The 72,089-nt window shown below is 48.3% G+C and overlaps 1 protein-coding gene across 1 annotated transcript; it reads left to right on the top strand.

The window, feature by feature from the left end:
• Nucleotides 1-44,676: 44,676 nt before the first annotated feature.
• On the top strand, nucleotides 44,677-71,460 carry LOC115465543 (zinc finger protein 260-like). The gene is made up of 3 exons (XM_030196497.1): nucleotides 44,677-44,713; nucleotides 67,318-69,615; nucleotides 71,423-71,460. Exons 1-3 carry the CDS (start codon nucleotides 44,680-44,682, stop codon nucleotides 71,458-71,460), a joined length of 2,370 nt encoding a protein of 789 aa, XP_030052357.1. The 5' UTR covers nucleotides 44,677-44,679.
• Nucleotides 71,461-72,089: the final 629 nt, after the last annotated feature.

Below are 72,089 nucleotides of genomic sequence, written 5' to 3'. Positions count from 1 at the left end.
ATCCCCTGCCAGATCCCCCTCCCCCCCCCGCAGCCGTCCTGTCTGCACCTTACCCCCCCCTCCCCCTTTCTTCCTTCCTTTCTTCTTTGCTCTATCCGGACCCACCCCCTGATCCCTCCCTCTCCCCTCTTCACCCCCGCCCCCTACCTCCTCCTCCGAGTCCTCCACCTCCCCCAAGTCCTCCAGATCCTCCTCTAGCTCCACTCTGTCCCCCCAAGCCTGCACTTGGGCCTTCACCACCTGCCCGGCCCCCTCAGCTTTCCTCTTACTCCCCTTTCCCCTCCCTCCCTCCCTTCCCTCTTCCTCCTCCCTCACCCCTCCCCCTCCCCCCAGAGCCTTCCCGCCCTTCTTCCTACCACCAGTACCCTCCTCCAGTGCTTCCTCATATTTCCGTTTGCCCTCTCCAATCCCCCCTGCCGCCCCCTCTTCCTCCATTAACTCCACCTCTTCTCCTTCCCCCTGTTCTTCCTCCTCCCTCCCAACCTCCCTATCCTCCTCCTCCTCCTCCAACACCTGAAATCTGTTCCCCCCCCCTCTTCCCCTGCAGCGACCCCTCCCTGCCCACCCCTACTTTCCCCCCCCTCCGAAACTTCCCTTTCCTCTGTGGCACTTGTACCCACTCCCCCTCTCCCCCCTGCTCCACTCCTGACCCAGCCCCCTGCCGCCCCCCCTCCTGCATCCCCTCCTTCTCCCCCCCTTGCCCCTCCCTGCCTATCACCCCCTGCCCTATCCCCTCCTCCATTACCCCCCCTCCCCGTCCCTTCCCCCACATATCCCACTCGTTATGGGCCGCCCTAGGGCAGTTCCGATATGCATGGCCTAACCCGCCGCAGAGGTTGCACCTGATCGCGGTGCAGTCCTCTGTGGCATGCTGATCCCCGCATCTTCCACACTTTACCACTGGGCATGACATGCTGAAGTGCCTAAACGAACCACATCTGAAGCACTGCCGCGGCTGCCCCTTGTAAAAGCACAGTATCCTGTCACGACCGATAAAGGCAGCCGAAGGAATGTGCTGGACCACATGGCTCTCCTGTCTCAATTTGACCAGGGCTCCCCAACCTCCTGCCCAAACCCTGCTTGGATCCGGTAACTTTGTAAGTGGGGATCTCAGCTCCGCGTACCTCTGTAGCCAGTAGGCTAAATCTGCCCCAGAGATAGACTCATTTCTCACGAGCAGGGTGATCTGCACCAGGTCCGGCTTGCTGACTGGAATGGCCCTGAGGTACCGCCACTCCCCCTTTCCCCTCACCCCCTCGTACCTTTCCCAGAATATTTCCATCCCCCTCTGGGTCATGAAGCTCAAGTCATATTCTGGGATGTTGATGGGGTGTATACACGCGTAAAAGTCCTCGGGTATAAACCCCATCCCCATCACCAGCCTCAAGACCCGATCCCTGGAGGGCATTGCCCCCTCCCCTATCCATTTGAGCTGTACCACATTTCGCCGCTTAGGCAGCTGTCCACCCCCTGTCCCCGCTCCCCCCCAACCCCTCCCTGGGCCCTCAAACCACCCGATCTCCCCCCCTCCCTCCTTCCCCCCTCCCTGGACTACTGCCGCAAAGGACTTGGACCCCAGCCCCCACCGCCCCCCCTCCACACTTGTTCCAGCCCTTCCCTCTGCCTCCCCCCCCTTCTGTCCCTCTGCCCCTCCCCTCATCCCTCTCCCTTCCTCAATATCCACTGCCCCCTCCCCCTCCCGTTGTCCCCCGTCCCCTTCCCTCTCAGACAAACATCCAACAACGTCCATAGTCAGTTCTGCGGCTTGGGCTGCCTCCAACTGATTGTCCTGCCCATCACCACTTCCTGGAACGTCCCTGCTCGTCCCTGCCACTGCAGGCTCCAGCCTCTGGGCTAATCGCCTCCTCTCCTCTGTCTCCTGGCGATACTCTGGCACCTGCCCAGTCAGGTCTGCAGCTGGCAATACCAGACTCCCTGCTCGCTCTGCCCCCGAACTCCCTCCAACCTCCGGCACCAGGGGCAAAGCCTCCGGAACTCCGCCGCTCCCCTTGGCTCCTCGCTCCCAGCCGTCCTGCTGGCAGGTCTGCTCCACCACCCGCTGCACATCTGTTAGACTTGCCATGTCCACTTCTGTAGTCAACGAAAGTCTCTCAACAATCGGGTTACTTCCCCCTTGCTTCTGGTGCAGTCCCTCCTGCGTTCTCCCAATGGCTGGCGCTTCCCGGGGGCATGGCTTGTCTGTTCCTGATTCCGCCACAGGCTGGCTGTTAGCACCCCCCGATTTCACCTCTTGTAATGGACAGCTGGTCAAATGAGCTCCCAGCTGCTGCCCGCTCCTATTCCTCTCTCTCCGACCCCTCTCCTGTAAACCGCCAGCTACTCCATGCTCAGGGAAGACCTCCCCTGCTCCCGGACTTCGTGGGCGGGGCTTCTCCAGATGCCATGCTGCTTCGGTTTCCACTTCAGTCATTGCAGACCCGGCCAAAAATACCGGAGTCTGCCTCTGCTGACCCTTTTCCAACAGGGCCTCCTTCACGGCAACTGTCTCTGCTGTTTGCACAACTGCAGGTAAGCCCTCTGAGACTTCGACCACCACCTCTGTAGAAAACAGGCTGCTACCTGCGTCTCCCTCTGCTGCCTCCATTATCTGGAGTTTTGAAAAGTTACTGAGTTCTGTCCTCCCCTCCACAGGTAGGATCTCTACTCCAGCCCCCACCTCAGAGCCATGTCCTGCCGCTGCCTCCTTATCCTCTGGCTGCTGGGTAAGTGCTCTGGACTGTGTTGCCAACTGTCTCATGTATTTTAAAGTGGGGTCACCTCTGAACCCAGACAACTCTTTTGAGTCTAATGCTGCTGAAGACACTGAAGCTTGCTGCAACTGTAGTGTTCCTGAACCCCCAGACTGTGGTATTGAAGCCATCCTTTCTCGGTTAACATAGAGCTCCCTCAAAGGATTCACAGAGCCCTTTTTTAAACAGTTCAACAAGTGTTCTTTTTTCCCCAACAACTTTGATATCCGGGCTTCCTCTTTAACATACATTTGTCTGTGCTCCGCTGGGGCAAATTTACACATAGTTCTTGCCATTTTCAGACGTTTTCCTAGCTCCACTACTTCTTTTTCCACCAGCTTAATTCGTCTTACAATATTTACCACACTACTTGCTGGATCATCAGGGTCATAGCTCACTTCAAGGAACTCCTCATCTGACGATCCACTCTCCTCACTCTCACTCTCAGCTGCCTCCAGCAAAGGCTTCTGGCAAACTTCCATCGCCTCTTCCTTCTCCCTTCCTTGGAAGCGCCCTTCTGGGGCCTGTACTATCTTCCTCCCCCCTCCACTGTCTTCTCGCTTACCTTCCGCAAGCTGGGCCATGGAGGGGGAAATGCTCTGGTGGCCTCCACTGGGCTGCTTCTCCCTTCGGTCCACTGGACTCCTTTCCCTTCTCCCGGTAGTCAAACCAGGGAGAGAGCCACTCCTTTCGGCCTTCTGGTCCCGGGCCCCAGGAGGCCCCATAGCCTGGGACTTTCCTGAGGCCTTCTCCCCAGGGACCCTCCTCATCTTTGGGGAGGGAGCTAGGTCTCACTCCCTTTCCACTGGAAGTCAGCAGAGCTCTCTAAAACACCTCCTTCCTCCTCAGCAGACTGGATGGACCGTGCAGGTCTTTTTCTGCCGTCATCTACTATGTTACTATGTTACTATGTTACGTGCTTGTGGGCAGCTGTGGCAGGCGATAATGAAAAAAAGTGGAGAAAAAAAGACCTCAGAGATATTGGCAACACCTCGTTTTTAAAGGACACGCCTTTTGTATAATGAGGGCACCACTTTAATCATAAGTCTTCAAAAAAAACTCCACCACATCAAATTCACAATAACTCTGCCACTGTACCCTTACAAGCACTTATAAAAAAGACACTATGCTGAATTAAGAATCACTTGAAATCATTACTTATCTTGGATGATGATTGTTCTGCGAACTTTTGCGGTGTACTTATGTTATTCTTCAAAGTCCGATAAAGTCCCAACAGGGGAACCCTGTTTCGCTAAAATATAGCTGCTTCAGGGGAAAATTTCCTGATTTAAGCCCATCCCCATGGGAGTGAAGTTGATCTGGGTTTTAATTAAACTTTCCATATACTGTATTATCATTTTCCAATATCTTTGTATAGCAGGGCAATCCCAAAGACTATGATATAATGTGCCTTCCCTTTGCTGGCACTTGACACACAGCGGGTCTAACACACCTCCCATCTTAAATATCTGTGGTTTGGTCATATAAGCTCTGTGCAGTATTCGAAATTGACATTCCCTCAGATTCGCTTGAACTGAAATCTCAGGTATGCGTGATACTAACTTTACATAGTCCAGAACTAAATTTGGTTTCTGCATCTCCCGCGCCCATCTGGTCGTGATGACTGCCATGTTTTTCTGTGAATCTAATACCCATAATCTTTTGTGTAAGCCTGATATTGAGAGCCGTTCCCCCTGGACTGCCATAAAAAATTCCTGAACTTTCCTCCCATGTCCGCTATTCAGCTTTTCCATATTTAGGGATTGAATGTAATGAGCTAATTGCTGATATGCGAATTCATGATTAATGTCTATACCTACCCCCAACGCACCTAAATTTAATAGTCCTCCTCTTGTCCCCAATACATGTTCTATTCTCGTTATTCCCATAAGGGCCCATCTGCAAAATACTTTATTATCTGAACCAGGTGAGAAAGCGAATGCTACATACCTGTAGAAGGTATTCTCCGAGGACAGCAGGCTGATTGTTCTCACTGATGGGTGACGTCCACGGCAGCCCCTCCAATCGGAAACTTCACTAGCAAAGGCCTTTGCTAGTCCTCGCGCACCGATGCGCACCGCGCATGCGCGGCCGTCTTCCCGCCAGAAACTGGCTCGTGTTCGTCAGTCCCATATGTAGCAAGACAAAGACAAGGGAAGACACAACTCCAAAGGGGAGGCGGGCGGGTTTGTGAGAACAATCAGCCTGCTGTCCTCGGAGAATACCTTCTACAGGTATGTAGCATTCGCTTTCTCCGAAAACAAGCAGGCTGCTTGTTCTCACTGATGGGGTATCCCTAGCCCCCAGGCTCACTCAAAACAACAAACATGGTCAACTGGGCCTCGCAACGGCGAGGACATAACTGAGATTGACCTAACACTTTATCCAACTAACTGAGAGTGTAGCCTGGAACAGAATAAACATGGGCCTAGGGGGGTGGAGTTCGATTCTAAACCCCGAACAGATTCTGAAGCACTGACTGCCTGAACCAACTGTCGCGTCGGGTATCCTGCTGCAGGCAGTAATGAGATGTGAATGTGTGGACAGATGACCACGTCGCAGCTTTGCAAATCTCTTCAATAGTGGCTGACTTCAAGTGGGCCACTGACGCAGCCATGGCTCTAACATTATGAGCCGTGACATGACCCTCAAGAGCCAGCCCAGCCTGGGCGTAAGTGAAGTAAATGCAATCTGCTAGCCAATTGGATAAGGTGCGTTTCCCCACAGCCACTCCCCTCCTGTGGGGATCAAAAGAAACAAACAATTGGGCGGACTGTCTGTTGGGCTGTGTCCGCTCCAGATAGAAGGCCAATGCTCTCTTGCAGTCCAATGTGTGCAGCTGACGTTCAGCAGGGCAGGAATGAGGACGGGGGAAGAATGTTGGCAAGACAATTGACTGGTTCAGATGGAACTCCGACACAACCTTTGGCAAGAACTTAGGGTGAGTGCGGAGGACTACTCTGTTATGATGAAATTTGGTGTAAGGGGCCTGGGCTACCAGGGCCTGGAGCTCACTGACTCTACGAGCTGAAGTAACTGCCACCAAGAAAATGACCTTCCAGGTCAAGTACTTCAGATGGCAGGAGTTCAGTGGCTCAAAAGGAGGTTTCATCAGCTGGGTGAGAACGACATTGAGATCCCATGACACTGTAGGAGGTTTAACAGGGGGGCTTTGACAAAAGCAAACCTCTCATGAAGCGAACAACTAAAGCCTGTCCTGAGATCGGCTTACCTTCCACACGGTAATGGTATGCACTGATTGCACTAAGGTGAACCCTTACAGAGTTGGTCTTGAGACCAGACTCAGACAAGTGCAGAAGGTATTCAAGCAGGGTCTGTGTAGGACAAAAGCGAGGATCTAGGGCCTTGCTGTCACACCAGGCGGCAAACTTCCTCCATAGAAAGAAGTAACTCCTCTTAGTGGAATCTTTCCTGGAAGCAAGCAAGATGCGGGAGACACCCTCTGACAGACCCAAAGAGGCAAAGTCTACGCTCTCAACATCCAGGCCGTGAGAGCCAGAGACCGGAGGTTGGGATGCAGAAGCGCCCCTTCGTCCTGCGTGATGAGGGTCGGAAAACACTCCAATCTCCACGGTTCTTCGGAGGATAACTCCAGAAGAAGAGGGAACCAGATCTGACGCGACCAAAAGGGAGCAATCAGAATCATGGTGCCTCGGTCTTGCTTGAGTTTCAACAAAGTCTTCCCGACCAGAGGTATGGGAGGATAAGCATACAGCAGACCCTCCCCCCAGTCCAGGAGGAAGGCATCCGATGCCAGTCTGCCGTGGGCCTGAAGCCTGGAATAGAACTGAGGGACCTTGTGGTTGGCTCGAGATGCAAAGAGATCTACCAAGGGGGTGCCCCACACCTGGAAGATCTGGCGCACCACTCGGGAGTTGAGCGACTACTCGTGAGGTTGCATAATCCTGCTCAACCTGTCAGCCAGACTGTTGTTTACGCCTGCCAGATATGTGGCCTGGAGCACCATGGCGTGACGGCGAGCCCAGAGCCACATGCTGACGGCTTCCTGACACAGGGGGCGAGATCCGGTGCCCCCCTGCTTGTTGATGTAATACATGGCAACCTGGTTGTCTGTCTGAATTGGGATAATTTGGTGGGACAGCCGATCTCTGAAAGCCTTCAGAGCGTTCCAGACCGCTCGTAACTCCAGGAGATTGATCTGCAGATCGCGTTCCTGGAGGGACCAGCTTCCCTGGGTGTGAAGCCCATCGATATGAGCTCCCCACCCCAGGAGAGACGCATCCGTAGTCAGCACTTTTTGTACCTGAGGAATTTGGAAAGGACGTCCCAGAGTCAGATTGGACCAAATCGTCCACCAATACAGGGATTTGAGAAAACTCGTGGACAGGTGGATCACGTCCTCTAGACCCCCAGCAGCCTGAAACCACTGGGAAGCTAGGGTCCATTGAGCAGATCGCATGTGAAGACGAGCCATGGGAGTCACATGGACTGTGGAGGCCATGTGGCCCAGCAATCTCAACAACTGCCGAGCTGTGATCTGCTGGGACGCTCGCACCCGCGAGACAAGGGACAACAAGTTGTTGGCCCTCGTCTCTGGGCGATAGGCACGAGCCGTCCGAGAATCCAGCAGAGCTCCTATGAATTCGAGTCTCTGTACTGGGAGGAGATGGGACTTTGTGTAATTTATCACAAACCCCAGTAGCTCCAGGAGGCGAATAGTCATCTGCATGGACTGTAGAGCTCCTGCCTCGGATGTGTTCTTCACCAGCCAATCGTCGAGATAGGGGAACACATGCACTCCCAGCCTGCGAAGCGCCGCTGCTACTACAGCCAAGCACTTCGTGAACACTCTGGGCGCAGAGGCGAGCCCAAAGGGTAGCACACAGTACTGGAAGTGACGTGTGCCCAGCTGAAATCGTAGATACTGTCTGTGAGCTGGCAGTATCGGGATGTGCGTGTAGGCGTCCTTTAAGTACAGAGAGCATAGCCAATCGTTTTCCTGAATCATGGGGAGAAGGGTGCCCAGGGAAAGCATCCTGAACTTTTCCTTGACCAGATATTTGTTCAGGGCCTTTAGGTCTAGGATGGGACGCATCCCCCCTGTTTTCTTTTCCACAAGGAAGTACCTGGAATAGAATCCCAGTCCTTCTTGCCCGGATGGCACGGGCTCGACCGCATTGGCGCTGAGAAGGACGGAGAGTTCCTCTGCAAGTACCTGCTTGTGCTGGAAGCTGTAAGACTGAGCTCCCGGTGGACAATTTGGAGGTTTGGAGGCCAAATTGAGGGTGTATCCTTGCCGGACTATTTGAAGAACCCACTGATCGGAGGTTATGATAGGCCACCTTTGGTGAAAAACTTTCAACCTCCCTCCGACTGGCAGATCGCCCGGCACTGACACATTGATGTCGGCTATGCTCTGCTGGAGCCAGTCAAAAGCTCGTCCCTTGCTTTTGCTGGGGAGCCGAGGGGCCTTGCTGAGGCGCACGCTGCTGACGAGAGCGAGCGCGCTGGGGCTTAGCCTGGGCCGCAGGCTGTCGAGAAGGAGGATTGTACCTACGCTTACCAGAAGAGTAGGGAACAGTCTTCCTTCCCCCATAAAAACGTCTACCTGTGGAGGTAGAAACTGAAGGCTGCCGGTGGGAGAACTTGTCGAAAGTGGTATCCCGCTGGTGGAGCTGCTCTACCACCTGTTCGACCTTCTCTCCAAAAATATTGTCCGCACGGCAAGGCGAGTCCACAATCCGCTGCTGGTTCCTATTCTCCAGGTCGGCGGCACGCAGCCATGAGAGTCTGCGCATCACCACACCTTGAGCAGCGGCCCTGGACGCAACATCAAAGGTGTCATACACCCCTCTGGCCAGGAATTTTCTGCACGCCTTCAGCTGCCTGACCACCTCCTGAAATGGCTTGGCTTGCTCAGGAGGGAGCTTGTCCACCAAGCCCGCCAACTGCCGCACATTGTTCCGCATGTGTATGCTCGTGTAGAGCTGGTAAGACTGAATTTTGGCCACGAGCATAGAGGAATGGTAGGCCTTCCTCCCAAAGGAGTCTAAGGTTCTAGAGTCTTTGCCCAGGGGCGCCGAAGCATGCTCTCTAGAACTCTTAGCCTTCTTTAGGGCCAAATCCACAACTCCAGAGTCATGAGGCAACTGAGTGCGCATCAGCTCTGGGTCCCCATGGATCCGGTACTGGGACTCGATCTTCTTGGGAATGTGGGGATTACTTAAAGGTCCAGTTCGCCAGCAATGTCTTTTTTAGGACATGATGCATGGGTACTGTGGACGCTTCCTTAGGTGGAGAAGGATAGTCCAGGAGCTCAAACATTTCAGCCCTGGGCTCATCCTCCACAACCACCGGGAAGGGGATGGCCGTAGACATCTCCCGGACAAAGGCCGCAAAAGACAGACTCTCGGGAGGAGAAAGCTGCCTTTCAGGGGAAGGGGTGGGATCAGAAGGAAGGCCATCAGACTCCTCGTCAGAGAAATATCTGATGTCCTCCTCCTCCTCCCACGAGGCCTCACCATCGGTATCAGACACAAGTTCACGAACCTGTGTCTGAAGCCGTGCCTGGCTCGACTCCGTGGAACCACGGCCACGGAGGGAGCATCGAGAGGTAGACTCCCTCGCCCGCACCGGCGAAGCTCCCTCCGCCGACGTCGTCGGGGAGTCTTCCTGGGAGGCGACCGCAGTCGGTACCGCAAGCGGCACCGATGTCGGAGACCTCACCCCGGGCAAGGGGCCAGCCGTCGCCTCACTCGACGGTACCGGTGGCGCAAGCACCCCCGGTACCGGAGGGGAAGGGCGCAACAGCTCTCCCAGGATCTCTGGGAGAACGGCCCGGAGACTCTCGTGCAGGGCGGCTGTGGAGAAAGACATGGAAGCCGATGCAGGTGTCGAAGTCAGAGTCTGTTCCGGGCGTGGAGGCTGTTCCGGGCTGTCCAAGGTGGAGCGCATCGACACCTCCTGAACAGAGGGTGAGCGGTCCTCCCGGTGCCGATGCCTACTGGGTGCCGACTCCCTCGGCGACTCAGAGCTCTCGGTACCGACGCGGGAAGGAGACCGGTGTCGATGCTTCTTTGACTTTTTCAAACGAAGCATGTCACCGGAGCTTCCCGGTACCGACGAGGAGGACGTAGAATCCAGCCGTCGCTTCCTCGGGGCCGAGGCCGAAGAAGGTCGGTCTTGGGGGGGCTGTACCGCAGGAGCCCTCAGGGTAGGGGGAGACCCACCCGAAGGCTCACCGCCACCAGCAGGGGAATGGACAGCCCTCACCTGCACTCCAGTCGAAGCACCACCGTCCGACGACATCAGCACTAGTGGAGGTCCCGGTACCACCGACGCCGACGCAGCCTTCCGATGTCTCGGCCCCGATGATGCAGAGGGTCGATGCCTCGATGCAATCGATACAGTCGCGGCCGAGGGCAGAGTTCTTGACGCTGTCGACGTCGACGCACTCGATACTCCCGGTGCCGATGCTGACGAAGAGCCCGAGAACAGAACGTTCCACTGGGCCAATCTCGCTACCTGAGTCCTTTTCTGTAAAAGGGCGCAAAGACTACAGGCCTGCGGGCGGTGCCCAGCCCCCAGACACTGAAGACACGACGCGTGCCTGTCAGTGAGCGAGATTACCCGGGCGCACTGGGTGCACTTCTTGAAGCCACTGGGAGACTTCGATGACATGGGCGGAAAAATCACGCCGGCGAAATCAAAACTCGTAATTGCGGTAAGGCACCAAAAAGAGGGGGAGAAAAAACTCGACCCGAGGCCTCAAAAGGGCCTACCCCGAAAACGAAAGAAAACTTACCGGGGCCAAAAACTAGTAATATGGGGAAGGGAAAAAGACCGAAAGGCCTTTCTCCGAAATCCCTTTCTTTTTTTTTTTTTTTTTTTTAAAAGCGAAAAGTCAAAAGACGCGCGAGGGTCAACTTAAGGGGCGCGAACGGCGCAAACACGACCGTACCGAGCGTGGACAAAAGAAGACTGACGAACATGAGCCGGTTCAGGCGGGAAGACGGCCGCGCATGCGCGGTGCGCATCGGCGCGCGAGGACTAGCAAAGGCCTTTGCTAGTGAAGTTTCCGATTGGAGGGGCTGCCGTGGACGTCACCCATCAGGGAGAACAAGCAGCCTGCTTGTCCTCGGAGAATGCTCTTCGCTGATGATGTGTTGATGACATTGGCTTGCCCCGCACAGTCGCTCGGGCAGGTGATGGAGGAATTGCGGCAATATGGGAAGATGTCGGGATTTAAAATAAATGTAAATAAATCAGAGATACTTAACTTTACCATGCCCCAGGAAGAGGCCCAGAGGTTGAAGGCACTATATCCGTTTCAATGGGCAACCAAAGCAATTAGATATCTAGGCATAATGGTCACGCCTAGGATTGAGAATATAGTTCAGGAAAATTTCCCAAAGAAACTGAAAGAGTTGTTTGGCGAGCTGGACAGGTGGGAAGGCCTAACAATAACATGGTTGGGTAGAATCCATGCCGTAAAGATGATGCTTTTACCTAAATTGCTTTATCTATTTTTGGCACTCCCATTGCCGATTCCCCGAGCTTTCTTTCAACAACTAAATAAGAAAATGTTTGCATACATTTGGAGAAAGAGACCACCTAGAGTACGAAGGAGTATGATGTTTCAAACTCCAGCTAAGGGTGGAATGGGAGTCCCTAATTTCTATCTATATTACCAGGCGGCACAACTTAGGATCCTAGCGGAGTGGGATCCAATGAATACCAAGAAGTGGCTACATTGGGAAAGAGCGTGGCTGGGGACCCGATACTTGAAGGATATACTGTGGGGCTCGGGAAGACAGCAGCAGCAGGGAAAGTCCCAGTGGGCCTCAAACACTTAATAAATACATGGCTTCAAATCAGAAGAAGGGTGTTTCCAGATAGAAAATACTTTTTACAGATGGCCATACGAGGTGCACCGGGCTTCCCCCTTGGGGTAGAAGAGAGAACATACTTAGTGTGGGCCAAGAAAGGGCTCAATAGGTTGGGACAGCTGTGGAGTAATGGAGAAATAAAAACCTTTGAAGAATTACAGGAAGAGTTTGATCTGGAGGAAAGGGACCTGGTCTTTTATGTCTGCCTAAGGAACTACATCTTGAGGCGGGCCAGGGATGAGCTGGAACTGGCTGAGACAGGGTTAGAGCAGGCGATGAGAGGGGGGGGTGTGGGAGAGGTAGCATAACACGCCTATATAGAGCACTGCTCCTCCTCTTGTCGCCCCAAGGCTTTTATACGAGGCGATGGGAGGAAGACCTCCAGACGCAGTATACAGAGGAATGGTGGGCGGCTGGGTATAGACATCTGTTGAAGCCAGCCGTCGCCCAGTCACTGGCAGAAAACGGATATAAAATTTTGTATAGATGGTATTATACCCCGGTGCGTCTACATAAATTCTATCCACAGATTGCAACAGATTGCTGGAGAGAATGTGGGGGGCGAGGGACATTTTGGCACATCTGGTGGGATTGTCCCCGGGTTCAGGGGTTCTGGACCGAGATTCTAGACATGATATACGACATGATAAAGATAACATACCCGACTCAGGCCCAATACTGCCTACTGAACACACGCCCAGGGAAGAGCCCTATACACTGTCATAAGCTGGCTATCCATCTCCTGGGAGCAGCTAAACTGGCGTTAGCTCAAGCGTGGAGACAGAAGGAAGTCCCCAAAATGCAGATAATAAAAGGTAGACTGCACCATCTCTATCAAATGTCAAAATTGACAGCTATCCGAAAAGGGCAAGTACAACAATTCCAAAAAATATGGCATATGTATGAACAATGGAAAGGGATTTAAAGAGGCTATACCCTGTACCGATGATGGGGAGGGGTGGGGGGGAGGTGGGAAAAGGGAAGAACAGGGGAGCAAAAAGTAACTGATGTAGTTGGATGTCTTGGATGATTATGTCACATATCTGTAATGTTTAACATACTATATTGAAGAGCGTTTATTTTTTGTATTATGATAAAAAAGAATAAAAAGATTTTTTTAAAAATAATAAAATAAAATAAAGTTAATCCCTTAACTATTCCTCCTATAATTATCTTTTACTTCAATTCCCTATCGTAAACTTTCTGTCTTCTGTTGGACTGGAATGTTTCAGAGGATTTCTTCTTTTCAGTCAGCTTTCACTCTCACTTCACTCACTTCTCACTAAACTTAGAAACTTTTTAATATCCAACTTCAAAAATAATATGTTTATTAGAATATGTTTTAGAGTTTTATGAGAGAGACTGACAACAGAATATCAATTACCTTTCCCTCTTACACCATCAATTTCCCCAGAAGTTCTTTACAATTTCTCAGAATTAGTGAGTTATCAATCACTTTTCAGTCTCTGAGTAAATTGTGAGTATCCTACATTAATTTCTCAATAATTACTTCAAAAGTTTCCTCTCATTATCTGAGAGAATAACCTTAAGATTCCCAGAAATGTATTAAAACTATTCACTTTCCTTAAACACACCCCAAGTGTCCTTAACTCTCCATATTTTCAAATTAATTTTTACTAAATTTCTTCACATCAGTCTCACAGACCACAATCTCTCAACACCTTTCTTCTTCTCAGTCCAATTGTCAACTCCCCAAACTTCCTCTCAGAAACAGGTTCTGGCTGTCAGCAGGGCAGCCAATCAGATTCATGCCGTGGGATTGTATAGAGACAGCTTACCTGCACAGATCCCTGCACAGCCCCTATCCTTCCAAAGACATAATAATATTACTATTTAAAATCCTCGTTTTTAATCTTTAACCACACAGAATGACTTACAGCCATGCTTTAAGCAGTATTATGTAAAAATCTGCATCTTTTTACATTCCAGGAACACCCCACAAGAAATCTCTACATTAGTGCAGCGGACCTTGATCCTAGGGAACTGGGTTCGATTCCCACTGCAGCTCCTTGTGACCTTGGGCAAGTCACTTAACCCTCCATTGCCCCAGGTACCAAAACTTACCTCTAAGGACAGAGAAAGTACCTGCATATAATGTGTACAGCGCTGTGAACGTCTAGTAGCGCTATAGAAATGATTAGTAGTAGTAATATTCCAACTAAGCTCCAATGACATCATAGCACACATTTCTAAGCTCCCTACACCTTAATTCTTTGCAATGCTTTTTTACTAGCAAAAAAGGTGCTGGTACTCAAATGCCAGGCCACCCTTCAAGGGTGGGATGACCACTGAGGGACCCACCCCCACAATAGCCAGGTTCCCAGCAACTAGTCACAGAATCTATGACAAGGCAGAATTGTTATGTAGAGCCTGAGCTCTTTCATTAAAACTTGGGGACCATGGGTCAGTTTTGGCAGACAATGGAAACGGTGAAGGTACTCAGTACCCCAAGTACCCCCTCAAAAAAGCCCTGATTCTTTGTTTAAAAACTTTTTAGACACTTTAGAAATTCTTTAAATTGTAATTTTAGTGCAAAGCTGTCCCCTTGCAGGTCTCCTTTGATCCTACAGCGCAAGTGCTGAAAATTGCGCCATTTTATGACATTTATGGGCTTTCTGTAGCCCCCTTACTTCCCAGCAGTCTCAGGGCAAAAACTTGTAAAATGCATCATTCGCGCATGCTCTGTGCAATAGCACCGATCGCGGTGCTATTTAGCAAATGCTACATACCTGTAGAAGGTATTCTCCGAGGACAGCAGGCTGATTGTTCTCACTGATGGGTGACGTCCACGGCAGCCCCTCCAATCGGAAACTTTACTAGCAAAGGCCTTTGCTAGTCCTCGCGCGCTCATGCGCACCGTGCATGCGCGGCCGTCTTCCCGCCCGAACCGGCTCGTGTTCGTCAGTCCCATAAGTAGCAAAACAAAGCAAGGGAAGACACAACTCCAAAGGGGAGGCGGGCGGGTTTGTGAGAACAATCAGCCTGCTGTCCTCGGAGAATACCTTCTACAGGTATGTAGCATTCGCTTTCTCCGAGGACAAGCAGGCTGCTTGTTCTCACTGATGGGGTATCCCTAGCCCCCAGGCTGACTCAAAACAACAACCATGGTCAATTGGGCCTCGCAACGGCGAGGACATAACTGAGATTGACCTAAAAAATTTATCAACTAACTGAGAGTGCAGCCTGGAACAGAACAAACAGGGCCCTCGGGGGGTGGAGTTGGATCCTAAAGCCCAAACAGGTTCTGAAGAACTGACTGCCTGAACCGACTGTCGCGTCGGGTATCCTGCTGCAGGCAGTAATGAGATGTGAATGTGTGGACAGATGACCACGTCGCAGCTTTGCAAATTTCTTCAATAGAGGCTGACTTCAAGTGGGCTACCGACGCTGCCATGGCTCTAACATTATGAGCCTTGACATGACCCTCAAGAGCCAGCCCAGCCTGGGCGTAAGTGAAGGAAATGCAATCTGCTAGCCAATTGGATATGGTGCGTTTCCCCACAGCCACTCCCCTCCTATTGGGATCAAAAGAAACAAACAATTGGGCGGACTGTCTGTTGGGCTGTGTCCGCTCCAGGTAGAAGGCCAATGCTCTCTTGCAGTCCAATGTGTGCAGCTGACGTTCAGCAGGCCAGGAATGAGGACGGGGAAAGAATGTTGGCAAGACAATTGACTGGTTCAGATGGAACTCCGACACAACCTTTGGCAAGAACTTAGGGTGAGTGCGGAGGACTACTCTGTTATGATGAAATTTGGTGTAAGGGGCCTGGGCTACCAGGGCCTGAAGCTCACTGACTCTACGAGCTGAAGTAACTGCCACCAAGAAAATGACCTTCCAGGTCAAGTACTTCAGATGGCAGGAATTCAGTGGCTCAAAAGGAGGTTTCATCAGCTGGGTGAGAACGACATTGAGATCCCATGACACTGTAGGAGGCTTGACAGGGGGCTTTGACAAAAGCAAACCTCTCATAAAGCGAACAACTAAAGGCTGTCCTAAGATCGGCTTACCTTCCACACGGTAATGGTATGCACTGATTGCACTAAGGTGAACCCTTACAGAGTTGGTCTTGAGACCAGACTCAGACAAGTGCAGAAGGTATTCAAGCAGGGTCTGTGTAGGACAAGAGCGAGGATCTAGGGCCTTGCTGTCACACCAGACGGCAAATCTCCTCCACAGAAAGAAGTAACTCCTCTTAGTGGAATCTTTCCTGGAAGCAAGCAAGATACGGGAGACACCCTCTGACAGACCCAAAGAGGCAAAGTCTACGCTCTCAACATCCAGGCCGTGAGAGCTAGAGACCGGAGGTTGGGATGCAGAAGCGCCCCTTCGTCCTGCGTGATGAGGGTCGGAAAACACTCCAATCTCCACGGTTCTTCGGAGGACAACTCCAGAAGAAGAGGGAACCAGATCTGACGCGGCCAAAAAGGAGCAATCAGAATCATGGTGCCTCGGTCTTGCTTGAGTTTCAACAAAGTCTTCCCCACCAGAGGTATGGGAGGATAAGCATACAGCAGACCCTCCCCCCAATCCAGGAGGAAGGCATCCGATGCCAGTCTGCCATGGGCCTGAAGCCTGGAACAGAACTGAGGGAATTTGTGGTTGGCTCGAGATGCGAAGAGGTCTACCAAGGGGGTGCCCCACACCTGGAAGATCTGTCGCACTACACGGGAATTGAGCGACCACTCGTGAGGTTGCATAATCCTGCTCAACCTGTCGGCCAGACTGTTGTTTACGCCTGCCAGATATGTGGCTTGGAGCACCATGCCGTGACGGCGAGCCCAGAGCCACATGCTGACGGCTTCCTGACACAGGGGGCGAGATCCGGTGCCCCCCTGCTTGTTGACATAGTACATGGCAACCTGGTTGTCTGTCTGAATTTGGATAATTTGGTGGGACAGCCGATCTCTGAAAGCCTTCAGAGCGTTCCAGATCGCTCGCAACTCCAGAAGATTGATCTGCAGATCGCGTTCCTGGAGGGACCAGCTTCCTTGGGTGTGAAGCCCATCGACATGAGCTCCCCATCCCAGGAGAGACGCATCCGTGGTCAGCACTTTTTGTGGCTGAGGAATTTGGAAAGGACGTCCCAGAGTCAAATTGGACCAAATTGTCCACCAATACAGGGATTTGAGAAAACTCGTGGACAGGTGGATCACGTCTTCTAGATCCCCAGCAGCCTGAAACCACTGGGAAGCTAGGGTCCATTGGGCAGATCTCATGTGAAGGCGGGCCATCGGAGTCACATGAACTGTGGAGGCCATGTGGCCCAGCAATCTCAACATCTGCCGAGCTGTGATCTGCTGTGACGCTCGCACCCGCGAGACGAGGGACAACAAGTTGTTGGCTCTAGCCTCTGGGAGATAGGCGCGAGCCGTCCGAGAATCCAGCAGAGCTTTTATGAATTCGAGTTTCTGCACTGGGAGAAGATGGGACTTTGGATAATTTATCACAAACCCCAGTAGCTCCAGGAGGCGAATAGTCATCTGCATGGACTGCAGGGCTCCTGCCTCGGATGTGTTCTTCACCAGCCAATCGTCGAGATATGGGAACACGTGCACCCCCAGCCTGCGAAGTGCCGCTGCTACTACAGCCAAGCACTTTGTGAACACCCTGGGCGCAGAGGCGAGCCCAAAGGGTAGCACACAGTACTGGAAGTGACGTGTGCCCAGCTGAAATCGCAGATACTGCCTGTGAGCTGGCAGTATCGGGATGTGTGTGTAGGCATCCTTCAAGTCCAGAGAGCATAGCTAATCGTTTTCCTGAATCATGGGAAGAAGGGTGCCCAGGGAAAGCATCCTGAACTTTTCTTTGACCAGATATTTGTTCAGGGCCCTTAGGTCTAGGATGGGACGCATCCCCCCTGTTTTCTTTTCCACAAGGAAGTACCTGGAATAGAATCCCAGCCCTTCCTGCCCGGATGGCACGGGCTCGACCGCATTGGCGCTGAGAAGGGCGGAGAGTTCCTCTGCAAGTACCTGCTTGTGCTGGAAGCTGTAAGACTGAGCTCCCGGTGGACAATTTGGAGGTTTTGAGGCCAAATTGAGGGTGTATCCTTGCCGGACTATTTGAAGAACCCACTGATCGGAGGTTATGAGGCCACCTTTGGTGAAAAGCTTTCAACCTCCCTCCGACTGGCAGGTCGCCCGGCACTGACACTTGGATGTCGGCTATGCTCTGCTGGAGCCAGTCAAAAGCTCGTCCCTTGCTTTTGCTGGGGAGCCGAGGGGCCTTGCTGAGGCGCACGCTGCTGATGAGAGCGAGCGCGCTGGGGCTTAGCCTGGGCCGCAGGCTGTCGAGAAGGAGGATTGTACCTACGCTTACCAGAAGAGTAGGGAACAGTCTTCCTTCCCCCAAAAAATCTTCTACCTGTAGAGGTAGAGGCTGAAGGCTGCCGGCGGGAGAACTTGTCGAATGCGGTGTCCCGCTGGTGGAGCTGCTCTACCACCTGTTCGACTTTCTCTCCAAAAATGTTATCCGCACAGCAAGGCGAGTCCGCAATCCGCTGCTGGATTCTATTCTCCAGGTCGGAGGCACGCAGCCATGAGAGTCTGCGCATCACCACACCTTGAGCAGCGGCCCTGGACGCAACATCAAAGGTGTCATACACCCCTCTGGCCAGGAATTTTCTGCACGCCCTCAGCTGCCTGACCACCTCCTGAAAAGGCTTGGCTTGCTCAGGGGGGAGCGCATCAACCAAGCCCGCCAACTGCCGCACATTGTTCCGCATGTGTATGCTCGTGTAGAGCTGGTAGGACTGAATTTTGGCCACGAGCATAGAGGAATGGTAGGCCTTCCTCCCAAAGGAGTCTAAGGTTCTAGAGTCCTTGCCCGGGGGCGCCGAAGCATGCTCTCTAGAACTCTTAGCCTTCTTTAGGGCCAGATCCACAACTCCAGAGTCATGAGGCAACTGAGTGCGCATCAGCTCTGGGTCCCCATGGATCCGGTACTGGGACTCGATCTTCTTGGGAATGTGGGGATTAGTTAGAGGCTTGGTCCAGTTCGCCAGCAATGTCTTTTTTAGGACATGGTGCATGGGTACAGTGGACGCTTCCTTAGGTGGAGAAGGATAGTCCAGGAGCTCAAACATTTCAGCCCTGGGCTCGTCCTCCACAACCACCGGGAAGGGGATGGCCGTAGACATCTCCCGGACAAAGGAAGCAAAAGACAGACTCTCAGGAGGAGAAAGCTGTCTCTCAGGAGAGGGAGTGGGATCGGAAGGAAGACCTTCAGACTCCTCGTCAGAGAAATATCTGGGGTCTTCTTCCTCTTCCCACGAGGCCTCACCCTCGGTGTCAGACACAAGTTCACGGACCTGTGTCTGCAACCGCGCCCGACTCGACACTGTGGAGCCACGTCCACGATGGGGGCGTCGAGAGGTAGACTCCCTCGCCCGCATCGGCGAAGCTCCCTCCGCCGACGTAGTCGGGGAGCCCTCCTGGGAGGCGACGGCAGCCGGTACCGCACGCGGCACCGACGCTGGAGACCTCACCTCGTGCGATGGACCAGCCGGCGCCACGCTCGACGGTACCGGTGGCGCAAGCACCGCCGGTACCGGAGGGGTAGGGTGCAACAGCTCTCCCAGAATCTCTGGGAGAACGGCCCGGAGGCTCTCGTTCAGAGCGGCTGCAGAGAAAGGCATGGATGTCGATGCAGGCGTCGACGTCAGAACCTATTCCGGGCGTGGAGGCTGTTCTGGGCTGTCCAGAGCGGAGCGCATCGACACCTCCTGGACAGAGGGTGAGCGGTCCTCTCGGTGCTGATGCCTACTGGGTGCCGACTCCCTCGGCGACCCAGAGCTCTCGGTGCCGACACGGGAAGGAGACCGATGACGATGCTTCTTCGACTTCTTGGAACGAAGCATGTCACCGGAGCTTCCCGGCACCGACGAGGAGGACGTAGAATCCAACCGTCGCTTCCTCGGGGCCGAGGCCGAAGGAGGTCGGTCTCGGGGGGGCTGTACCGCAGGAGCCCTCAGGGTAGGGGGAGACCCACCCGAAGGCTCACTGCCACCAGCAGGGGAATGGACAGCCCTCACCTGCACTCCGGACGAAGCACCACCGTCCGACGACATCAGCCGACGAGGTCCCGGTACCACCGACGTCGATGCAGCTGTCCGATGTCTCAGCGCCGATGCAGAGGGCCGATGCCTCGATGCAGTCGATGCACTGGCGGCCGAGGATGAAGTTCTGGACGCTGAAGACGTCGATGCACTCGATACCCCCGGTGCCGATGTCGACGAAGAGCCCGAGAACAAAACGTTCCACTGGGCCAATCTCGCTACCTGAGTCCGCTTTTGCAAAAGGGAACACAGACTACAGGCCTGCGGGCGGTGCCCAGCCCCCAAGCACTGAAGACACGACGCGTGCCTGTCAGTGAGCGAGATGACCCGGGCGCACTGGGTGCACTTCTTGAAGCCGCTGGGAGACTTCGATGTCATGGGCGGAAAAATCACGCGGCGAGATCAAAAGTCGAAATGGCGGAAAAGGCACCCGAAAAACAAGGGGAAGAAAACTTCGACCCGAGACCTAAAAGCGGCCTACCCCGACGACGAAAGAAAACTTACCGGGGCGAAAAAGCTGGAAATAGCGGGGGGGAAAGAGACCGAAGAGTCTCTTTCCACACACAGAATGGTTTTTTTTTTTTTTTTTTAAACAACACGAAGAACGCGCGAGGTCGACTTTGCGGGGCACGACACGGCGAAAACACGACCGTACCGAGCGCGGACAAAAGAAGACTAACGAACACGAGCCGGTTCGGGCGGGAAGACGGCCGCGCATGCGCGGTGCGAATGAGCGCGCGAGGACTAGCAAAGGCCTTTGCTAGTAAAGTTTCCAATTGGAGGGGCTGCCGTGGACGTCACCCATCAGTGAGAACAAGCAGCCTGCTTGTCCTCGGAGAAAAATTTATATACAACAAACCCTTCAATAGGTTAAAATAGATGTTTCCCATACATTTTTGAGTAAAACATTGGTGGTTTAGTGTTTCCCTGGCCTCAAAACTCCTCCAAAGCCATCGGGACAACTAAATCAACTCCGCATGCGCACGTGACGTCACTAATGTCATCACCACCCATTGCATTGTCAAGCCTGCCCCACTTTCCCTTCTGAAAGCACAGCATGGCCCAGCATCTCCAGGGGCTCTCACAAATACCCATGCCAGCTCTCCTCCATTCCAGAGTGGCCCAGAACAGGTGCACCCACAGTGGGACCGCAACCACCGCGACCCCCACCTGCGGGCGCTCAAAATTCCTGCCCCAACTTCCTGGAACTTCCCAGGTACAAAATTTATTATTTTAGCCATGGGCTTAGTTTGACAGTTTCATTTGGGGGGGGGGGCAAAGGGTGGGGCATATCTCCCGCCACCGCCCCTCCCTTACACCACAGCCGCCCCCCCCCCCCCCCCGGAGTCTTCCAGTGGCGCCCAGTATCACCCTCCCCCATCTTTCAATCTCCCAAGCCACCGGCAGCCTCAGTGAAAGAAGCACGCACACTGCTTTAGACCTGTCCTGGAGGCTCTTCCCTCTCCTACAGCTTTCCTGCCTGGAAGTTGAAGGAGAAAGAAAGGCTTCCGGGGGCAGGTCTAAAGCAGCATGCATGCTACATTCTCACAGAGGCTGTCAGCGGTTCGGGGATTGGAGGATGGGGAGGCATCTGCCCCCCCCCCCCCCCCCAAACTACGCCCATGATTTTAACCATGGGTTATACTGGTTTTCAACATCCATTTAGTTTATCACAGCATGGCCACACTCTGCCCATGACCGTGCTTCCTTTTTGGCTGCGCATGTTGAAATTTACACATGCCACTTTACAGAGTACACCTAGCACAGCGCATGCGTAAATTCCAATTACTACAAATTAGTTTTGATAATCGGGGCAGACTTATACGGTCTGTGCCCTGAAGAGCATAGGTACAAATCAAAGTAGGGTATACACAAAAAGCAGCAAATATGAGTTATCTTGTTGGGCAGACTGGATGGACCGTGCAGGTCTTTTTCTGCCGTCATCTACTATGTTACTATGTTACTATGGTTATTATTTGCCAATTATCAGGACAAAGTGGCTCGTTAAATAATTGAAGTGCGCTCATAGATTTAGGAGCACGTATGAATCTACATGCGCAACTCCATGAACCATATATAGAATCCTGGGGAATGTGTGATAGGTCACATTTTTAAAAATCCTTTATCCTCTACCTTTTAAGGCACTGCCTATCCAGCTGGATGGTGATGGCACAAGGAAAATACTCTACTCAGAAAAGGGGACACCAAAAGGTAGAAAAGTAGAGCAATGAAACTTCTCACAGCTGATGTTCAAACCAAAGATTTATTCAAAATTCTTCTAAAAACATGGCTTACCTTCCACACATAGTAACATAGTAGATGACGGCCATCTAAAGTCTGCAATGACCTGTTCCTCGCCAAATCCAAAGGTCACTACTCCATCCTAATCCTCCTTGACCTATCCACCGCTTTTGACACTGTCAATCACAACCTACTTCTTGACACACTGTCCTCCTTTGGGTTCCAGGGCTCTGTCCTCTCCTGGTTCTCCTCTTATCTCTCCCATCGTACCTTCAGAGTACACTCTCATGGTTCGTCCTCCTCCCCTATCCCGCTCTCTGTTGGAGTTCCTCATGGATCTGTCCCTTCTTTTTTCAATCTACACCTCTTCCTTAGGCTCCCTGATCTCATCTCATGGTTTCCAGTATCATCTTTATGCTGACGGCACCCAGCTTTATCTCTCCACACCAGACATCACTGCAGAAACCCAGGCCAAAGTATCGGCCTGCTTATCTGACATTGCTGCCTGGATGTCCAACCGCCACCTGAAACTGAACATGGCCAAGACCGAACTTATTGTCTTCCCACCCAAACCCACTTCTCCTCTCCCTTCACTCTCTATCTCAGTTGATAACACCCTCATCATCCCCGTCTCATCTGCCCGCAACCTCGGTGTCATCTTCGACTCCTCCCTCTCCTTCTCTGCGCATATCCAGCAGATAGCCAAGACCTGTCGCTTCTTCCTCTACAACATTAGCAAAATTCGCCCCTTCCTCTCTGAGCACACCACCCGAACTCTCATCCACTCTCTCATTACCTCTCGCCTTGACTACTGCAACCTACTCCTCACCGGCCTCCCACTTAGCCACCTAACCCCCTTCAGTCCATCCAGAACTCTGCCGCACGTCTTATCTTCCGCCTTGACCGATATACACATATCATCCCTCTCCTCAAGTCACTTCACTGGCTTCCAATCAGATACCGCATACAGTTCAAGCTTCTCCTACTAACCTACAAATGCACTCGATCTGTAGCCCCTCCTTACCTCTCTACCCTCATCTCCCCTTTCGTCCCTACCCTTAACCTCCGCTCTCAAAACAAATCCCTCCTTTCAGTACCCTTCTCCACCACCGCCAACTCTAGGCTCTGCCCTTTCTGCCTCGCCTCACCCCATGCTTGGAACAAACTCCCTGAGCCCATACGCCAGGCCCCCTCCCTACCCATCTTCAAATCATTGCTCAAAGCCCACCTCTTCAATGTCGCTTTCGGCACCTAATCACAACACCTCTACTCAGGAAATCTAGACTACCCCAACTTGACATTTCGTCCTTTAGATTGTAAGCTCTTCTGAGCAGGGACCGTCCTTAGTTGTTAATTTGTACAGCGCTGCGTAACCCTAGTAGTGTTGCAGGAATTACCACTAGTGTTAGCAGAATCTGTGGTACTTCAGGAGTCAAACAGCACACACCAGAATGAGGGAGAAATCTTCTTTATTTGCCAGCAAACAAAGTAGGACATCAGCATTAAGTCTCTTCTTCTCTTTCTCAGCTCTCTGTGTCTTTGTGGCTTCTGTCTGTCCTCTTCAGTTCTCTTCTCTCCTTCTTCTGTCTGTTCCAACGTAAGCTGCCTCTGCTCCCAGTTATATACAGTTCTAACCCCCTCCTAGCCCCCCTTACTTTCCAGATGGTAAAGAATAGATTAATTACCCTGTCTGAACCAATCATCTCTATACATATATTTCCAAAATATCAGTTACATAGGTTTGATATTTCCTGAACTGACCTATGACCTGGGGCCCCTCACACTAGACAATTGGGCACCAGAACTCTTGCATTTTATTATTATTCACATAATCAATTTCCCAATCAACTTCATACTAACTTAGGTTCATTTAGGGGCTAAGGGGCCAATCTTACATTTATTATTATTTTCATAATCCCAGTCATAGCATAAACTGCTAACTGCACTCTGGCATTCATTAAGGGGTCAAGGGCCATCTTGCTTAATGGCATACAGATATAGTTTGTTATTACTTTCAGGACCATTCCTACATTTACCTATAATTAATCAAGACTTTTCTTGACCTCTTTCACCTATTAGCTTCATACATTGAACTAGCTAGGACTGTAGATAATTCAAACCAGATGATGACCTTTTCAACTGCAGTCTTACTTATAAAGTAACACTGAGTTGAACAGACATTCCACACAGAATTATTAATTACACAGAATAAAACATATTCTAAAATAAGCAGAAATCAAAATTCCTTATAAGGCACAATCTAAATATTTATAATGGTATCTATAATATCTAGAATATCTATATCTAACCTGTTTCCTTCTAACTAGCATTTTAAACTAATCCTTTTACCTACAATATGCCTTGCTTTGCTGATCCCCTCAAGATTTAATGGCCTCCAGCTGTGGTAAAATAATATCTATGAACTAGCCTTAACCATCCATCACTCACAAGGGGTCAAAGAAAGTTTCTCTCTCTGACCTTTCTAACCCAAACGTTAAACTTCTAAATAATCTAAACCATATGGCATTCCTTCACTTGCAAGACTAAAAAGTTAAATACCATTTATTTCTATGCCCACGCTGTCTCAGTAGCGCTCTAGAAATGTTAAGTAGTAGTAGAAAAAGACCTGCACGGTCCATCCAGTCTGCCCAACAAGATAAACTCACATGTGCTACTTTTTGTGTATACCTTACCTTGATTTCTACCTGTCCTTTTCAGGGCACAGACCGTATAAGTCTGCCCAGCACCATCTCTGTCTCCCGCCACCGGCTTTGCCACCCAATCTCGTCTAAGCTCCTGAGGATCCATTCCTTCTGAGCAGGATTCCTTTATGTTTATCCCACGCATGTTTGAATTCCGTTACCATTTTCGTTTCCACCACCTCCCGCGGGAGGGCATTCCAAGCATCCACTACTCTCTCTGTGAAAAAATACTTCCTGACATTTTTCTTGAGTCTGCCCCCCTTCAATCTCGTTCTACTGCCTTCGCATCTCCGGAAAAGGTTCATTTGCAGATTAATACCTTTCAAATATTTGAACGTCTGTATCATATCACCCCTGTTTCTCCTTTCCTCCAGAGTATACATGTTCAGATCCGCAATTCTCTCCTCATACGTCTTGTAACGTAAATCCCATACCATTCTCGTAGCTTTTCTTTGCACCGCTTCAATTCTTTTTACATCCTTAACAAGATACGGCCTCCTGAACTGAACACAATACTCCAGGTGGGGCCTCACCAACGACTTATACAGGGGCATCAATACCCCCTTTCTTCTGCTGGTCACACCTCTCTCTATACAGCCTAACAACCTTCTAGCTAGGGCCACCGCCTTGTCACACTGTTTCGTCGCCTTCAAATCCTCAGATACTATCACCCCAAGATCCCTCTCCCCATCCGTACCTATCAGACTCTCCCCGCCTAACACATACGTCTCCCGTGGATTTCTACTCCCTAAGTGCATCACTTTGCATTTCTTCGCATTGAATTTTAATTGCCAAACCTTAGACCATTCTTCTAGCTTCTGTTACAGATATTAGTATCATCCGCAAATAGGCAAACTTTACCTTCTAACTCTTCGGCAATGTCACTCACAAATATATTGAACAGAATCGGCCCCAGCACCGATCCTTGAGGCACTCCACTACTCACCTTTCGCTCCTCCGAATTCCATTCACCACCACCCTCTGGCGTCTGTCCGTCAACCAGTTCCTAATCCAGTTCACCACTTCGGGTCCTATCTTCAGCCCATCCAGTTTATTTAAGAGCCTCCTGTGGGGAACCGTGTCAAAAGCTTTGCTGAAATCTAAGTAGATTACGTCCATAGCTCGTCCCTGATTCAATTCTCCTGTCACCCAATCAAAGAATTCAATGAGGTTCGTTTGGCACGATTTCCCTTTGGTAAAACCATGTTGTCTCGGATCTTGCAACTTATTGGCTTCCAGGAAATTCACTATCCTTTCCTTCAGCATCGCTTCCATTACTTTTCCAATAACCGAAGTGAGGCTTACTGGCCTGTAGTTTCCAGCTTCTTCCCTATCACCACTTTTGTGAAGAGGGACCACATCCGCCATTCTCCAATCCCTTGGAACCTCTCCCGTCTCCAAGGATTTATTAAACAAATCTTTAAGAGGACCCGCCAGAACCTCTCTGAGCTCCCTCAATATCCTAGGATGGATCCCATCCGGTCCCTTGGTTTGTCCACCTTTAGCTTTTCAAGTTGTTCATACACACTCCCTTCCATGAACAGTGCTCTATCCACTTCAATCTCATTTGTACTTTTTGCAGTTCATCGCGGTCCTTCTCCAGGATTTTCTTCTGTGAAAACAGAACAGAATTATCTATTTAGGAAATTTGCTTTTTCTTCGTCATTATCCACATAGCGGTTCGCAGTATCTTTTAGTCTCACAATTCCCTTTTTAGTCGTTCTCCTTTCACTAATATACCTGAAGAAAATTTTGCCACCCCTCCTTACATTTCTAGCCATTTGTTCTTCCGTTTGCGCTTTCACCAGACGTATCTCTCTCTTGGCTTCTTTCAGTTTCATCTGGTATTCCTCCTCGTGTTCCTTTTCTTGAGTTTTTTTGTATTTCTGGAACGCCAACTCTTTAGCCTTTATTTTCTCAGCCACTTGCTTGGAGAACCATATCGGTTTCCTTTTTCTCTTGCTTTTATTTACTTTCCTTACATGAAGGTTCGTGGCCCTATTTATAGCTTCTTTCAGCCTGGACCAGTGTCCTTCCACTTCTTGTATTTCCTCCCATCCCATCAGCTCCATGACACTCTGGCCATGGAAACTAGAAACAGAAGATTGTCTGCTCTCGCCTCGGGAAGATAGGCACGAGCCGTCTGTGAGTCCAGCAGAGCTCCTATAAATTCCAGTTGCTGAACAAGGAAAACATGGGACTTGGGGTAATTTATAACAAACCCGAGTAGCTCCAGCAGTTGAATAGTCATCTGCATGGACTGTAGAGACCCTGCCTCTGAGGTGTTCTTCACCAGCCAATCGTCGAGATAAGGGATCACATGCACTCCCAGTCTGCGTAGCGGCATTGCAACTACTGCCAGGCATTCTGTGAAGACCCTGGGCATAGACGCCAGACCAAAGGGCAGCACACAACACTGAAAGTGCTGTGCTCCCAGACGGAACCGAAGATACTTCCTGTGAGCTGGAAGTATCGGGATGTGTGTATAAGCATCCTTTAAGTCCAGAGAGCATAGCCAATCGTTTTCCTCAATCATGGGAAGAAGGGTGCCCAGGGAAACCATCCTGAACTTTTCTCGGACTAGAAATTTGTTCAGGGCCCTTAGGTCTAGGATGGGACGCATCCCCCCTGTTTTCTTTTGCACAAGGAAGTACCTGGAATAGAATCCCAGCCCTTCTTGCCCTGGGCTCGACCGCATTGGCCTTGAGAAGGGCGGAGAGTTCCTCTGAAAGTACCTGCCTGTGCTGGAAGCTGAAAGACTGAGCTCCCGGTGGGCAATTTGGAGACCTGGATATCAAATTGAGGGAGTATCCGAACTGGACTATTTGAAGAACCCACCGATCGGAGGTTATGAGAGGCCACCTTTGTTGAAAAAATGTTAACCTCCTCCGACTGGCAAGTCGTCCAGCATGGACAATTTTATTGCGGCTATGCTCAGCTGGAGCCAGTCAAAAGCCCGTCCCTTGCTTTTGCTGGGGAGCTGCAGGGGCCTGCCTTGGCGCACGCTGTTGACGAGAATGAGCGTACTGGGGATGAGCCTGCGAAGGCTGTCGAGAAGGAGGATTGTACCTACGCCTGTTATAGGCATAGAGGCATATTTTCAAAGCACTTTGGGAGGCTAAGTTCCATATGTTTCTATGGAACTTTGGGAGGCTAAGTGCTTTGAAAATAAGCCTCATAGGGAGCATTCTTCCTTCTCCGGAAAAATCGTCTACCAGATGAGGTAGAAGCAGAAGGCACCCGGCGGGAGAGACTGTCCATAGTGGTTTCCCGCTGCGTGATCTGATCAACCACTTGCTCAAACTTCTCACCAAAAATGTTATCCCCCCGGCAAGGGACATCCGCAATCCGCTGCTGGACTCGATTGTCCAGGTCAGAGGCACGCAGCCTTGAGAGTCTGCGCATCACTATACCTTGGGCAGTGATTCTGGATGCAACATCAAAAGTATCATAAGCATCCCTGGACAGGAACTTACGACTTGCCTTCTGCTGCCTGACCACCTCCTGAAAAGGCTTGGCCTGCTCCGGAGGGAGCTTGTCAACCAAGTCCGCCAGTTGCTTCACCGTGTTCCTCAAGTGAATGCTCGTGTAGAGCTGGTAATATTGAATTTTGGCCGCGAGCATTGAGGCCTGTTACACCTTTCTCCCAAAAGAGTCCAGGGTTCTAGATTCTCTTCTCGGGGGCGCTGAGGCAAAGTCTCTAGAACTCCTGGCTCTCTTGAGAGCGGAATCCACAACCATAGAGTCCTGAGGTAACTGCGACTTCATCAACTCAGGTTCTCTGTGAATCCGATATTGGGACTGAGCTTTCTTTGGATTGGTGGGATTACTTAATGGTTTCATCCAGTTCTGCATAAGTTTCTCCTTGAGCACATTATGCAAAGGAACCGTGGATGGTGAAGGATAGTCCAGGACCTCGAGCATCTCAGACCTGGGCTCATCCTCAGATACCACAGGGAAGGGAATAGCCACAGACATTTCCTGGACAAATGAAGAGAAAGAAAGACTGTCTGGGGCAGAAAGCTTACTTTCTGATGAGGGAGTAGGATCAGAGGGGAGACCACAAGAATCCTCAGAAGAGAAATACCTGTAATCTTCCCCTTTGTCCCATGAGGCATCCTCATTGGTGTCGGACAAGAGTTCCTTGACTGCAGTCCTGAACCGGGCCTGTCTCGACGCTGAGGAACCATGTCCTCGATGGCGATGTTGAGAGGTTGACTCCCATGTCGGCGGCGATGCAGCTCCCTCCATCTACGTCGATGGGGAATCGACCTGGGTGTCAGCTGACGCCGATGCTGCAGGCGGCACCGGTGTCGAGGACCTCATCACAGGCATAGAGCCAGCTGCCCCTTCCACCAACGGTGCGAAGGGTGCAAGCACTCCCGGCACCGAAGCAGACTGATGCAGCAACCCCTCCACAAGACCTGGAAGAATGACTCAGATGCCCTCGTCTAGATTCGCCGTCGAGCAAGGCTGCGGGGTTGGTACAGGAATCGGTATCAGAATTTGTGGAGGTCGAGGAGGCGGTACCGGGCTGCCCGAAGACTGATGCACCGACACCTCGCAAACAGAGGGTGAGCATTCCTCCCGGCGTCGGTGCTTCACGGGTGCCGAATCCTTTGACGCCCCGGAGCTCTCCGTACCGTATTTGGAAGGAGACCAATGACGATGCTTCTTCGCTCGATGCACGTCATTGGCACTCGGTACCGACGAGGAGGACGTGGAATCCACTCGCCTCCTCAGGGTCGGATCCGAATCTGGTTAGTCCCATGGGGCCTGTACAGCAGGAGGCTTTGAGACAGGTGGAGACCCACTCGACGCCTCACTGCTCCACCTACCCTCCTCTCTTCCTTCCCGTTCACATTAATTGATTTGATTTGCTTACTTTATTTATTTTTTGTCTATTAGATTGTAAGCTCTTTGAGCAGGGACTGTCTTTCTTCTATGTTTGTGCAGCGCTGCGTACGCCTTGTAGCGCTATAGAAATGCTAAATAGTAGTAGTAGTAGTAGTAGTAGTGGTGGTCTCCGGACAGCCATTACCTACGCTCCTGAAGTTGATGCCAACCACGGTGCCGATATCGATGACACCGACCTCGATACCGAGGTCGATGTCGACGCTGGGGAACCGGTTGAAGTTCCAAAAAGTCTGTCTCGAAGAGCTTGTCTCGACGCCTGTGTCTGCCTTTTTAAGCTAAGACACAACTTACATGCGTCTGGGCGATGGTCAGGCCCAAGGCTCTGAAGACACCACGGGTGGGGTCGGTACCCGAGATCGACCGTTGCACCGAATACACTTCTTGAAGCCGCTGGGAGTCTTCAACGACATCGACGGAAAAATAGCGGCGGCGAAGTCAAAATTCGCGATTGTGCCTAAGAAAACCCATACGTGCAGCCTAAGACATTCTTCTTCAACAAGGCCTACAATGAGAACCTACAGCCTCACTAAGTCACCTCACCAACCCACTCAATTATGAACGCTTACCTTCTATAACTACCCTAATCACTCTCGTCCTTCTTCTTTTTTCCCTTCCTAATCGCTACACATTACTAAGTGTATCTGATCTGATATACTGAAATGACAATGTTAACAAATCTATGTAAGCCACATTGAGCCTGCAAATAGGTGGGGGAATGTGGGATACAAATGCAATAAATAAATAAATAAATAAATAAGAGGGCTGCGACAAAACGAAAGGAAACTTAAGAGGGCGAAACTAAGAATTAAAGGATTAGTTTTTTTTTTAAACTTTAAGGGAAAACAAAACGAAAACAGACAAAAAAAGGGGGAGAATAACTCCAAAAGCTTGAAAACTTTTTCTCTGGGCCTGAAGAGAGAGACCGACAAAGCAGCCACTCTGAACCGCGGAAAAAAAACCGCGGGAACGCTCACACGACGGGCGGGAAGGCGGCCGCGCATGCGCGGTGCATGCGGTTCACGCACCAGAAGGCTCTGGCAAAACTTATTTTGCTTGCAAAATTCCCGTTCCTGGGCTGCCATGGACGCCGACTCATGTGTGAGAACAAGCAGCCTGCTTGTCCTCGGAGAATTATATTTTCTTATGCATAGAACTAATTGGAACCCAGTCCGCTTAACTAGACTAAGCAATAACAATTCTAATCTATGCTGGTCCTGTAATTCCGCAACGGGTACACTTGACCACATGCTCTATCTCTATCCAAATTTACAATTATTTTGCACTCTAGTGTGGGATAGAATTTCTACACTACTCCATTTACAGATCCAGTTAGACTTCCCTACAATTATTTTCAGATCACTTGTTTGATATCCTTATGGCTGTAGCTGTTAAAACAATATTCTCAGAATGGAAAGATAATTCCAAAGTTTCATTTGCTTTTTGGTGAAATACTGTTTGTATTATTTATAAATATGCGATTAAAATGCAGAGAAGTCGAAAAATATTCCTCATTTCCTTACAGTTTGAGGAGTGTGGTAGCCGTGTTAGTCCACTCAGCGAATGCTACATACATGTAGAAGGTATTCTCCGAGGACAGCAGGCTGATTGTTCTCACTGATGGGTGACATCCACGGCACCCCCTCCAATCGGAATCTTCACTAGCAAAGACGTTTGCTAGCCTTCGCGCGCCCATGCGCGGCCGTCTTCCCGCCCGAACCGGCTCGTGTTCGTCAGTCCCGTATGTAGCAAGACAAAGACAAGGGAAGACACAACTCCAAAAGGGGAGGCGGGCGGGTTTGTGAGAACAATCAGCCTGCTGTCCTCGGAGAATACCTTCTACAGGTATGTAGCATTCGCTTTCTCCGAGGACAAGCAGGCTGCTTGTTCTCACTGATGGGGTATCCCTAGCCCCCAGGCTCACTCAAAACAACAAACATGGTCAATTGGGCCTCGGAACGGCGAGGACATAACTGAGATTGACCTAACAACTTATCCAACTAACTGAGAGTGTAGCCTGGAACAGAATAAAAATGGGCCTAGGGGGGTGGAGTTGGATTCTAAACCCCAAACAGATTCTGAAGCACCGACTGCCCGAACCGACTGTCGCGTCGGGTATCCTGCTGCAGGCAGTAATGAGATGTGAATGTGTGGACAGATGACCACGTCGCAGCCTTGCAGATCTCTTCAATAGTGGCTGACTTCAAGTGGGCCACTGATGCAGCCATGGCTCTAACTTTGTGAGCCGTGACATGACCCTCAAGAGCCAACCCAGCCTGGGCGTAAGTGAAGGAAATGCAGTCTGCTAGCCAATTTGATAAGGTGCGTTTCCCCACAGCCACTCCCCTCCTGTTGGGATCAAAAGAAACAAACATTTGGGCGGACTGTCTGTTGGGCTGTGTCCGCTCCAGATAGAAGGCCAATGCTCTTTTGCAGTCCAATGTGTGCAGCTGACGTTCAGCAGGGCAGGAATGCGGACGGGGAAAGAATGTTGGCAAGACAATTGACTGGTTCAGATGGAACTCCGACACCACCTTCAGCAAGAACTTAGGGTGAGTGCGGAGGACTACTCTATTATGATGAAATTTGGTGTAAGGAGCATGGGCTACCAGGGCCTGAAGCTCACTGACTCTACGAGCTGAAGTTACTGCCACCAAGAAAATGACCTTCCAGGTCAAGTACTACAGATGGTATGAATTCAGTGGCTCAAAAGGAGGTTTCATCAGCTGGGTGAGGACGACATTGAGATCCCATGACACTGTAGGAGGTTTGATGGGGGGCTTTGACAAAAGCAAACCTCTCATAAAGTGAACAACTGAAGGCTGTCCCGAGATCGGCTTACCTTCCACACGGTAATGGTATGCACTGATTGCGCTAAGGTGAACCCTTACAGAGTTGGTCTTGAGACCAGACTCAGACAAGTGCAGAAGGTAGTCAAGCAGGGTCTGTGTAGGACAAGAGCGAGGATCTAAGGCCTTGCTGTCACACCAGACGGCAAACCTCCTCCATAAAAAGAAGTAACTCCTCTTAGTGGAATCTTTCCTGGAAGCAAGCAAGACACGGGAGACACTCTCCGACAGGCCCAAAGAGGCAAAGTCTACGCTCTCAACATCCAGGCCATGAGAGCCAGAGACCGGAGGTTGGGATGCAGAAGCGCCCCTTCATTCTGGGTGATGAGGGTCGGAAAACACTCCAATCTTCACGGTTCTTCGGAGGACAACTCCAGAAGAAGAGGGAACCAGATCTGACGCGGCCAAAAAGGAGCAATCAGAATCATGGTGCCTCGGTCCTGCTTGAGTTTCAGCAAAGTCTTCCCCACAAGAGGTATGGGAGGATAAGCATACAGCAGGCCTTCCCCCCAATCCAGGAGGAAGGCATCCGATGCCATGCGGCTGTGGGCCTGAAGTCTGGAACAGAACTGAGGGACCTTGTGGTTGGCTTGAGATGCGAAGAGATCTACCAAGGGGGTGCCCCACACTTGGAAGATCTGGCGCACTACTCTGGAGTTGAGCGACCACTCGTGAGGTTGCATAATCCTGCTCAACCTGTCGGCCTGACTGTTGTTTATGCCTGCCAGATATGTGGCTTGGAGAAACATGCCATGATGGCGAGCCCAGAGCCACATGCTGACGGCTTCCTGACACAGGGGGCGAGATCCGGTGCCCCCCTGCTTGTTGATGTAATACATGGCAACCTGGTTGTCTCTCTGAATTTGGATAATTTGGTGGGACAGCCGATCTCTGAAAGCCTTCAGAGCATTCCAGACCGCTCGTAACTCCAGGAGATTGATCTGTAGACTTTGTTCCTGGAGGGACCAGCTTCCCTGGGTGTGAAGCCCATCGACTTGAGCTCCCCACCCCAGGAGAGACGCATCCGTAGTTAGCACTTTTTGCGGCTGAGGAATTTGGAAAGGGCGTCCCAGAGTCAAATTGGACCAAATCGTCCAACAGTGCAGGGAAAAGAGAAAACTCGTGGACAGGTGGATCACGTCCTCTAGATCCCCAGCAGCCTGAAACCACTGGGAAGCTAGGGTCCATTGAGCAGATCGCATGCGAAGACGAGCCATGGGAGTTACATGAACTGTGGAGGCCATGTGGCCGAGCAATCTCAACATCTGCCGAGCTGTGATCTGCTGGGACGCTCGCACCCGGGAGACGAGGGACACAGATTGTTGGCCCTTGTCTCCGGAAGATAGGCACGAGCCGTCCGATAATCCAGCAGAGCTCCTATGAATTCGAGTCTCTGTACTAGGAAAAGATGGGACTTTGGATAATTTATCACAAACCCCAGTAGCTCCAGGAGGCGAACAGTCATCTGCATGGACTGTAGAGCTCCTGCCTCGGATGTGTTCTTCACCAGCCATTCGTCGAGATATGGGAACACGTGCACTCCAAGTCTGCGAAGCGCTGCTGCTACCACAACCAGGCACTTCGTGAACACCCTGGGCGTAGAGGCGAGCCCAAAGGGTAGCACACAGTACTGGAAGTGACGTGTTCCCAGACGGAATCAGAGATACTGTCTGTGAGCTGGCGGTATCGGAATATGCATGTAAGCATCCTTTAAGTCCAGAGAGCATAGCCAATCTTGTTCCTGAATCATGGGAAGAAGGGTGCCCAGGGAAAGCATCCTGAACTTTTCCTTGACCAGATATTTGTTCAGGGCCCTTAGGTCTAGGATGGGACGCATCCCCCCTGTTTTCTTTTCCACAAGGAAGTACCTGGAATAGAATCCCAACCCTTCTTGCCCCGGTGGCACGGGCTTGCCTGCATTGGCGCTGAGAAGGGTGGAGAGTTCCTCTGTAAATACCTGCTTGTGCTGGAAGCTGAAAGACTGAGCTCCCGGTGGGCAATTTGGAGGCATGGAGGCCAAATTGAGGGCGTATCCTTGCCGGACTATTTGGAGAACCCACTGGTCGGAGGTTATAAGAGGCCACCTTTGGCGAAAAACTTTCAACCTCCCCCCGACCGGTAGATCGTCCGGCACGGACACTTTGATATCGGCTATGCTCTGCTGGAGCCAGTCAAAAGCTCGCCCCCTGCTTTTGCTGGGGAGCTGAGGGGCCTTGCTGAGGCGCACGCTGCTGACGAGAGCGAGCGCGCTGGGGCTTAGCCTGAGCCGCAGGCTGTCGAGAGGAAGGATTGTACCTACGCTTACCAGAAGAGTAGGGAACAGTCCTCCTTCCCCCATAAAAACGTCTACCTGATGAGGTAGATGCTGAAGGCTGCCGGCGGGAGAATTTGTTGAAAGCGTTATCCCGCTGGTGGAGCTGTTCTACCACCTGTTCGACTTTTTCCCCAAAAATGTTATCCGCACGGCAAGGGGAGTCCGCAATCCGCTGCTGGATCCTATTCTCCAGGTCGGAGGCACGCAGCCATGAGTGTCTGCGCATCACCACACCTTGAGCAGCGGCCCTGGACGCAACATTAAAGGTATTAAATACCCCTCTGGCCAGGAATTTTCTACATGCCTTCAGCTGCCTGACCACCTCCTGAAACGGCTTGGCTTGCTCAGAAGGGAGCTGGTCCACCAAGTCCGCCAGCTTACGCACATTGTTCCGCATATGGATGCTCGTGTAGAGCTGGTAAGATTGAATCTTGGCCACGAGCATGGAAGAATGGTAGGCCTTCTTCCCAAAGGAGTCTAAGGTTCTGGGGTCTTTGCCCGGGGGCACAGAAGCATGCTCCCTAGAACTCTTAACCTTCTTCAGGGCCAGATCCACCACACCAGAGTCGTGAGGCAACTGAGTGCGCATCAACTCTGGGTCGCCATGGATCCGATACTGGGATTCTATTTTTTTGGGAATGTGGGGATTAGTTAGTGGCTTGGTCTAGTTCGCCAGCAATGTCTTTTTCAGGACATGATGCATGGGTACTGTGGACGCTTCCTTAGGTGGAGAAGGATAGTCCAAGAGCTCAAACATCTCAGCCCTTGGCTCATCCTCCACAACCACCGGGAAGGGGACGGCCGTAGACATCTCCCGGACAAAGGCCGAGAAAGACAGACTCTCGGGAGGAGAAAGCTGCCTTTCAGGGGAGGGAGTGGGGTCAGAAGGAAGGCCATCAGACTCCTCGTCAGAGAAATATCTGATGTCCTCCTCTGCCTCCCACGAGGCCTCATCATCGGTATCAGACACAAGTTCACGGACCTGTGTCTGAAGCCGTGTCCGTCTCGACTCCATGGAACCACGGCCACGGTGGGAGCGTCAAGAGGTGGACTCCCTGGCCGGCAGCGGCGAAGCTCCCTCCCCCGACGTCGTCGGGGAGTCCACCTGGGAGGCAGCCGAAACCGGTACCGCAAGCGGCACCAGTACCGGGGACCTCACCCCGGGCAAAGGGCCAGCTGTCGCCTCACTCGACGGCACCGGTGGCGCAAGCACCCCCAGTACCGGAGGAGAAGGGTGCAACAGATCTTCCAGAATGCCAGGAAGAACGGCCCGGAGACTCTCGTGCAGAGCGGCTGTGGAGAAAGACTGTGAAGCCGGTGCAGGCGTCGAGGTCAGAATCTGTTCCGGGCATGGAGGCGGTACCGGGCTGTCCGGGGTAGAGCGCACCAACACCTCCTGGATGGAGGATGAGCGGTCCTCCCAGTGCCGATGCCTGCTGGGTGCCGACTCCCTCGGCGACCCAGAGCTCCAGGTACCAAGTCGGGAAGGTGACCAGTGATGATGCTTCTTCGACTTCTTCGAGCGAAGCATGTCACCTGAGCTCCCCGGTACCGATGAGGAGGACGTTGAATCCAGACTTCGCTTCCTCGGGGCCGGGGCCGAAGAAGGTCGATCCCGGGGGGGCTGTACCGCAGGAGCCCTCAGGGCAGGAGGAGACCTACCCGAAGGCTCACCGCTACCAGCAGGGGAATGGACAGCCCTCACCTGCACTCCAAACGAAGCACCACCGTCCGACGACATCAGCACCAGAGAGGGTCCTGGTACCACCGACGCCGACGCACTCTTCCAAAGTCTCGGTACCGACGATGCAGGAGGAAGACGCCTCGATGCAGTCGACGTGGATGCGATCTCCGAAGACTTCGGTGCTGCCGACGCCGATGCACCCGACGAATCTCGAGATGCTGCTGCCGTCGAAGCGCCGGAGAACAGAAAGTTCCACTGGGCTAATCTCGCTACCCGATTCCTCTTTTGCAAAAGAGCACAAAGACTACAGGCCTGCGGGCGGTGCCCAGCCCCCAGACACTGAAGACACGAGGCGTGCCTATCAGTGAGCGAGATTACCCGGGCGCACTGGGTGCACTTCTTGAAGCCGCTGGAAGGCTTCGATGTCATGGGCGGAAAAATCGTGCCGGCGAAATCAAAATTCGCGATGATGACAAGAGGCACCGAGAAAAAAGTGAGAAAAACCCGTGCGGGCGACCAACAAGGCCGCTGCCGAAAGCGAAAGGAAACTTACGCTGGGAAAAAATTAGAAATACGGGAAAAAAGGTTTTCGCTTTTTTTTTTTTTTGAAAGAAACACGAAAGATGCGCGAGGTCTTCTGAGGGGCACGAAACGGCTGCAAAACACGAATGTCCCAAGCGCGGACAAAAGAAGACTGACGAACACGAGCCGGTTCGGGCGGGAAGACTGCCGCGCATGCGCGGTGCACATGGGCGCGCGAGGGCTAGCTAACGTCTTTGCTAGTGAAGATTCCGATTGGAGGGGGTGCCGTGGATGTCACCCATCAGTGAGAACAAGCAGCCTGCTTGTCCTCGGAGAATTAAGGTTATCAATAGAAATCAAACAAAAAACATGGAAAAGAAAATAAGATGATACCTTTTTTATTGGACATAACTTAATACATTTCTTTATTAGCTTTCGAAGGTTGCCCTTCTTCGTCAGATCGGAAATAAGCAAATGACATTTGCTTATTTCTGACGAAGAAGGTCAACCTTCGGAAGCTAATCAAGAAATGTATTAAGTTATGTCCAATAAAAAAGGTATCATCTTATTTTCTTTTCCATGTTTTATTTTGTTTGATTTCTATTGATAACCTTACAGTTTGGAAACCTGTCGACTTGTATTGTAAACATAAGCTTTAATGTTTCTAAATAGTAACATAGTAACATAGTAGATGACGGCAGAAAAAGACCTTCACGGTCTATCCAGTCTGCCCAAGATAAACTCATGTGTATACCTTACCTTGATTTGTACCTGTCTTTCTCAGGGCACAAACCGTATAAGTCTGCCCAGCAGTATTTCCTGCCTCCCAACCACCTGTCCCGCCTTCCATCACCGGCTCTGGCACAGACCGTATAAATCTGCCCTCCCCTATCCTCGCCTCCCAACCACCAACCCCTCTTCCCCCTCCCAACCACCAACCCCTCTTCCCCCCACCTGCTCTGCCACCCAAATGTATACCTTCTAGGTCTGATCAGTGCACCTTTTTAATGAACCACATACTGTTGTCATTGTTTTGTTCTTTTGTATTGTTACTTATACAATTTTAATAAAGAACATTTGAACACACTGATTACGATTTACAATAAATTACTACTTTACCTATGAAAAGTTATTCTGTTATTATACTTCCTCTGTGTGCTGCACAAGGTGACATGTTTCAAAATATAAGAGATTCATTTTAAATGCTACCAACAATTAAAAAAACGACAACGGTGGATGCAGCAGTTCATAGGTTGGATTGCTTTGAGTGTACTAGATGACGGGTTGAACCGGGGAAGAGGAAACATAGACAGACCAAATTGGCTTCAACATCTTGACGTCATCCCGCCTCCTGTGATTGTCAACTAACTTTCCTGGTTGTAGCTGACTCCATGCCTTTCACTGATTGGTCACAGACTCCTTAGGGCGGGGAGAGGAAGCCAAGCGATTCAGCCAAACTGACACTGATTCAAGGAGGTTAGATTGAGACCTCCTTGCACTGACTATCCACGAGACTCTAAGCAGAAGGGAGAGAACAGAAGGGGCGGAGAAAGAAGGAGGAGTTTCAGCTCTCTCTAGCACTGATTGGTCAGAATCTTCAGGGGTAACAATAGGGAGAGGAGTTTCAACCTTCCTTCCCTGGCTGTCTTCCATCCTTCCTCTTTCTCTCTTTGTCTCCCCAGGATGGAGGGAGTCTGGGCTGGAGCTGGTGGTGTGGAGAAGGGCTGGAGTCCTGGAGTTTGTGCTGAGCAGGTAGGAGACTGGCAGGAGGTGGGCAGCAGGGGATGCAGTGCCAGGCAATGCCACACACACACAGAAGAAGAAATGAGCCTGGCACTGCTCAATCCATTCCCTGCTGTAGCACCTCAGGCTCTTCTTCCTCATTCTCCTCCCCTCACACAGCAGCTGCTCCTCCTGCTTTGCCAGACTCTCACTTTCTGCTTTACATTCTCCCTCTCCCTCTGTCACTTTTTTTTTGTTACATATGTACCCCGCGCTTTCCCAGTCATTGCAGGCTCAATGCGCCTTACATATTGTATACAGGTACTTATTTGTACTTATTTGTACCTGGTGCAATGGAGGGTTAAGTGACTTGCCCAGAGTCACAAGGAGCTGCCTGTGCCTGAAGTGGGAATTGAACTCAGTTTCCCAGGACCAAAGTCCACCACCCTAACCACTAAGCCACTCCACTTTCTCCTTCCTGGCATCTCTTTAGAGTCTGAAAAGTACATAAGTAATGCTACACTGGGAAAAGACCAAGGGTCCATCGAGCCCAGCATCCTGTCCACGGCAGCGGCCAATCCAGGCCAAGGGCACCTGGCGAGCTTCCCAAACGTACAAACATTCTATACATGTTATACCTGGAATTTTTTCCCAAGTCCATTTACTAGTGGTTTATGGACTTGTTCTTTAGGAAACCGTCTAACCCCTTTTTAAACTCTGCTAAGCTAACCGCCTTCACCACGTTCTCTGGCAACGAATTCCAGAGTTTAATTATACGTTGGGTGAAGAAAAATTTTCTCCGATTCGTTTTAAATTTACTACACTGTAGTTTCATCGCATGCCTCCTAGTCCTAGTATTTTTGGAAAGCGTGAACAGACGCTTCACATCCACCTGTTCCACTCCACTCATTATTTTATATACCTCTATCATGTCTCCCCTCAGCCGACTCTTCTCCAAGCTGAAAAGCCCTAGCCTCCTTAGTCTTTCTTCTAGGGAAGTCGTCCCATCCCCACTATCATTTTAGTCGCCCTTCGCTGCACCTTTTCCAATTCTATAATATCTTTCTTGAGATGCGGCGACCAGAATTGAACACAATACTCAAGGTGCGGTCGCACCATGGAGCGATACAATGGCATTATAACATTCTCACACTTGTTTTCCATACTTTTCCTAATAATACCCAACATTCTCTTCGCTTTCCTAGCCGCAGCAGCACACTGAGCAGAAGGTTTCAGTGTATTTTCGACGATGACACCAAGATCCCTTTCTTGGTCCATAACTCTTAACGTGGAACCTTGCATGACATAGCTATAATTCGGGTTCTTTTTTCCCACATGCAGCACCTTGCACTTGCTCACATTAAACGTCATCTGCTATTTAGCCTCCCAGTCTCGTAAGGTCCTGCTGTAATTTTTCACAATCCTGTCGCGAGTTAACGACTTTGAATAACTTTTGTGTCATCAGCAAATTTAATTACCTCGCTAGTTACTCCCATCTCTAAATCATTTATAAATATATTAAAAAGCAGCGGTCCTAGCACAGACCCCTGAGGAACCCCACTAACTAACCTTCTCCATTGTGAATACTGCCCATTTAACCCCACTCTCTATTTCCTATCCTTCAACCAGTTTTTAATCCACAATAGGACATTTCCTCCTATCCCATGACCCTCCAATTTCCTCTGTAGCCTTTCGTGAGGTACCTTGTCAAACGCCTTTTGAAAATCCAGATACACGATATCAACTTTGTCCACATGTTTGTTTACTCCTTCAAAGAATTGAAGTAAATTAGTCAGGCAAGATTTCCCCACACAAAAGCCGTGCTGACTCGGTCTCAGTAATCCATGTCCTTGGATGTGCTCTGTAATTTTGTTTTTGATAATAGCCTCTACCATTTTCCCCGGCACCGACGTCAGGCTCACCGGTCTATAATTTCCCGGATCTCCCCTGGAACCTTTTTTAAAAATGGGCGTTACATTGGCTACCCTCCAATCTTCCGGTACCACGCTCGATTTTAAGGATAAATTGCATATCACTAACAGTAGCTCCGCAAGCTCATTTTTCAGTTCTATCAGTACTCTAGGATGAATACCATCCGGTCCAGGAGATTTGGTACTCTTCAGTTTGCTGAACTGCCCCATTACATCCTCCAGGTTTACCGTGAAGTCAGTAAGTTTCTCCGACTCGTCCGCTTGAAATACCATTTCTGACAACGGTATCCCACCCAAATCTTCCTCGGTGAAGACCGAAGCAAAGAATTCATTCAATCTCTCCGCTACGTCTTTATCTTACTTGACCGCCCCTTTTACCCCTCGGTCATCCAGCGGCCCAACCGATTCTTTTGCTGGCTTCCTGCTTTTAACATACCAAAACTGACTTTTACGCATATGCCCAAGTAAAACATTATGTTCATTCATTGGGAGCGTTTAATTTAAGCGAGGATGTACAGGACACACTTTCAATAGCACTGACACTGGGTTCCCAAAATTTAGTGCCCTTGCGCTTCCATCATAGAAACCTCCTGGACACCACGGAAGATATTGTCTATTGCAATATAGCAACAAGTTGGTCGCAGGAGCTGGGGATTGAGCTTACTGTGGAGGTGCTTCAGAATTTTTTGTTGGCAATTTTGCGTAGATCCTTCTTCATAGGACAGTGGGAGCAACAGTACAAGTTCATCCTGAGAGCTTACATAGCGCCGGCCAGAGCGCAGAAAGCAGGCTTTGGCACAGGGACGTGCCCCAAATGTGGAGCAGCGCTGGCAATCTTGGGCCACATGTTCTGGCTGTGTCTGGAGATTCGACAATTTTGGACACAAATAATAACAGAATCTGGACAATACTGTAAGCGGAGGGTAATGGTGAACCCACTGCTTCTGTTTGACATTTTTAATACTGTGCAACCTTTGCCATCGGGGTTTGCTGGATTTCTACAAAGAGTGACCTTGATTGGGAAAAAAGTGATCCTGCTTAAATGGAGGGAGGAGCAGGCTCCGACTAGAGAACTGTGGAGATCAAAAATGATCAAATTATTGCATCAAGAACTTTGCGGAACAGCCTTATTGACTGATCAGGGGAAGGACCCGGGTAATTTCAGAAAGGTCTGGGAAAAAGTTTGGAACACGCTCCATTCCGCGGCTAAACGCAAAATTCTTCATAAGCTAACAGACAGGCATGGGAGTAGAGATGTACCCCCCACGGACTGAGATAAAGAGACGTTTATGTCCACCACGTTTTCTTTGCAAAGAACGGAAAGAGAGGTGGGGGAAGGGGAGAATTGTTAATAGCACAACATTACGTTACGGAAGGTGGAGAACTATAAGATTCAAGGTTCTCCATGTTTTCGTTCATTTGCCTTAACCACTGAAAGTTTCTGAAATTGACTGTATTGTAATATTTTACGTTTGATTGACGTATAGCACACAAAATAGTTGTTATTCTGGAAGGGATGGGAGGTAGTAAGGGAGGGAGGGAGGGGGGGAATTGTTAAAAAGGAGATGAAGAGTTTGTTATTTAGCTTGCACTAACCTTGACTTGTTTTACATTGGATATGTGCTGAGAGTGTTGATTGTATGTTTGGCATTTCATCAATAAAAATTATTGAAACATATACCAAAAAACGTTTTGCAATGTTTTTCTGCCTCTAATGCTATCTTTTTTTCGTAATCCCTCTTGGCCTTCTTTATCTGCGCCTTGCATTTGCTTTGACACTCCTTATACTGCTTCTTGTTATCAGACGGTTCCTTCTTCCATTTTCTGAAGGCGTTTCTTTTAGCCCTAATAGCTTCCTTCACCTCACTTTTCAACCAGGCCGGCTGTCTTTTGGACTTCCGTCTTTCTTTTCTAATTCGCGGAATATGTATGGCCTGGGCCTCCAGGATGGTATTTTTGAACAGCGTCCACGCCTGTTGTACAGTTTTTATCCTCTCAGTTGCCCCCCTAAGTTTTATTTTAACCGTTCTTCTCATTTTATCATAGTCTCCTTTTTGAAAGGTAAACGCTAACGTATTTGACTTCCTGTGTATAGTTACTTCAAGGTTGATATCAAAACTGATCATATTATGATCACTGTTATCAAGCGGCCCCAGTACCATAACGTCCTTCACCAGATCATGCGCCCCACTAAGGACCAAGTCTAGAATTTTTCCTTCTCTCGTCAGCTCCTGCATCAGCTGCTCCATAAAGCTGTCCTTGATTTCATCAAGGAATTGAACCTCTCTAGCGTGTCCCGATGTTACATTTACCCAGTCTATATTTGGATAATTGAAGTCACCCATTATTATCACATTGCCCATTTTGTTTGCGTCTCTGATTTCTTTTATCATTTTTGCGTCTACCTGATCATCCTGGCGAGGCAGACGGTAGTACACTCCTGTCACCGTCCTTTTCCCTTTTATACATGGAATTTCAACCCACAACGATTCAAAGGTGTGATTTGTGTCCTGCTGAATTTGTAATCTATCTGAGTCAAGGCTCTCGTTAATATACAATGCTACCCCTCCACCAGTCCGGTCCACCCTATCACTACGATATACTTTGTACCCCGGTATGACAGTGTCCCACTGGTTATCCTCCTTCCACCAGGTCTCAGTAATGCCTGTTATATCCAATTTTTCATTTAGTGCAATATATTCCAACTCTCCCATCTTATTTCTTAGACTCCTAGCATTTGCATATAGACATTTCAGAGTATGTTTGTTGTTCCTATTTGCATGATGCTTAGTACTTGACACTAATGATTTGCCATCTTTTGTCTGATCTTTGGTTGTATTTAAGGGCACCTGGCCTACCACGGTCTGTTGTGCAACCTCACTATCCAGAAACCCTATCTTCCCTGTTTGTGAGGTATCCTTGCAAGATACCTTATCCCGAACCATGCGATTTTGAGCGACTGTCGGCCTTCCCCCCATTACTAGTTTAAAAGCTGCTCTATCTCCTTTTTAAATGCCGATGCCAGCAGCCTGGTCCCACCCTGGTTAAGGTAGAGCCCATCCTTTCGGAATAGGCTCCCCTCTCCTTCCTCTCAACCTCTCCCCTTCCTTTCTGGAGCTGGTGGTGTGGAGAAGGGCTGGAGAATGGCTCTTGGGGTAGGTAGGAGACTGGCAGAAAGTAGGCAGCAGGGGATGCAGTGCCAGGCAATGCTACACACACAGAAGGAATGAGCCTGGCACTGCTCAATCCATTCCTGGGGCTCTTTATTCCCTGCTGTAGCCTCTCAGGCTCTTCTTCCTCATTCTCCTCCTGCTTTACCAGACTCTTACTTTCTCCTTCCTGGCATCTCTTTACATTCTCCTTCCTCTCTATGATGCTGTGAGTGCTGGGGAGATTGAGAGAACTGTGGTGAGGTGGTGGGAGGGACATATTCTGAGAGAGCTGTGGAAATATGTGCTGGGGGCAAGAGGGATTTCAAAAAGAGAACTAATCAATGGGGTAGATATGAGAGAGAGCTCTGGTTGTCTATACTGGGGGGAGGGGGTATCAGATTGTCAGACAGGTATGGGATGTGTGTGCACTGGTAAGAATAGAGAACTGGCAGAGGAGGTGGATTTGCTGGAATGAGAATAAAGAAAGCTGGGAGGGCAGAAAAAACTGACTGGGAGGGGGTATCGTCCTTCTTAGGGAGGGATTCATACTAGTTCTAGACTGAGAATGGTTATCCACTGTTTGCTTTGCTTCGTTGCTCTTTCGTAGAGAGAACACCTTCTGTGTGTGTTGGGGGTGGAATCAAGCCTGATCTGGGAGACAGCTTAGGTGGAGTCAGTCCTGGAGCATAGAAGAGACAGGTGTTTTTGTTGTGGGAATTCTACACAAAACAGAAAAAATGTGTACAGTGACAACCCGAAAACAAAGGCATGAGGGTGGTAATATGTCAGGAGCTGAAATCTAATGCATTCTGAGCACCTCTTTGTGTCCCTGATTGTGTTTCTGGTTTGTGTTTCAGATGCGGGTGACGTTTGAGGACATCACTGTCTCTTTCTCCCAGGAGGAGTGGGAATATTTAGATGAAGGGCAGAAGGAGCTTTGCATGGAGGTGATGAAGGAGAATTATGAGACCCTGATGTCTCTAGGTAAGGGTTTCCCATTATTCTTAAAATACCTTCTCAGGCAGATTAAGGAGTGACTGGCAGTGGGTGAGTCTCACTACAGGAAGCCGATGTGACTGATAATGAGTGATGGCGAGATGACCCATTCCATATACAATGCAAGCATGCAAGAGGGAATCAGCAACACAAACTGAACCATGGATGGAACTGAAAGGCGAAACCTTAGGATGAAGGAAGGGAAGCTTATGGAGGGACCCAACATGGCCCATGTTTCAGCAAAGTGCCTGCTTCAGGGGTCTATACATATAACTAAAGGATTAAAATTAGTAGTACATAAAATATAAATTATATTGTAAAAACATCCAAATCAGTTATAAAAAATAAACAGTAAACAGATACCATAGGATGTTCTCATATACAGGAAGCAACGTTTTTGATTCAGCTACAAAGATATTCACCAGATAAGCTGCAATAGTGTAAATAATCTATAAAAATATAGTATATAGAATGCTAAGACGCCCATTATATTCCTATGGGTGTCTTATCATTTATCGAGAGCTAATCATTAAAAAAATGTGAAATCCATTCTCACAGCTTAGTAAAAGGAGCCCAAAGTAATACATTTATAACAAACTGGAGAAAGTATTTCTTCACTGAAAGTTATCAATAGAAATCAAACAAAATAAAACATGGAAAGAAAATAAGATGATACCTTTTTTATTGGACATAACTTAATACATTTCTTGATTAGCTTTCGAAGCCTTCGAAAGCTAATCAAGAAATGTATTAAGTTATGTCCAATAAAAAAGGTATCATCTTATTTTCTTTTCCATGTTTTATTTTGTTTGATTTCTATTGATAACCTTAAGAGTGGACTAACACGGCTACCACACTCCTTCACTGAAAGTGTAATTAAACTTTGGAATTTGTTACCAGAGAGTGTGGTAAAAGTATTTAGCTTAGCACGGTTTAAAAAGGGTTTGGATTATTTCCTAAAAGAAAAGTACACAAGCCATTGTTAAGATAGATTTGGAAAAATCCACTGCTTATTTCTAGGTAAAAATAACTCATAAGTTAAGAACAAATATATGATGTAATAATAGTCCTAATAAGATACCATAACATGCAAACCAAAGGGCCCCTTTACTAAGGCACATCTAAAAGTGGCCTGCGCAGAGGTAGGCGTGTGTTTTGGACGTGCGCAGGTCCATTTCCTCAGTGCACCTGGAAAAAAGACTTTTCTTTTTGTGCCGTAAAATGAACATGCAGCAAAATTAAAACCAGCACGCATCCATTTTCGGGCTGACACCTTACCACCATCCATTGAGTTAGCGGTAAGGTCTCGCGTGCGTGAGTTGCCGATTATCACCGGGCAAGTGCCACATAGTAGAAAACAGAAAATATTTTCTACCGCGTGTTTTGGGTGCGTGTCAAAATGCCTGGGCACACGGTGGCCTGGCGGTAGTTCCAATTTGACATGCGTTGGACGCGCGTAGGCGCCTATGCACATTTCTAAAAGGTCCCCCAAGTATGTGGACAATATCATCAATAAATAAATAATACTTATAAAGCTAAATGAATGAATAAAACAGACGTGTATCAATGGGTATAAAAGATAAAATCGGAGAACATTTTTCTTCACTCAACATGTAATTAGACTCTGGAATTCATTTCCGGAGAATGTGGTAAAGGCGGTTAGCTTAGCAGAGTTTAAAAAAAGGTTTGGATGGCTTCCTAAAGGAAAAGTCCATAGACCATTGTTAAATTGGACTTGGAGAAAATCCACTATTTCTGGGATAAGCAGTTAAAATGTTTTCTACTGTTTTGGGATCTTGCCAGGTATTTGTGACCTAGATTGGCCACTGTTGGAAACAGGATGCTGGGCTTGATGGACCTGTTCGACCTTTTCTCCAAAAATGTTGTCCGCTCGGCAAGGAGAGTCCGCAATCCGCTGCTGGATCCTATTCTCCAGGTCGGAGGCATGCAGCTATGAGAGTCTGCGCATCACCACACCTTGAGCAGCAGCCCTGGACGCAACATCAAAGGTATCATATACCCCTCTGGGCAGGAATTTTCTGCACGCCTTCAGCTGCCTGACCACCTCCTGAAACGGCTTGGCTTGCTCAGGAGGGAGCTTATCCACCAAGCCCGCCAACTGCCGCACATTGTTCCGCATATGGATGCTCGTGTAGAGCTGGTAGGACTGAATCTTGGCCACGAGCATAGAGGAATGATAGGCCTTCCTCCCAAAGGAGTCTAAGGTTCTGGAGTCTTTGCCTGGGGGCGCCGAAGCATGCTCTCTAGAACTCTTAGCCTTCTTTAGGGCCAGATCCACCACACCAGAGTCGTGAGGCAACTGAGTGCGCATCAGCTCTGGATCCCCATGGATCCGATACTGAGATTCGATCTTCTTGGGAATGTGGGGCTTGGTCCAGTTCGCCAGCAATGTCTTTTTTAGGACATGATGCATGGGTACTGTGGACGCTTCCTTAGGTGGAGAAGGATAGTCCAAGAGCTCAAACAGTTCAGCCCTGGGCTCATCCTCCACAACCACCGGGAAGGGGATGGCCGTAGACATCTCCCGGACAAAGGCCGCGGGGGGAGAAAGCTGTCTTTCAGGGGAGGGAGTGGGATCAGAAGGAAGGCCATCAGACTCCTCGTCAGAGAAATATCTGATGTCCTTCTCCTCCTCCCACGAGGCCTCACCATCGGTATCAGACACAAGTTCACGAACCTGCGTCTGAAGCCGTGCCCGATTCGACTCCGTGGAAACACAGCCACGGTAGGAGCGTTGAGAGGTGGACTCCCTCGCCAGCACCGGCGAAGCTCCCTCCGGCGACGTCATCGGGGAGTCTGCCTGGGAGGCGGCCGTAGTCGCCGGAGACCTCACCCCGGGCAAGGGGCCAGCCATTGCCTCACTCGACGGTACCGGTGGCGCAAGTACCCCGGGTACCGGAGGAGAAGGGCGCAACAGCTCTCCCAGAATCTCTGGAAGAACGGCCCGGAGACTCTCGTGTAGAGCGGCTGTGGAGAAAGACTGTGAAGCCGATGCAGGCGTCGAGGTCAGAGTCTGTTCCGGGCGTGGAGGCGGTTCCGGGCTGTCCAAGGGGGAGCGCATCGACACCTCCTGAACAGAGGGTGAGCGGTCCTCTCGGTGCCGATGCCTACTGGGTGCCGACTGCCTCGGCAACCCAGAGCTCTCGGTACCGAGACGGGAAGGAGACCGGTGACGATGCTTCTTTGACTTCTTCAAGCGAAGCATGTCACCGGAGCTTCCCGGTACCGACGAGGAGGACGTAGAATCCAACTGTCGCTTCCTCGGGGCCGAGGCCGAAGAAGGTCGATCTCGGGGGGGCTGTACCGCAGGAGCCCTCAGGGCAGGGGGAGACCCACCCGAAGGCTCACCGCCACCAGCAGGGGAATGGACAGCCCTCACCTGCACTCCAGACGAAGCACCACCGTCCGACGACATCAGCAATAATGGAGGCCCCGGTACCACCGACGTCGACGCAGCCTTTCGATGTCTCGGTACCGACAATGCAGGAGGTAGAGGCCTCGATGCAGTCGATGCAGTCAATGCCGAGGTCGAAGACTTCGATGCTGTCGACATCGATGCACTCGATGCGTCCTGTGCTGTAGTCGTCGAAGAGCCCGAGAACAACGCGTTCCACTGGGCCAATCTCGCTACCTGAGTCCTGTTTTTCAAAAGAGCACAAAGACTGCAGGCCTGCGGACGGTGCTCAGTCCCCAGACACTGAAGACACGAAGCGTGCCTATCAGTGAGCGAGATTACCCGGGCGCACTGGGTGCACTTCTTGAAGCCGCTGGAAGACTTCGATGACATGGGTGGAAAAATCATGCCGGCGAAATCAAAATTCGCGATGATGACGAAAGGCACCAAAAAGAAGGGAGAAAAAACCCGTACCGAGGCCAAATAGGCCGGTCCCGAAGCGAAAGGAAACTCACGCGGGGAAAAAGCTGGAAACACGGGAAAGGGGTAAAGACTGTAAAGGTCTCTTTTTTTTTTTTAGCGAAAATCGCGAAGACGCGCGAGGTCAACTTGAGGGGCACGAAACGGCGGCAAAACACGACCGTCCCGAGCGCGGACAAAAGAAGACTGACGAACATGAGCCGGTTCGGGCGGGAAGACGGCCGCGCGTGCGCATCGGCGCGTGAGGGCTAGCAAAGGCCTTTGCTAGTGAAGATTCCGATTGGAGGGGGCTGCCATGGACGTCACCCATCAGTGAGAACAAGCAGCCTGCTTGTCCTCGGAGAAAGACTCTTATAAATTAAAAAAAAAGATTGTAGAGTCGGACTTTCTGAGCTCAGCCAAAGATGTAAAATTGTTTTAAGTCCATACATTATTGCCTTAGAAAGAAAATGGGAAAAACCTACTGGCGCTTGGTCTATATAGACGTATTGTCCAAATAATATCAAGGAAGTGTAAGTAACTGTACAACACTGGAGAATACACACAGGAATGAAAACTTTTAACTGTACTGAGTGTAATAAAAGCTTCAGTCAGAAGAGAAGCCTCAAAATACGCCAGAGAATCAATTCAGGAGTAAAACCATTTCTATGCACTGAGTAGGGCAAAAGCTTCATTGACAAAGAAACACTCTCAATGCACCAGAGAATCCATCCATTTAGGAATAAAACCATTTCCATGCAGTGACAGTGGCAAAAGTTTCAGGTTGAAGAAATACATGATAATGCACCAGAGAATCCATACAAACCATTTGCTTGTACTTACGTAAAAGCTGCTCTGAAGACACTGGAGAATCCACACCAAGTGTAGAAAAAGCTTCAGTCAGGGAGGAAGTGGCGTCATCAAGCAGATTGGCTTCATAAGAGCTGAGCTTCCGCTGGGCAATTGAGTGGAGGAGGCAGAAACTCGCATCGAAGCTTTAGGATCTCTGGACAGGCAAACTATGGAGCTACATATTGGGCAGCTGCAGTTGATGGATAAAATAGATGACTTAGAAAATCAGAGCCAGTGGCAATCTCCCGGAAGCTCCCAACTATCAAGATTGTGAATCAGTGGTGCAGCACTTGGTAAGCTCCTTGCTCACTACAGATGGCTCCTCACCTGAGCCTAGTACAATCAATCTTGAAAGCGTACAATCATAGAGCGTTGAGCTCCTGCAAAATAATATGCCTAAGGACATTATTGCCTGTTTTCAGGATTACAAACTCAAAGAAAAGGTTCTAAAAGCAGTAAGACAAGCCCACAATTTTCAGTGAGACTCATATGCGGTGTAAATCTACCAAGATCTTGCGTCGGCTACTCTTAAGCGTAGAGCTGATTTGAAGCCCGTCACTCGGAGGCTCCAGGAATTGGGCATTCGCTATAGATGAAGACACACTTTGCATTAGTGTTTTATAAAGATGGACGCTTGCGGGGGTCACGTGATGTGCTAGAGGGAGCAGGACATGAGGAGCGCTCTCTCTGAGGAACCTGGCCCTCTTATTTGATTTAAATCGACCCTGCGTAACAGAACAGCGGCCTAAGAGCTTCAGTGGGACAGCCCGAAGTAGCATGGACAAATTTGTGGAGTCCAATTCAAAAATGATGGCGAGCAGAGCGAGCAAGTGCGAAAAAGAAAAGCCTCGAATAGAAGATGCACCGGCAGAATCAAAATGGCCGCCGGGTGGGAGCGCGGGGTTCTCCAAAGAACAGCTCGCACAGCTGACAGCGGCGGTGGAAGCCGCCATAGAACCAAAGATGGAGAAACTCTCAACGCAACTATCTAATTTTGAAGGGGAGAGCAAGGGAACCGGATGGGATAGCGGATGGTGTGAATGAAGCATGGGAGGTTTGTGGAGGGTTGAGTGGCGTCGAGGTGGTCCCCTGTTAGGGCTAAACACAAAATTCCTTGGGGGAGGGGCTGGGCTCCCGGGGAATTAAATGATAGAATCCTGAAGGTGCCCATGAAGAAGAGGAGGTATAAATCGTAGCGCTATAAAGATAATCTCTTGGAATATTTCTGGCATCACATCACCGGTGAAGCGTTATAAGATATTGACACAACTTAAGAGGCAGGGCGCAAGTGTAGCCTGCTTTCAGGAAACAAAGCTGACAGATGCAGAACATGAAAAACTTAGGCAACAATGGGTGGGTGAATGTCACTACTCATCGGGGAACAGGAAAAGTGGGGTGGCAATACTAGTGGGAAAGGGACTGCCATGTCAAACTAAATTGGTGTACAAAGACACAGAGGGACACATTGTATTGTTGCATATTAACTATCAGGGGCAGAAGTTTTACTTGTGTTCATTCTATAGCCCAAACAACTATAGTCCACAATTCTTTCAGTCCCTTATTGCGTTGGGACTGAAATACACGGATGGGCCCTGGGTGTGAGTGGGTGACTTTAATCAAGTACACAATCCCGCACTAGACAGACTTTCCCCCCAGGCTGCCCCAGGGGTGGGGAGGGGAAGGGGAATACCGATCTTATGTGACCAGCTACATTTGACCGACCCTTGAAGGGCCCTACATCCTGCCACTAAAGATTACATTCATCAGTCAAAGGCCCATCACTCTTGGTCCAGAATAGACTATATACTGATCTCTACCTCGTGGTTCTTTAAAGTTCAGACAGCGACAATAGGCCCAATGAAAATATCGGACCATAACATGATCTGGATCGATTTAGAACTCTCGGGGGGGGGGGGGGCGCTGGAGATTCCCTTCGTATCTATATCAAAGAATATTTACTTAAGAAAAGGCAATATTATGTAGACACGAATCTAGCTACTTGCGAGTCCCCAATAGTATTTTGGGAAGCATCTAAGGCAGTCATGAGGGGGCATGTGATAGCATACCTGAGTGCCAGGAAGAAACGCCTGGCCTCGGGTATTCTGAGACTAGAGAAAGAATATGGGTCAGCAAGGAAAAAATATTTATCAAACCCAAACGCGCATAATAAGGAATTGATGTCTGCAGCCCAGGTAGTGTTGAATTCTCTTATTCACGACCAGGCTTTGAAGCAACTGACGGCCAGGAGCCTGAACTTTCAGCGTTTTGGCAATAAGTCGGGAAGACTCCTGGCGAAAATAGCAAGAGCTAATATACCACACCAATTTATACCAGCAGTGGTGAACCATAGGGGGAATAGAGTAACCCAGTTACAGGAAATTACAAAGGCATTTCAAAAGCACTTTGCAGACATATATGCAGCCCAGGAACGATTCCAGGGTCCACTGACGCGGGATTATCTGGAAGATGCTGGAATGCCAAAGTTAACCGAGGAGGCACAGAGGGCATTGGCGGCTCCGATACGGGCACAGGAGGTTCAAAGAGTCCTAAAGGCATTGCATCTCGGCTCTGCACCAGGGGCGGATGGGTTTACTAATGAATACTATAAGTTGCTGCCACAGCAGGTGTGTGGGCCCCTGGTGGTGTATTTTGACGCGGTGGTGGAGAGAGGTTTTTTTTCGCCTGGGGAGAATATGGCTTTAAAAACCCTAATCCTTAAGCCGGGCAAGCCACAAGACCAGGTTGAGGCGTATAGACCCATATCGCTCCTCAACGTAGACGTTAAAATACTGTCCCGGGTGTTGGCAGAGCGACTCATGCATCTTATACCTAGCCTTATCGGAGAACATCAAGTGGGGTTTGTGAGGGGGCGGCAGGCCACTCAGCATGTATGTAGGGTGCTTTTAGCAGGGGCATATGGACAAGTAATGGGAGACCCACTATTAATGGTAAGCTTAGATGCTGCCAAAGCTTTTGATAAGGTGAACTGGGACTGTTTGTTCCAGGTGTTGGACTACATTGGGATGGGAGGCTGGTTTCTGGAGGCGGTGAGAACGCTATACAAAGATACGCGGGCAGAGATCTTGGTTAATGGAACAAGATTCGACACCTTTCGGGTGGAGCAGGGGGTTAGGCAGGGTTGCCCTATGTTACCGCTGTTATTTTTGCTGTATCTAGAACCCCTCCTCCGCACTATTTTGTTAGACCCAGAGATACAGGGGGTAGCCCTACACAAACATAAAACCAAAATACTGGCCTTCGCAGATGACATGTTCCTCACACTCACACAACCGAGTACATCCTTAGTGAGGCTGCTGGAAGTGATAGATGAATTCAGTTTCTTTTCTGGGCTACAGCTCAACCTACAGAAATCATTGGCCTTACCGATCCAGTCGATGCTGCGATCGGAGTGGGGGGGGGGGGGGGACATTCCCTTTTCAGTGGGCTACAGAGCACATTAAGTACCTGGGGATTAATGTGACGGCAGACAGCCAATTTGTACCAAGAAAACGTAGGCCCCTTGTGGAGGCGTACACAAGAACTTTTGCAGGGGTGGCAGGGGTTGCCATTATCCTTACAGGGTAGAATCACGTTATATAATATGTTTATTTTCCCAAAATGGACATATGTTTTTCAAATGATCCTGGCAACATTGGGATATAAAGAAGAGCGATGGCTACACAAAGCACTGAATGGGTTCTTGTGGCAGGGTAAGAGGACCCGTATAGGGCTAAAAAAAATTAATGAGAAAACATAGCAAAGGGGGCTTGGGATTGTTAGACCTGAAACTTTTCACGATAGCCAGCAACCTCCGGTACCTATCTGATTGGTTCCGCGCAAAAGAGTTCTACTCATGTACAGGGGCGGAAACATGGATAATGACACCACTAGACTTTGCTTATTGGTTACATGCCCCGTCGGTTGAGTTGCCCACGGTGGGAGCCTATGGGTATATAATAAATTCACTGCGGAAAGTGTGGCGATGGTTGAGCAAGACTTTTACTTGGAACAGAGAGGCGTCACCCTTGCTCCCACTGAAGGGTAACTTGGCATTTCCTGAGGGGGGGTCATCAATACTGTTTCGGAGATGGACCTCCCGGGGAATCCATTACTTATTTCAGGTAGTAACGGAACAGGGGACCCCCAAGCCCTTTCAGAGTATGTGTGAAGAGTTTGGGCTAGAGAAAGCGGACCATTTTGCCTATTTGCAGATTAGTCACTACATCAGGTCCTTACCAGCCAGCTGTTTGACCCAAGCAATATGGGACAATCTGAATGATCTACTGGGCCTAGAAGCGCAGCTGAAAGTGCCACTGAAATATTTCCATCGCAATTTAAGAGATTTACAGGACACAAATGACTACACTATAGTGTCAAATCTTTGGCAACAGGAGCTGCAGTGGAAGCTTGACCCGGGACAGGTTGCAGCTTGCTTGTCCACAATACAAAAAGTAACAGAGAATATAACCTGGAGGGAAATGCAATATAAATTCATGATGCGAATGTATATATCGCCCCACCGAGCCTACAGAGCGACTTTGAGATCGACTGATGATTGCCCAAAATGTGGGAGTGTGGGAGCCAACTTGGGACATATTACTTTGGGCCTGCCCAACAGTAAAGAATTTCTGGACAGAACTGGTAATGCGGGATCTCACAGATGTGGAAAGGTCAGGTGGCACCCATCCCTGGGATAATTGTTTGATAAGTTCAGTATTCAAAGGACGGTCACCTGAGGGGATGAGAGCCTTTCTGAGGAGGACCATTTTGATGAAAAAACGAACAATCCTGCAGTTATGGCTACAACAAGAGGCGCCCAGTGTACCACAGTGGCGAGGAGCCATGATGTAGTATTGTATGCTGGAAAAGAGAGGAGTTGGGGACGGCCTCCCGAAGGGGGGACCAGTTTTGCAAGACCTGGTCACCATATTGGGACACTGACGCCGGTCGCCAGAAGTAGATTTTTGAACTGCTAATAACCCATGCTAAATATATAGGGGAATAAGATCTTTTTTGGTATCAGAAGGTTTTGTTGCAATGTTTTGCTGTACACTAGAGTTTGCTATCTACAAGATCAAATGATAACTTACATAGAGGAGGGGGGGCGGGTTTAGGGGGAGGGGGAAAGGAGGAAATAATAAAGGAAAAAAGCAAATAGCAAAATGTCGATGGTCAAACAATTAATGTGGGCTCTGTAATATTGTCTAACGTTGCCATCATGACTGTATGTTTGAAACGTTTTGTTAATAAACAAGATTAAAAAAAAAAAGAAAAGGTACAGAGAAGGGTGATGAAAATGATAAGGGGGATGGGACGACTTCCCTATGAGGAAAGGCTGAGGCGGCTAAGGCTCTTCAGCTTGGAGAAAAGACGGCTATGGGGAGATATGATAGAGGTCTATAAAATAATGAGTGGAATGGGTAGACGTTGAATCATTTGTTACTCTTTCAAAAAATACTAGGGACTAGGGGGCATGTGGATGAAGCTACAAAGTAATACATTTAATACGAAACAGAGAAAATTTTTTCTTCACTCAACGTGTAATTAAACTCTGGAATTTGTTGCCAGAAAATGTGGTAAAGGCGGTTAGCTAGCTTAGCAGGGTTAAAAAAAAGGTCTGGACAGCTTCCTAAAGGAAAAGTCCATAGACCATTATTAAATTGACTTGGGGAAAATCACTTATTTCTGGGATAAACAGCATAAAATGTATTGAACTTTTTTGGGATCTTGCCAGGTATTTGTGACCTGGATTGGCCACTATTGGAAACAGAATGCTGGGCTTGATGGACCTTTGGTTTGTCCCAGTGTGGCAATACTTATGTAATACTAGTAAAAAAGGCCCGTTTCCGTAACAAATGAAATGGGCGCTAGCATGTGGTTTGGGGTTTTTTTTTTTTTTCCTGTTTGATATTAAGGGATATAAGTGTTTTCAAAAAAGAGCTTTACTATAAAAACATGTTTGTCGGGTTTAGGTAAAAATCCTTACCAGTCACATAGTTTCAAACAACCTTTGGAGAGTGTGTGTTGAGATGGTCGGTGTGAGAGAGAGTGAATGTGCGTTTGTCTGTGTGTCACACAGAGAGACAGAGACTGGTTGCCAGCATGTGTGAGAATGAGAGTATGTGGCAGGGTCCCCCCTCCCTCCCTCCCAGTTCCCTGGTCTTTATGTCAGTTGCAGGGATTTCCCCCTCCCCCCTCCCCAGGCTTGCAAAGTGTCATGGAGCAGAGTGTGGCTTTGAGGGTGTTTATGGCTGCAGAGATGATATAGAGTGATTCAGATAGCAATTGAGTATGCATGTATTTTTGTTTACATTCTGTGGCTTTTTTGGGGGAGGGGTGTTTCTGTTAGTTAATGTATGTTTGTGGTGCATTGTCTGTGCATGTGTGACAGAGCATGTGTGACAGAGTTAGTTTGTGTGTGTGTGCAGGTTGTTGGTGGGGTTTTTTTTTTTTTACTTTGTTTTTGGGGAGGGGGTTGGGGGATGTGCTGTGCTTGCAAGCTGTTTCTTTGTCTGTGGGGTTTGTGTAGGTAGATCTTTGTTTTGGTGAAATGTAAGGGTGTTTGTAGGGGGGTCAGTGTTTGCAGATTGCTGGATAGATGTTTCTCTTTTTTTAAAGCTTCTTTGGTGTTGTGCTGAGGCAGCAGTGTTTGTTTACGTGGGCGGAAGGGAGGTTATTTTTGCAATCGTTTTTTTTTTTTTGCCTTTTAGGGCTCCTGTAGGTTTTCCTTTGAAAAGAAAAGCAGTGTGTGAAGCAGAACTGGAGGCATTCTCAGTGGGATGGCTTCACCACCACGAACTTACGAACCCTTATCGTTCTGCTGTGACTTCATTACCTTTGTCCTCAGAACGTTCAGGGTGCGTTTTATTATAGTAGAGGAATACATATTTTTAAAGTGAAAAAAAAAAGATGGACGCTTGCACCAAATTAAATCAGTATCTGAGACCCGCGAAATTCTTCCAGAGGAGTGATAGTCGGAGCCTCCAGCGACTCAAAGCCAGGCCAGGAAGGTCTCAGCTGTGGCCGCGCACCCCAAATGGCAGAGAGTGATGAAGGGACATAAACGTCTACGGCAGCAGTCGGCAGCTCAGATCACCTGAGCTCTCTTCTGTACTTGGAGGTTCCCTCTCTTTTTTCACAATAGTTCATTATTAGTGCCTAATTAGAGAAGGGGACAGATAAGAGAGATTTATCTACAGAACGGAGTACTCGAGTGGGGGGCGTAGGGAGAGACAAGAGTGGAAAGGTACTGGGGAGCAGCAGAGTGAATGCACTTATAGGTCAATAGGAGAAGTTTGAATTGAATATGGAAACGGATAGGGAGCCAATAAAGTGACTTAAGGAGAGGGCTAATGTGAGCATAGCGACTAATTGTTAAAGATATGGAGGGACGAGGTCATTGAGGACCTTCACTATGATTGCGTTTCACCTTTAAAATGCTGGGAATGTATAACTATATGGATTATTTGTTTCATGTGTATATGGTTTCTTGTTAGCTGCACTATGTTTGTGGCGTTATGTGGGTTAAGCGGTAAACATATGGTCGAATCACACTTTTCTATTGACACCTCGCAATGGTGGAGGGTCATAAAAACATGAGGGGAATGGGGGGAGGGTGGGAAGGGGATAGTGAGGTTTTGGGGTATGTGAGGGAGGCTGGGAGGGAATGGATTGAGCGACATAATGGGGTGGGGATCTGGAGCTGTAGGTCCACTCTTGTCGTCTTTCTTACTAGTCTTTTGAATGGCTGATGTTAATTTGGTGCTCCTGAATGCCAGGGGGTTGAATATTCCTACGAAGCGGCAGCTTCTGTTCCGGGAGCTGCTCCGCCTTCGGACGGATGTGGCCCTGGTACAGGAGACGCATTTAAAACCTGCTCATGAGCGTTTATGTCACCATCGTAGTTATCCCAACCTATATTTTGCTTCTAATCATAACAACACTAAAACCTGGGGTGTTTTAATTGCTTTTAGTAGTTCTAAGCCATGGCAAATTGGGAAAATTGTTACAGATAAGGGAGGCCGCTTCTTACTGGGGATTTTTTTCACTGGGGTGAGTCCTAAACCTTGCTCAATGTATATGGTCCAAATTCTGATCATGAGGAACACTTATCTCAACTGGATCAGCTCCTCTTAAAACATGGTGAGGGGTCTTTGCTGATGGGAGGGGATTTTAATCTTACCCTCAATCTTCAGTTAGAGAACTCTGCTTCGTGGGTCCAATATGCGCAGCGAGATCGGGAGAAGCTACACAGGTTTCTAGTACGATGGCACTTGATAGATCTCTGGCGACATGCCAACCTTACCTCGCATGATTATACCTATTTTTCATCGGTGCATAACTCCTTCTCGAGGATTGATTTTTGGTTAGGTGATACTTCTATACCTCATCGGGTTTGTAGACATCAAATAATATCACGCACTTGGTCGGATCATGCTCCAGTTTTGTTACAGCTACATTTTTCTTGGGTGGCACGAGCCCCGCCACCTTGGCAGATGGATGATTCGTTACTATCTAATCTATCCAATATTTCACAAATTGAAAGAAAGATAAAAGACTATATATATTCAATTAAAAGATTATGGGGAGGTCTCACTGGGTAGGCCTTAAAGCAGTTATCCGTGGCCACCTTATCTCATTGAAGGCCCACGTGAGGATGGAGCGTTTTATTGCAGAAGACACACTTAGGAAATGACTGGCACAAGTAGAGGGTTTGCTACGTCGACACGCCTCTCAACCGCCACTACACCTCCTAGATCAGGCACATAAAATTCGTACGGAACTACACAAACTTCAACTAGCTGACATTTCAGAGCAATTACAGCGAGTTTGTCAATCTCACTTTGAATTTGGTAATAAGGCTAGCAGACTTTTGGCCCATAAACTTATTTATTTATTTATTGCATTTGTATCCCATATTTTCCCACCATATGGCAGGTTCAACGTGGCTTGCATGTTGCTAAAAAGGCGGTTACAAAATTTAGATTTGTAGAAGTCTAGTACATAATACAGAAGTACAATAAACGCTTAGGTTGATATATTAGCATATTGTGAGAGAGGTTAATATTATTGTTTTCCATTTCTGAACTTTTTGTGATGTATGGTGGTGTGGGATTAGGCAGATCCAAGGGAGAAAGACTTCTTGAAAAGATGTGTTTTCAGTTTTTTTCTGAATTGTAGGTAGTGTTCTGTGAGTTTCAGGTCTTTGGATAATGAGTTCCAAAGTTCTGTGCCTATAAAGGAGAGGCTGGTGGCATGTGAAGATTTGTATTTTATACCTTTAAAATAATGAATGTAACCCAATTGCTGGTACTTGCCCCTGAGAATTACTGCTATAAAATATAGGCAAGAAGGAATATAATGAGTGCAATTACTTAAGGAGGAAAGACTTCAGAAACTCTGTATTCACTGTATGTAATCGTGAATTACAGACTGTCATCAATATCAAGCACAATACCTTTGCAATTGGGGTAGTGAAGGGTTAGGTAGGTTCTTGCTGTTCTCGTCACATTTCTTAACGGTAGATCGATAAGTTCCGTTATGTAATATGGTGCAAGTCCGTAGATGATTCTGTGAACTATTGTGCATATTTTGAATGTTGTGCGAGCGTTAATAGGAAACCAATGTAAGCTTCTTAGGAGGGGTTTCGCACTTTTAAAGCGTGTTTTTCCGAAGATGAGTCTTAAGCAGCAGATTACTAGAATCCATATTGTTAATCTTAAAGATGATGAGGGCTCGATACATACAGATCCCAGTCGGTTGTACGATATGTTTTGCCAATACTATGAGTTTCTTTAGACTCCAGACATTTGCCCATCGGAAGAGGCAATTAATATGTATCTTAATAAAGTGGACTTGCCCAAGCTGACAGAGGGAGCTAGGCAGGCGTTGTGTCAGCCTATAATTCTTAATGAGATTTATGAGGCGATTCGTGGACTCGCGAATAATAAAGCTCCAGAACCCGATGGATTTACTAATAAATTCTACAAAACGTTTGGTAGAGTGCTAGCCCCTCTGCTCCAAAGGGTGTTTAACTGTTTCGATGAGAGACAGCTCTTGCCAAAGACTTGGAATCTTGCTACTATAACAGTTATACCCAGACCTGGCAAGGATCCTCAGCTATGCAGTTCTTATAGACCCATCTCCCTTTTGGGAGTCGATTATAAGATTTTTACTAAGATCTTGTCCTCCCAATTACAATGTTATCTTCCATCTTTGGTACATGAAGATCAGCCAGGATTCATACATGGTCGGCAAACTTTTGATAATATACGGAAGGCCCTGCACTTAATCTCTCAAGCTCAAATGACAAACTCCGCTCTAAGTCTTTTATCTCTGGACATAGAGAATGCATTTGACGGAGTGCAATGGCCATTTTTATTTGCTTTTTTTAGATAGAATTGGTATTTCTGGTCGATTTTCACATTGGCTCAGACTGATCTATGATATGCCATGTGCAGCTGTTCAAGTCAACAGTCAGTGCTCTCGCCCCTTTTCACTGTATCAAGGTACTCGTCAAGGCTGTGCTTTGTCTCCTTTACTTTTTGCATTAGTAGTTGAGCCCTTGGCCATACATATACAGGGACATCTGGATATTAGGGGTCCCCGAGTGGGGATAGCGAATCACGAATCATTCTCTTTGCTGATGATATACTCCTCACCCTGGTGGATCCGACGGCTTCCTTTTCAGTTGTCTTGGCCGTGCTGCAGGAATATGGTGCGATTTTGGGATTCGATTAACCTTAGTAAGTCAGAAGCCCTCGATATAAGTATCCCGGCCCAACAAGCCGCTCTGTTACGGGCGCAATTCCCTTTTCGCTGGGCATTGCGATAGATACGATACCTGTGGATACACCTCCCCCGGGATTTAGATGATCTTTATAAAGCCAACTTCCCTGCCAAGACATGTGAGCTGTTTCTGGAAAAGGACCGATTGGAAAGCTTAACGATCTCATGGTTGGGGCCTATTGCCGTGGTAAAAATGATCCTACTTCCTAAAATGTTATATTTGTTTATGGTACTACCTATTTCCTTGCCAGATTCATTCATGCGGGGTTTGCAGCATAGGGTGTTCTCTTTCATTGAAAGCAATACCCTGGCTTCCTGGTCGTCTCCTTAAAGAGATCATCAAGGGGGTGCCACCACTACTTCAATGGCCCCTCATCACTTGGAGTAAGATACGAGACAGGTTCTTCCCAGGCCATGCCTATTTTACACATATGTTTATTTGCTTTGCCCCACAGTTTGCCCCAGGATCTCTGGATCCTTGCTATCGTACCTGGGAGGGTCTTGGCCTCCGCGATCTGGAACAGGTTTGGGAGGAATGGGTGTCACTTCCGTTTGAAGAATTATGTGAGGAATATGGACTCCCTCCCTCTAATGCCTTTCAATATTACCAACTTCGAGATTTTATAACTCTTAGGGCGAGGGGGGACCTGAGCTTGTCTGAAACTTGTCTTGAGCAAGCATTGGAGGGTGGGGGAGGGAGAGAAGGGATTTCTAGGATTTACAGGGCTCTCCTCCATATCGTAAGCCTATTGTATACTATTTGTCAAAGTGGGAAAAAGCCTTGGGGGTGTCTCATGACTGTGTACAGTGGGAACAGGTCTTCCGGTCATTGCTCCAGGTGTCCACCTCCAACGCCCTGGTGGAAAATGGCTGTAAAATACTGTTGGTACTACACCCCTCAACGTTTGGCTAAGATGTTTCGTCAGAGTCAGCTTTGTGCTGGCACCAATGTGGGTTGGATGGAGACATGTTCCATATATGGTGGTCATTCCCCCATGCCCAGACATTCTGGAACAGAGTCTTGAAATTTCTTTTCAGTACTTTCTTATGGTCATCCAGTACAACACCTTCACTTAACAATTTATTAATAATGATGGTAATATGGTCTACAAGTTTTTTTTTCAATGATTTAGCATCATCTGAATAGCAACCTCCCAAAGTACAGTGACAGGCATTTAAACTACTCATTATAGACAAAACCTGTTCCTGAGAAGTATCTGTGAAACAGGACCAGACAACATCAGAGCCCTCCAGTTCATTCATTCATTTATTTATACCTACCTTCCCTTTCCGCTCATACTAAGAACACTGCACAAATGCCAGCAAAGTTGCTGTGCAATGATTTTCATAATATCTTAGTGGCTTCAAAAGAACCAATTCTTTCTCCTTCACAACCTTGTAATTCTCCTAGCAAGAAATTTCAGTTCCCAGCATATATTACTCAAGAGGGATGCCTTCATCATCCATAGCCTGGTTTGGGCCTACCAAATCTGCCATGGTATTCTTGGTCTGCCTGTTTAAAAGGTCATTGTTGGATAAATCCCTTTGCTTAGTCGCATTGGGTCTGATTGGAGGAGTCTCTAATGAGAGTTGCACGGGGACAGAAATCCAACCCGTCCCTATTCGTCCCCGTAGGGAATCTAACCCGTCCCCATGGGGAATCTAACCCATCCCCGCCCGTCCCCGCAAGAATTTAACCTGTCCTCACCCACAAGAATTTAATGGTACATTAAAAAAAATTCCTGTCAGCTCTCTCAGTCTCTGGGTTTGAGCCGCAGCACTGCAGGCAAGGAAGGAACGGAAGTTGGAACACTCTGGTGCGCACATATAAGACTTCTCTGATTCACTGGCACTGTGTGCTAAGAGATCACCACATGCACGCGCCAGTAGGTCAGGTGACATCTGATGCTCATGCTTATATCAGAGCTGAGGTCCGCGCATCAGCCCAGAAGCAGAGAGGATTAATAGTAATAGTAAATGACAGCAGATAAAAACCGGATCAGTCCATCCAGTCTGCCCAATAGTCACAATCATCATCAATTCATGATTAAATCAACAATGAATGTGATATTATATACTTGATTATGGTCTTTCTGTGGCGTTTCTGGGACATGGACCATAGAAGTCCGCCTGGCCCTATCCTTATGTTCCAACTGCTGGAGTTGCCCTCAAAGCCCACTCCAGCCTATTCATCTTCTCATTTGCGAGACACAAACCGTAAAAATTTGTTCAGACTTGTCCTCATGTTCCAGCCACTAAAGTTGCTGCCTAAACCCTTTCCAGCCCATCCAAAACCAGATTGCCATATATGAGACACAGACTGTACAGGTCTCCCGGTATCAGCCCTAGTTCATCACAGCCAGAGTCACCATGTGTCACGTGACACATCCACACACATGCAGCCATTTAAGTTTAGGTTTTTTTTATAACTTCCATTTTCTAAATAGAGATCCTCTGTGTTCATCCCATGCCTTTTTGAATTTCATCACCATTTGTATCTCTACCACCTCCTTAATGGAGGCTTTCCACATCTGTACTGTTAAAGCAAGGAGGAGGAGGAGACAGCACTCAAAGAACTTGGTTCTCAGTAGGCGAGAGGCTGGCACAAGTGCAGCATACACTTCCACGGGAACCCCACAGGAACTGCTTCCATCCCCACAGGAACCCCGCAGAACTGCTTCCGTCCCCGCGGGAATCCCGCGAACTGCGTTCCCGTGCAAGTCTCTAGTCTCTAACCTCCTCTTATACCCTTTCAGCTTATCTTTTTGCCAACACACATAATTGGTCTCCATTGTTATGCCATCACCCCTTTATTTCTTCTGTTCTTCTTAGCTGGAGGAAGGATTGCTCTCTGAAATCTATTTCACCTACCTTGACTCTTCTTATGCCTCTCCTGGCTAACTCTCATATAAGGACTTTGTGCTTACCTAGTGATCTAGCTAATTTTCCTTTGGCCAAGTTATTCCTGCATGGTAATCTACGGACTATGAGGCATATTTTCAAAGCACTTTGGGAGGCAAAGTTCCATAGGTTTCTATGGAACTTTGGGAGGCTAAGTGCTTTGAAAATATGCCTCTATATCTGTTATTTTCTGTACATTCCAAGTGATGCTCTCGCTCTTTCAGTATTTTTAAATTCGCCATTTCATTTCCACTACTGTTCCTATTGAATGCATTACTCATTCATCGTTATTTTTTTGAAAAGATTCTCTTTCAACGTCTTTCTCTACAAAACTTTAAATCACACTTTTTTAAAAACACCTTTCTGACTCTTTCACCCTGCCGTTTTCACTACATGGATCTTTGGGAAAAGCTGGTAGGAAAACAGTCTATCGAGAACTTATAGACTCCAGTATGGTCTTATTCTTTCCAATCTTCTGTGTCTCACTGACACTAATACTCAACTGAGAATTCTCTATTTATCTCACTCCACATGGCATACATAAGTGGCAGGTGCAGTCCTCTCCCTTATGCTTTAGGGGATGCCCCACCCAGGAAGATATGGTACATATGTGGTGGATATGTTCACATGTTCAATCTTCTTGGAAAATGACAGTTACTTACATTTCCAATTTACTTCAGATTTATATCATCCCACTGGACCCAGCTTTCATTCTCCTTGGAGCATCTCTACTCCATTTAGCTTTTCATAAATATTTAGATTTAATCAGACAGTTGTTGCTTATTGCCAAAGTTTGCACAGAAATGGAAAGATTCAGCATTGCCCTCTAAACATTTCTGATTAGATAAAGTTTGTAGAATTGCCGTATTGGAAAGACTAGTCTGTAACATAGTAGGTGATGGCAGAAAAAGACCTGTACGGTCCATCCAGTCTGCCCAACAAGATAAACTCGTATGTGCTACTTTATATGTATACCTGACCTTGATTTGTATCTGCCATTTTCAGGGCACAGACCATAGAAGTCTGCCCAGTACTAGCCCCGCCTCCCAACCACTAGCCCTGCCTCCCAATCTCCGCTAAGCTTCTGAGGATCCATTCTTTCTGACCAAGATTCCTTTATGTTTATCCCACATATTTTTGAATTCCGTTACCCTTTTCATCTCCACCACCTCCCACGGGAGGGCATTCCAAGTATCCACCACTCTCTCCGTGAAAAAATACCTCCTGACCAGTGCCGGTCCTGGGGTCTCTGGCGCCCCCCTACAGACTATGAGTTGGCGCACGCCCCCCCCCCCCCAGCATCTTCTTTCTCTCTTCTCCCACCCTGCCCCTGTCCAGCGATTCTTTGCCCCCATCCCCTTCCCTTTTATGGCCACCTGCCCGCCCTCTTCTCCCCCCAACATTCCCCTTTTTCTTCTTGCCACCCTGCATGGTTTAAGTCTTTTTTAATTTACCTCCGTCCCAGCGGCAGCGTCATTTCAAAGCCCTGCCCATCTCTAGCCTTCCCTCCCTTCGTGAGTTCGTTCCCTCAGAGTCCCGCCCTCGAGGAAATGACGTCAGAAGGCGGGACTCTGCAGAACGAACTCACGAAGGGAGGGAAGGCTAGAGACGGGGCAAGGCTTTCAAATGACGCGGCTGCTGGGACGGAGGTAAATTAAAGATTTAAAGCCCCAAGGGTGGCATGGTATGGCAACACAGCGCCACAGCGGCGCCCTTGAAGACAGGCACCCCCCTGCAGTGCTTACCCCGCTTACCGGGTTTGACCGGCCCTGCTCCTGACATTTTTCTTGACTCTGCCCCTCTTCAACCTCATTTCATGTCCTCTAGTTCTACCGCCTTCCTGTCTCCGGAACAGGTTCGTTTGCGGATTAATACCTTTCAAATATTTGAACATCTGTATCATATCGCCCCTGTTTCTCCTTTCCTCCAGGGTATACATGTTCAGGTCAGCAAGTCTCTCCTCATATATTTTGTAACGCTACAGAAACATAAACCCTGGAGATACTCTTTTCTTTGGGCCCCTCTCTTTTTGGGCTCCTACACTCATTTAACTAAGCCCATTGATGGCGTCAACTGATAGGATTTCCTTATATAAATGTTTCTTTTACTATATGCTATATGTTTTAAAACATATACCTGTACTGTTTTGTGGCTTATGCTTCCCTTCCTGACCTTGGACTATATTTCTTCTATCTGGTTATTGATTATATTTTGCAGCCTTTCTAAAAATGGTTATAATGTTCATTATTTGATGTATTTTTGATCTGCTGCATCATTATTATTATGGCTATTCTGATAATAAATAAAATTATTTGAAAATAAAAACAGAACACTGGTCAATCTACTGTGATAGGCCTCCAGGCTTATTTAATGGCAGCATCAGATCCCAATAAACAAAAGGTTCAATATATTTGTGAGTGACATTGCTGAAGGGTTAGAAGGTAAAGTTTGCCTTTTTGCGGATGATACTAAGATTTGTAACAGAGTGGACACCCGGGAGGGAGTGGAAAACATGAAAAAGGATCTGCGGAAGCTAGAAGAATGGTCTAAGGTTTGGCAATTAAAATTCAATGTGAAGAAATGCAAAGTGATGCACTTAGGGAGTAGAAATCCACGGGAGACGTAAGTGTTAGGCGGTGAGAGTCTGATAGGTACCGACGGGGAGAGGGATCTTAGGGTGATAGTATCTGAGGATCTGAAGGCGACGAAACATTGTGACAAGGCGGTGGCTGTAAGTAGAAGGTTGCTAGACTATATAGAGAGGGGAGTGACCAGCAGAAGAAAAGAGGTTTCAATGCCCCTGTATAAGTCGTTGGTGAGGCCCGACCTAGAGTATTGTGTTCAGTTCTGGAGGCCGTATCTTGCTAAGGATGTAAAAAGAATTGAAGCGGTGCAAAGAAAAGCTACGAGAATGGTATGGGATTTGCGTTACAAGACGTATGAGAAGAGACTTGCGGACCTGAACATGTATACCCTGGGAGAAAGGAGAAACAGGGGTGATATGATACAGATGTTCAAATATCTGAAAGATATTAATCTGCAAACAAACCTTTTCCGGAGATGGGAAGGCGGTAGAACTAGAGGGCATGATATGAGATTGAAGGGGGGCAGACTCAAGAAAAAAGTCAGGAAGTAGTTTTTCACGGAGAGAGTGGTGGATGCTTGGAATGCTCTCCCGCGGGAGTTGGTGGAGAGGAAAACGGTAACAGAATTCAAACATGCGTGGGATAAACATAAAGGAATCCTGTTCTGAGGGAATGGATCCTCAGAAGCTTAGCCGAGATTGGGTGGCAGAGCCAGTGGTGGGAGGTGGGGCTGGTGGTTGGGAGGCGGGGATAGTGCTGGGCAGACTTATACGGTCTGTGCCCTGAAAATGACAGATACAAATCAAGGTAAGGATACACAAAAAGTAGCACATACGAGTTTATCTTGTTGGGCAGACTGGATAGACCGTGCAGGTCTTTTTCTGCCGTCATCTACTATGTTACTATGTTACTTAATAAGACCTTTCTGGATGCGGGTGCAGATGCATCTTTCAGCAATACTGGGTAGACACCTGCTTCTCTGCACGGACATTCAGTTCTCGAAATTTTGTTTCCTTGGGTCTGTGATCGGGCCCTAATTGTCTGCTACATAAGGCTTATTTTTTAATCCAGAAAGAAAATTTTGATGTGTTGGAGACAGGCTGCTTGGAGGAATGAACTTGTTGATCTAATGAAGACTGGACACTAGTCAGCGGCCTCCTGGAGCCTGGAAGTCTTTTCACCAGATTTGGTCCTCAGAGTGGATCATTTGCCACATCATGCTCGTTTGCTGAACCTCTAACTTGAAGTGTGGATTTTAGGAACGGGTGGATAGTGGTAAGGTTTTGCTCTATTATTTGCGGGTCAAACTGCCGTGAAAACAACATGTGCGGTCTGATGTCTTGCAGTGAATGTATGGGGGGTGGGAAGAGCGGGGGTTATGAAACTTGAAAAATTACTACGCTATACTGTTGTATCTCTTGTTACAGATATTATTGTTCTTGCTATTCTGTGATTCTAATAAAGAAATTACAAAAAAGAAATATCAACTTGATTGTGGGGGGGGGGGGGGCAGATTTACGAAGGGTTATTGTATTACTATACTGTTCTCCTACAATAATCTGCAATGCTCTTATATATTTATTTATTTATAGAAAAAGATGATCCCAGAAGCAGTAATACAAAGACACATGACTGGAAGCTCAGTGAGAAACCTAAAAGGGAAAAGATGTTATCAGAAAGAGAGAAAGAGGAGACTCCTTCCTGTTCTGACTGGGGAAAAAATGTAAATAAACAAAACCATTCAACAGAAGGCTCAGCTCTGTGTGAGCACAGTACCAGTAATATCATACAAATGAGAGATCAAAGCTGTTTATGTGATGTATGTGAGATATTCCTTGGTGATCATTTAACTCTGAAATCACATCCTAGATCCGATACTGAAGAGAGACCATCTACATGTACGAACTATAGGGAAAACGTCCATCAAAAGAGAGAACTACAAGGACAACAGAAAACGTGCATAAAAGAAACATATTCTACATCTTCTGAGTGTGGGAAAGGTTTTAGTAGGAAGAAAGAGCTAGTGCAACATGAAATTCTTCATAAAACTAGAGTGTATTCAAGCTTTCCCAATAGAGAAAATATTACAAAATACCAGAAAACCAACACTAATGAGAGACTAGCTTCATATCCTGGTTGTGACCAAAACTTCAATCAAGAAGAAAACTTCATCGGAAATGCAAAATTCTACCTAGGAGAGACACTAGTTTCCAGTACTAAATGTATGAAAAGTTTCAGTCATGGAGATGCTTTCACAGATTATAATAAAGTGCAAACTGGTGAGAAATTGATCGCTTCTACTAAAACTGAAAAAGTCTTTTGCAGGAAGGCAAACTTCTTGAAAGACCAGAAAAACAAGAGATTGTATACTTGTGCTGATAGTGGTTCAAGCACTTGCTGGAAAACAAACCTCACAATGCACAAGAGAATCAACACAGAAGTGAAACCATTTAACTGTACTGGGTCTAATAGCTTTAGTCAGATGCCTGTCCTCACGACACACCAGAGAATCCACATAGGAGTGAAGCCATTTACATGTTCTGAGTGTAATAAAAGCTTCAGTCAGAAGGCATATCTCAGAAAACACCAGAGAATCCACATGGGAGTGAAACCATTTACCTGTTCCAATTGTGGTAAAAGCTTTACTGAGAAGGAAACACTCCGAAGGCACTGGCAAATCCACACAGGACTGAAACCCTTTCACTGCCCTGAGTGTAATAAAAGCTTCAGTCAGAAGGCAAACCTCACAAAACACCAGAGAAGCCACACAGGAATGAAACCCTTTCACTGCACAGAGTGTAATAAAAGCTTCAGTCGGAAGCAATACCTCACAATACACGAGAGAATCCACATGGGTGTGAAGCCATTCATATGTGCTGAGTGTGGTAAAAGTTTCACTGAGAAGGGAACACTGCAAACCCACTGGAGAATCCATACAGGAATGAAACCCTTTCATTGCACTGAATGTAATCAATGCTTCAGTCAGAAGTCAACCCTCACAAAACACCAGAGAGTCCACACAGGAATGAAACCCTTTAATTGTACTGAGTGTAATAAAAGCTTCAGTCAGAAAGGAAACTTCAACATACACCAGAAAACCCACACAGGAATGAAACCCTTTAACTGTAATGAGTGTAATAAAAGTTTCAGTCGGAAGTCAAAGTTAACAATACACCAGAGAATCCACACAGGAATGAAACCCTTTCACTGTACTGAGTGTAATAAAAGCTTCAGTCAGAAAGGAAACTTCAACATACACCAGAAAATCCACACAGGAATGAAATCCTTTCACTGCACTGAGTGTAATAAAAGTTTCAGTCGGAAGGCAAAGTTCACAATACACCAGAGAATCCACACCGGCATAAAACCCTTTCATTGCACTGAATGTAATAAAAGCTTCAGTCAGAAGTCAAAGCTGACAATACACCAGAGAATCCATACAGGAATGAAACCTTTTAACTGCACTGAGTGTGATAAAAGCTTCAGTCAGAAGGCATACCTCACAATACACCAGAGAATCCACACAGGAATGAAACCTTTTAACTGCACTGAGTGTAATAAAAGCTTCAGTCAGAAGGCATACCTCACAATACACCAGAGAATCCACACAGGAATGAAACCCTTTCACTGCACTGAGTGTAATAAAAACTTCAATCAGAAGGCATATCTCACAATACACCAGAGAATCCACACGAAAGTGAAGCCATTTGCATGTTCTGAGTGTGGTAAATGTTTTACTGAGAATGGAAAACTCCAAAAACACTGGAGAATCCATACAGGAGTGAAACCCTTTAACTGTACTGAGTGTAATAAAAGCTTCAGTGAGAAGGCATACCTCACAATACACCAGAGAATCCACACAGGAATGAAACCTTTTAGTTGTACTGAATGTAATAAAAGCTTCAGTCGGAAGGCGTACCTCACAATACACCAGAGAATCCACACAGGAATGAAACCATTTAACTGTACTGAGTGTAATAAAAGCTTCAATCAGAAGTCAAACCTCACAATACACCAGAGAATCCACACGGGTGTGAAGCCATTTATATGTACTGAGTGTGGTAAAAGTTTCACTGAGAAGGGAACACTGCAAAACCACTGGAGAATCCACACAGGAATGAAACCCTTTCACTGCACTGAGTGTAATAATTGCTTCAGTCAGAAGTCAACCCTCACAAAACACCAGAGAATCCACACAGAAATTAAACCTTTTAATTGTAGTGAGTGTAATAAAAGCTTCAGTCGGAAGGAACAACTCACAATACACCAGAGGATCCACACAGGAATGAAACCATTTAATTGTACTGAGTGTAATAAAAGCTTCAATCAGAAGTCAATCCTCACAATACACCAGAGAACCCACACAAGTGTGAAGTCATTTATATGTGCTGAGTGTGGTAAAATCTTTACTGACAAGGAGAAACTCACTATGCACCAGAAAATCCATTCAGGAGTAAAACCCTTTATATGCACTGAGTGTGGCAAAAGCTTCAGGTTGAAAAAATACATGATGATGCACCAGAGAATCCACACAGGAGTGGAGCTATTTGTATGTTCTGAGTGTGGTAAAAGTTTCACTGACAAGGGAACACTCCAAAAGCACTGGAGAATCCACAGAGGAATGAAACCCTTTAAATGTTCTGAGTGTAATAAAAGCTTCAGTCAGAAGGCACACCTCACAAGACACCAGAGAATCCACACGGGAGAGAAGCCATTTACATGTCCTCAATGTAATAAATGCTTTCCTGACAAGGGAGAACTGACAAGGCACCATAGAATTCACACGAGAGTGTAGCCATTTACAAATACTGAGTGCGATAAAGGCTTCATCGAGAAGGGAACACTCAGAAGGCACTGGAGAATCCAGACAGGAATGAAACCATTTATCTGTACTGAGAGTAATAAAAGTTTCAGTCAGAAGCCAAGCCTCAAAACACACCAGCGAATCCATTCAGGAGTAATACCAATTTTATGCATTAAGTGTGGCGAAAGCTTCATTGACAAGGAAACCCTCACAATCCACCATTCAGAAATCAAACCATTTCCATGCACTGACTGTGGCAAAAGTTCAAGAATTACATGATAATGTACCAGAGAATCCATATCAACCACTTGCTTCTACTTAGGTAAAAGCTGCACTGAGAAGGGGACGCTCACAAGACACTTGGAGAATCCAGACAGGAATGAAACCATTTATCTGTACTGAGTGCAATTAAAGCTTCAGTCCGAAGACAATCCTCAAAAGATGCCAAAGATTCCATTCAAGAATAAAACCATTTCCATGCACTGACTGTGGCAAACGTTTCATGCACCAGAGAATCTAGACAAGCCATTTGCATGTACTTAGGTAAAAGCTTCACTGAGAAGGGAACACTCACAAGACACTGGAGACTCCACACTGGTATGAAACCATTTACCTCCACTGAGTGTAGAAAAATCTTCAGTCAGAAGATACACCTCAAAAAAAAAAAAAACACACCAGAGAAGCCACACAGGAGTGAAGCCATTTACATATACTGAGTTTAATAAAAGCTTCATTTAGAAGTCAAATCTAATCATCAAAGAATCCACACAGGAAGGCATATTTATTTGTTGGTGGAAGGAACAACTATAAAGCAGAAATTGCTGAGAGAAAAAAAAGTAGTAATGACTATTATAGGAGATTTCCTGTATTGTCAAATACTTTTGGTATTTTAGACTGGACTCAAAAACATCTTCAAAAACTAGATGTGTGAAGGAGGAAACTCCTCCATGCCCACAAGATCTTCTATAAGAATTTGTGCATCTGAGATTCTAAATTCCTAGTGCACCTTAGTAAACAGGACCCCTTATGTTTTATCTGATGTATGATTTTTTTATTAATTCATTTTATTCATACATCTTCAATGTAGCCTATATATTAATACTAGCCGTTGAGCCCGTAAAAACGGGCTGGTATTGTAGTTTTCCTCCCCCCCCCCCCCCCGCACGAGGTCGCCACCGCTCCCCCCTCGGAGTCGCCGCCGCCGCTACCACCCCTCCACCCAGCCCGGGCCCTCTCTTCGCTTCTGAATTTACACATTCATTTGCCGAACACAGCAAGGCACATCAGCTGAGCTGCCGTGGGCCCTTCCTTCTCTGCCTGTGGCCCCGCCCTCCTGTGACGTAACGTCAGCAAGGGCGGGACACAGGCAGAGAAGGGGCAGCTCAGCTGATGTGCGTTGCTGCGTTCGGCGAATGGATGTGTAAATTCAGAAGGGAAGAAAGGGCCCGGGCCGGGTGGAGGGGTGGCGGAGGCGGCGACTCCGAGTGGGGGGGGGGGGAGGGGTAGCAACCTCGGCGGCGCAGTTTCCCTCTCTGTCCCGCCCCTCCCATCATCACGTAT

The sequence above is a fragment of the Microcaecilia unicolor genome, chromosome 1 (assembly GCF_901765095.1).
Source record: "Microcaecilia unicolor chromosome 1, aMicUni1.1, whole genome shotgun sequence".
NCBI lineage: Eukaryota > Metazoa > Chordata > Amphibia > Gymnophiona > Siphonopidae > Microcaecilia > Microcaecilia unicolor.
Note: the sequence above shows the minus strand (reverse complement) of the source record. Positions and strands in the feature narration are given on the sequence as shown.

Coding starts and splice junctions, on each gene's coding strand:
- LOC115465543 (XM_030196497.1), top strand. CDS start 44,680: ATGAAGGAGAATTATGAGACCCTGATGTCTCTAG. Junction 44,714..67,317: donor TGAGACCCTGATGTCTCTAG/GTAAGGGTTTCC, acceptor ATTTATTTATAG/AAAAAGATGATCCCAGAAGC. Junction 69,616..71,422: donor ACCTTTTAGTTGTACTGAAT/GTAATAAAAGCT, acceptor TTGGTATTTTAG/ACTGGACTCAAAAACATCTT.